Genomic DNA, 72,089 nt, shown 5'->3' with positions numbered 1-72,089 from the left:
AATAACAGCTCCTGACTGGGAAAAGCGCCTTGAGAACGGCTTCAAGTCTCTTATCAGTGGAACATTTAAAGGCGAATGCCGATGGTACTGGAAAGAGATATAAAGGCCTCAACCTTTCTGGTAATATGGATTTTCCTGCCCGGAGAACTCCATACTTCCTTTCCCCCAGCACCTGGTATTCCCAGGTCGTCTCCCATCCAAGTACTTAACCAGGTCCAACACTGCATAGCTTCCAAGATCAGACAAGATTGGGCATGTCCAGTATGGTCTGGATGTAGTTTAGATTTGGGAAATTGAGCTTTCACAGCTTTCTGGCGTTAGAATACTGAGCCTTTCCTTATACCGGCTCCACAAGCACAGCCTTGACCCCTCTGATCAGGCAGGAGACGTACTGTTGGAAGACGATCTTCCTCTCTTGAGAATGACTCTTGGGAGGAGACCCATGTGTCCCCCTAAACACCAGAAGATGTACCAGAATCTGAGGGCTGGACGGAGCGTGAGACCGACCGCCTTCTGATTTTTTTGGCTGTACTGGCCTACTGCTTGACGAAGTTACTGGAAAGCTGCTGAGGACGAAGTCATATTCTGACCCAAGTGAGCACACATGTCCCTCCAGGACAGATGCATAGGGGGCCTAAATATGGTAGGTTGCAGCTGCTGAAGTTACCCCATTATTAGGGCTGATGTAAGAGCTGCCAACCTGTCCGCAACCTGCGCCATGACCTGGTAGATTTGACTACTGTGGTGACTCTTTAGAAAAGTGACCACAACATTCCACTTGTATTAAATCCTGTGAGGACACCCCCATTGCCCCTCTCTGTGGCCTGGCCCGTGTGAGGGAGTAACGCCATCTGGTCTTTGGCTGCATAGATCTAGCAGCTTGTAACGATTGTTGAATGGCTACTGAAGATGATGCCCTGCCTCGACCAGCACAAATGTCCATCCATAATGGAAACATAGAAGGCATAACTATAGGGGGCTGCTGCTATACATGACATCCGCCCAGGATCTCCAGCCTTCCTTTCGTTTTATTGGACATAACAAGGTTATCCAATGTCTGAATATCAATGTGACCATCGTTTCATCCCCAATATACCCACGTATCTTTGTAGAGGGTTAAATGAGGAGAAACAGCAGTGATAGATTTATGCTGACAAGGCAGCATAACACAGCAGATTTCATAAGTCACATGCAATGCACACGGATATATAATTCGATATACATCTATATATGCATATCCACTGTACTTACACCCTAAGCTCTCTAGTCAACTACCAAAACACCAGGTAGGACCTAGAGCTCTGTATGACCTGATCACCGCAAGGGAGGCATACAGGGACTGCCCCGACCTCCGAGCACATAGCCACCATAAGCATCCGAGAGTGCTCTCTGGCTGACTCAAATAAAGGGAGGTTCTCTCCCCTTTTATATATATATATATATATATATATATATATATAAAAATACACATATACATACATGCAATAAGTTCTTAGTCAAATACGAAAGCCCACAAGGCTAAGTAGGACATCAAGCCCTGTATAACCTGGCCCTCCACGGAGAGGTACACAGGGAGATGAACCAAACCTCCTGAGAACATTTGCAAGTAACTCGCAACAAGTGTTGAGTTAAACTGCCAAGTGAGCACATTCACAGAAAATATCCATGTGAAGCACTCTCTAACCCCTAACATTGCAGTTTAGGGGGTTAGGAAAAAGTAAAACTTTGAACAGTAGCACATAAAGTCCATGCCTAAACAATCAGTTTGCAAGATCTACATGTACATTTGCATCAAATAGGTACTGAATCACCTGCCATAGGCTCTTAATCAACTATAAAAAGCACACCAGCGTAGTAGGATATTGAGCTCTGTACAACCTGGCCACTAAGCAAGGTATTTTGGTCCATAAACTGGGAAAAGGAAACCCAAGGGAGTTCCTGTCCAAAAGCTGGAAGGTTTGCCTGCTAAGGTGACTTAACACAATGACCACATAACTCAGATTGTATGAAATCCTGTAGGGAAAACCCCCTTTGCAGGCCATACAAGACACCAGCACAGGGGCTTTTGCCACCTGTCTTTCAGACTCTTTAGACATAAAAATGACAAGTTCTGAGTACACACGTGATTTTGTTTCACCCCAACTTGCCACACACCTGTAGTAGAGGGTTATGGGGAGAAAACAGCAGTGATAAACTGACAGTTATTCAGGCATAAAAGGCAGTACCACACACAGCAAATTCAAATCCCATGCAATGCATAAAACACCTTGTGAGCGTATGCAATTTTAAGCTCTTGTCACTACGAACAGCCCTAGGCTTAGTAGGATAGAGAGCACTGTAAAACCTATCACCGTAGGAGAAGGTATACAGGGAGACTGATCCAGCCTCCTGAGTGTGCAGCAACTGAGGGCACCTGAGAGTGGTCTCTGGCTGACTCATATGGGGGAAGCTGGTTGGAGCAACCTACAAAGCTAAGAACAGTGACTGGGCTTGCGTGTGGATTGGGGGAGGGGCCGCCGGGGAGAACGAGCCTCCCCTATGCTGCCTGGATGGACCCGGCAAACTGACATGGCCACCACCAACTAACCCCCGGCTTGTCAGTGCTTGTTAGGACCTTTGTCACGTCCAGGTGGTCTAGTGTAGGAGACAGGCACTCTTCTAGCAGAAGTTTCCAGGCAATGCTCACTGTAGTTTTGTGCTACAATAGACCCCTGTTTTGGAACACTTTGCAATGTGTTTCATTGCAGAAATCACCCCACAATCATGGGTTTTTGGCTGTAGAGGGGCCAAGGAACAAACCATACGCAATATAATGAACTTCAGGGGAGAATATATAAAGGGCAAAAGCCATATGCCCATTTCATATGCAGGCCAGAAGAAAAAGAACGGAAGAATTATATGAGGAGCCAGTCCAAGTAAAGGTGCGTATCCACTTGCCGATTAAAATAAGCGATTGAACGATAACGATATCTTTCAATCGCTCATTAATCATGCATTAAAATGTCGAAAACGACCAGCGATGTGTGTTCCCGTTGGTCGTTTTCAACATCAATAATCGCCTGAACATGCTGGTCGATCTACCGATAACAGATTGGGCATGTTCGGGGATGAGGGAGGGTGACTACACTGAACGACATATCGTTCAGTGTAGGCACTATACAGGATGAGGAACGACTGTATGATTACAATGTTGTAATCGTACTGTCGTTCCTCTATCGACAAGTGGATACGCGCCTTTGAAGGAAAAAAGTATTGCATCCCCAGATTCCTCAAGTGGAAGATGTAACAGGTTATTGCTTGTACTTAAGTTTATAATATGGTCATTGCTTTGTTTTCCATATGGATGTTTTGCTTTACCTCAAATATAGCAAAAGCCTCCCTTCATACTAAAAAACAAATACACAGACGCAAATGTCACCACATACATCTTTCTCCACCTGTTTAACTAAGCAGAAACCCAACTGATAGCAAGTCCATTCACACGTTCGCTCCTAAGAAAGTTATGTATTTTAAGGGTCTTGTGGTATATACTTATAAGGCTTTTCAATCTATTCTGGCTGTAAAGGAAACTTACTTTAGGACTTCCATTAAACTTGTATAGAAGTGCTGTACATGGCATGAGACAATTCGTGTTCTTGTGCGGAGACACATAAACGGAATGTTGTTGGGACATACGACGAGGAGAGACAACTTGCTGCTTGATCCTGGGGAATGGGGACAGTGGTGGAGCTGCAGCCTACAAATAAAATTTGCTTAGCAAATAGATCCACTTTGAGGGCTTACCCACACAAAAATACATATATTTAAGTTCATACCAGATGTTCATTAGTGGTGACTGCATATTTTAGTGCAAATAATTTCACCCGTTCCATATAGACGTTGTTATAAAATCTAATCAAGTCTCCTCTTTCCACTTGATCACTCATACCACTGTCAGCATGTGTTGAGTAGGAGCGGGTCTCATTGGAGTCTGAAAAAGTAAACATTCTTCTATTACTGGAATAAGACCCACACACATCTATTTCCTGTAGCTGTGTACATAATGATTTAAAAAAAAACAAAAAAAACAAAGTTCTCCATCATTGCTCAAGTCAATATAGTGAGTTCCAGCATGGTCTCCGAGAGTAAGCCAAGTACAAGATGCAGTTGAAATGTCCTGCACTATAAGAGGAAACTAATTTCTGAGGCAAAACATTTAAAGACTTTGGATCCTTTGAGAACTTCACAAAGCAAATCCATAGAGTAAGCAAGTGTAAAAGCACAATGGAATGTACGGTTGGGTAAACTACCTAGATTATTTATTCAAATTAATGAACTTCTTCTATCTTCAATATAGAAGTGTGGGACGCCACACCTCTTGAGACTGTTGCATCTTTTTCAATTGTTTAATGAGTTTACTACAATTTTTGAAGGCACATAACATATGCAATCCATTTTATATGTATTATATATGATTTTTGTTATATTGATACCCTATCAATATTTATTTAACATTTTATACCAGTAACTATCATTACTATTAATATTTCCTAATTTCTTTCACTGTTCGATGGTGCAATACTTCATTTAAGACAGAGTGAATTATTACAGACGTGAGACAAATTAGCATATACTACATACCTACATCAATTAATGCCAGGCGCAACTCGTCAACTCATTATATTTTAGTTTATGTTCTGTAAAGGATTTGGGTATCCTTTGACTGAGTTGCTGCCCAAACATTAAGTAAGCGTGGGGTTTCATAACGTATAAGATTATTCCTTAACCCAATATAAACTCTGCTGCATTCTTATCTCATTTATGGGGATACTAGAAATTCGAACAGAAAGAGCCAATAGGGCAGAATTAGTATTTTCACAATTGAACCAGACATCAGCAACGCACGATAGCGTAAATATATTTTGTGACCTTTTTTTGAAACTAGAAAGACTTGTAATAAGGGAAACCAAAGAGTGGTGGGGCAGTAAAAGCCTTAATTGGTATTTAGAACATAACTTAATCCCAAAAGGTTTAAAAATCAAAAAACCACCAACATTTAACAATGACATTCCCAAGTTTATGGAGAAATGGAACGAAATATTACATAATTGCTCCACACAACTGATCAAATTGATTGTGGGAACACATGAGACAGAATTGACAAACCTAGATAAAGAAATTACAATACTGAATAAATCATTAGATATACATAGACAAGATAAGGAATTTCAGGAATTAGAGGAAATATCACAAAAAAGAATAAAAAGATTAGAAGATATCTTCACAACAAAAAAGGCCAAAATACTTAGAGATAAGATTGGTAGAAAGAAACAAGACACAAAACCAAAGAAATGCATTTTTAATGAAAATAAGGACATAATAACATCTAAAAATAAAAATATAATCAAGAACACTACTCCAGTGTATAAGAGATTAAAATTGACATATCAACAATACATGACTAGGCTGCATGACAAGAAGGATAGATTATATAAAGATCAATTACAGGTTATACAACACAATAGAAGGAAAGAGTCAGAACCCAGTACTGAACTAAACACTTCACAGGAAACTGATTTTTCAATGTATAGTATCGAAGAGAAAAAAGATTACGAGAATTTGGCACGTCTTTCATTAGAGAGAGGATATAAAACCTCAGTGGTTCTGGATGAAACACCATTAAGTGTTGATCCAAATCTAACATATACTGAACAAACACTACAACAAGAATGTGTAGACCTTTTTTTAGAAGTGAATGCAGGCCTGCGGGCCTGCAGAGAGGAAAACAAGACACCACAAAAAAGAAAACTAATGGATCTAGACGAGGATGTAGAGGAGGGAGGAGAAGGAAGGAAAAAAAGAAACAACAAACACCTATAGACAATTCAGGTATTTTCAATCTAAGTAACCTGACATTGACCAAAGAACATACCTCACTACTTAATAAAGGGTTGATATTTGCCCCTACTAAGAAATTAAACAAATTTGAAACTTACTTAGATTTACATAAATTTGTACAGAAAATTACATTGGCAAAATATTACAGCAAGGATACAGCTATTCAGACTACAGACAAACACAATGACGGATTATATGAAGATTCTGATTTGAGACCACCATCAAAATTATATCCACAACATATGAGAGGTAATCTTGTAGATACATTTGAACAATTAGTGACAAAAGATTTGGAGAAAATTAAACATAAAGAGAACACAAAAAATCTCACAAAAGGAGAAATGCAAGCTTGTAAAGAACTAAGAGAAAACCAGGATCTAGTAATCAAAGCAGCAGAGAAGGGAGGGGGGATTGTGCTGTTAAACAAAGCAGATTACATTACCGAATTCCTAAGAATCCTTGATGATAGAGACACTTACCAAATACTCTGTCATGATCCAATAAAAGATTACCAGAAAACACTGGAAAAACTCTTACTTGAAGGAAAAGACAAAGGCATACTAAATAATAAAGAATATGAATTTTTAGCTATACAAAACCCAATTACCCCATTGTTTTATTATCTACCAAAAGTGCACAAGAATCCAGACAAACCACCTGGTAGGCCGATAATATCAGTAATCGGTTCTCTTACATCTAATATGTCCCAATATATAGATTCATACTTACAAGTTTATGTGCAATCCCAAAAAGCATATATCAGAGACACAATGGATATTATCAGAACTCTAGAGCAAATAGAATGGGCAGAAGGTAAAGTAATAAATCAAACACAAGGAGTGGAAACAATACGATTTTTTTTTTTAAAACGACCCAGACCTTGTTCAAACACAGATAGAATTCATTATTAACTGTATACGGTTCATATTACAACATAATTATTTCTGGTTTGGGGACAAATATTACAAACAAACTACAGGAAATGCGATGGGGACCAGGTTTGCCCCGAGTTATGCAAAACTGTTTATGAGCTGGTGGGAGGAGTCATTCATATGGTATGGGCATGACTTCGGGGCGAACCTAGTCCTTCGGCGCAGATATATAGATGATGTAATTTTTATCTGGAGAGGTGATGAGGAGACATTAAAAGAATTCTTGAACTATATCAACAGAAACATGAACAATTTGATATTTACTACAGTGTATAGTAAGACTTTAGTCATTTTTTTATATCTAACAATCTATATTGAGAATAACAGTATACAATCCAAAACCTATCAACAGAAAGTGGATGTTAATAGCTATATTCTGACATCAAGTGGACACCATCAGAATTGGTTGACGAACATCCCTTTAGGACAATTTAGGAGATTAAGACGCAACTGCAGTAATCTGGATGATTTTGACATCCAAGCTAGGAATATGAAAAAACAATTTCTAGATAAAGGATGCAGAGGAAGGTTTAGACACCGATTTACAAAAACAAGACAAAGAATGTTGACAATAAATTTAAAACAACATTTATTACTCAATACAACAAGGATAGTAAAGAGTTAGAAAAAATATTACGTAGACACTGGCACATCCTATTGGGGAATGAAAGTCTGTCAGATATTTTACCTGAGAAACCAAGGGTAGTGTATCACAAAGCAGAAGATCTTAAAATGAAATTGACTCACAGTTATTTAGCTAGGAATAAGCAAAAGCAAACTACCCTTCTGGGAACAACAATACAGAATGTTTTTTACTACTGTGGCACATGCATCCACTGTAAAAAGTATAGAAAGACAACCAAGAAAATATGTAATTTTACCTCTAATGTTACAAAAAAACAATATGAATTGAGAGAGCATATTACATGCCAAAGAAAGGGGGTTATATATTTGATTAACTGTCCCTGTGGTTACCAATATGTGGGTAGGACAACAAGATCTCTGAAGACAAGAATAGGACAACATATAGGGAACATAAGGAAAGGTTTAGAAACTCACAGTCTATCGAGACATTTTAAAGAGAAACATCAGAAAGACCCCACAGGATTGCATTTTATGGGAATAAACTTGGTACAACCTAAATGGAGAGGGGGAGACTATGAAAAAAAATCAACAAAGAAGAATTAAAGTGGATATTCCTATTAAAAACACTCAAACCATCAGGATTGAATCTAGATAATGAGATTAAATCAGTAATCACAGGTTAAATACTGACAGAGTAAATTGAGTATTTAAAATTATTCCTGACTTGAAGTCAATCATTTATATGTACAATTTTGTAAGTATTTGTGCACACTGTGAAATATCAAATGCCGTTTAATATGTGCTAACAAGACAAGACGTTTAATTGGACAACTCTGAATGGGGATTCCTTTTTCCCGCTATCTCATTTAACCATGACGTCACAGAGACAATCTATTTACAAGGCATTCCATCAAGGACTTCATAGACTCCCTGACGAAGACCCTATAGGGTCGATACGCGTAGGAGCCAGCTGCATAATTCAACTACACTATTTTCATAGCAAAAACATCTTTGCCGGCTGGCGCGGTACTGACACGTGACCCGGAAGTCAGAGGACGTGCATGATCCAGAGCGCGCATGGAGGACAAGCCGAGCAGGAGCGAGGGCTATCGGGCCAATCAACCCCTGAACGAGATGGAGAGGATTGACGGCATGGATGAAGAGAACTAGCGATCCAGAGATGCCCGCACGGTGAGGACACAACGCGGCAGGATATGAGCACGGGACATGAGAATCCAGAGGATTAAGGTAAGACTCCGTGAGAGGAGGGGACAACCGGCTGAGTGTTTTCCCTGAAGGAGGACATAGGCGAGTTTGTCTACTCCTCAGACTAAAGCCACAATATTGACAGGACGACGGACAGATTCTTGGGAGAGGTGAACAGCCGTTTACCCAGCCAATTTGAGCAGCATAGTCCGGAGTCTATATTTATCCTTTTTTCCCCTTCTTTCCGTATTCTCAGATCTCTATCGTACCCGCACAGGTACCTTTTTGTCATCACCAGTGTGAAGACCTTATGCATGCCAACGGCGAGTTAATCAACTATTGATTAAACAAGCATCTCGACACAGATTATTTATTCAAATACATAAATATAGAAGTGTGTATACAAAGTTCTCCATCATTGCTCAAGTCAATATAGTGAGTTCCAGCATGGTCTCCGAGAGTAAGCCAAGTACAAGATGCAGTTGAAATGTCCTGCACTATAAGAGGAAACTAATTTCTGAGGCAAAACATTTAAAGACTTTGGATCCTTTGAGAACTTCACAAAGCAAATCCATAGAGTAAGCAAGTGTAAAAGCACAATGGAATGTACGGTTGGGTAAACTACCTAGATTATTTATTCAAATTAATGAACTTCTTCTATCTTCAATATAGAAGTGTGGGACACCACACCTCTTGAGACTGTTGCATCTTTTTCAATTGTTTAATGAGTTTACTACAATTTTTGAAGGCACATAACATATGCAATCCATGTTATATGTATTATATATGCTTTTTGTTAAATTGATACCCTATCAATATTTGTTTTACATTTTATACCAGTAAATATCATTACTATTAATATTTCCTAATTTCTTTCATTGTTCGATGGTACAATACTTAATTTAAGCCAGAGTGAATTATTACAGACGTGAGACAAATTAGCATATACTACATACCTACATCAATTAATGCCAGGCGCAACTCGTCAACTCATTATATTTTAGTGTATGTTCTGTAAAAGAATTGGGTATCCTTTGACTGAGTTGCTGCCCAAACATCAAGTAAGCGCGGGGTTTAATAACATGTAAGATTTAAAACAGCAATTCATTTTATGAGGTGAAATCTGGTTAGTTTTGCCTTTAAACGAATTGCCACTTTAAACCTATTTACAAAAAGGAATTGTCCTGGGGCTTTCTCTGTCTTAATAGTGTTGTATGTACTCCTCCTTGATGTACAGTATGTTGTGAAGAGAAGAGAAAATTATATAGTTTACACTGTTGAAATTAATGGAGAGGATGTAAATGGGAGATATACTCACTCTGTTGTCTCCTCAGCTGTAGCTCTACATATTTCGTGGCCATCTGACCACTTCCTCAGACTGATGAAACATGTAGATCTACAGCTGAGGAGACCCAATTTACAATTTTTGTTTTAATAGGAATTCTATCCTTGCTTTTTCCTGCTCATCTCCATTAGGGTTTATGGTTAACCCATAGGGCCATATTCAATTTGAAGCAAAATGTCGGAATCGGCGATAATTTATGGTCAATGATTTAATTTTCGCCTATTTCCAATATCCCCGTATTCAATTTTGCAAGTTCGAAAAGTCTTGGAAAAAAAAACAGGGATAACTTTTACCACTGAAATAGGTGGCGAAAAAAAGTGCAGAATTGGGGTTAAGGGTGCAGGCTTAAAAAAAAAATAGCTTACACCCCTGGGAATGTCATTTAAAAATAAACTGTGAAAAAAAGTTACAAAAAAAAAATCGGGACACCCCACCCAAAAATGAACTAATTTTGAGGGTTAAAAAAAAAAAAAAATAGGGAACACACTTCTAAAATATCCAAATTAAATTCAGAGAACTCCCCAAGGTGTTTTCTTCATTGCGGGAGTAGCGGCAGGTGCCATTTTTGCTGAATTTTTAAAAATCATTTTAGGGACTTAAAAAAATGCTTACCCCCATTTTCATGTACCCCAAATTTGATAGCAATAGTTATTTTTACAAAACAAAAAAATCTAAGTGCTATTCTTCACCCCTTCTTCATAGCCGCAAATATTCACCTGCAGCGGCTATTAAAAACCCAGAATTCCTTCAGCAGGCAAAAATGGAGGTACCCATAGCGATCCCCCATGTCCGGACTTGGGGGTCCCAGGCATATTTCCTGAGAATTTTTTATATTTTGTCTTTGCAGATCCAATGTCGCCAGGTCCTGTTTTCGCTCCTTTTAAATTGAATACGGGGATAAGCGGGCACGCGCCCGATACTTTATCCCCACTCTAACCTCCGATGTGGAGTGAACAGTCCAGCACGGACTTTTCGCTCCCATATTAAATATGGCCCATAATATCCACCAGTTTCCCCTATTATGCTAGCACAAATGCCCAGGTTGTATTTTTTTTTCTTCCATAAATGTACATTGCCCACATCCACTTGGACTTTCAAATGTCCAAACGGTAAGAAACATTTTTTTTTTACAAATAAAAAACGTAAAATTACAAAAAAGCTTTAGGATACTCGGCTTATTCCATTGGGACTCCTATATAAAGTGTAATTTATTCAAATGTATCCACTACAGAAGAAATGCAACTATTAAGATTTCCATATAATGTACAGTAATTATTAATATTTGGACACGTAATACCTTTTATTATATCTCACACAGTTCATATATTAGCTTATTTGTATAAATTTGCTGCTTGCACATATTTGCGCTATTACTTTGTTACATATATCTCTACAGTGTACAGGATGACTATGCTATCTTAACAGCTGCAATAGTGTGCAAACAGACAAAACATAAGGTAATATACAGTGGTGCTTGAAAGTTTGTGAACCCTTAAGAACTTTCTATATTGCTGCTGACATTTAGCCTTTAAACTACCTCAGATTTTCACACAAGTCCTAAAAGTTGATAGAGAACCAAACAGGGCCCGGATTTAGGCGCTCGCCTAGGGCCCGGCGGGACCCGTGGACGGGCCCCCACCCGGCCATTTACAACTTCACAGTGCTCCCAGAGGAGCACTGCGCGAGTACCACGTGACGTCATGACGTCACATGGTCCCGCCTTCAAATCCCAGAGAGTCCCGCGCGGCTGAGAGAGACAGCGAGACTGTTGTATGCGGCCCGGCCGTCAGCCTGCACGTGGCACACTGTGACAGCAGAGCAGAGCAGACTCAAGTAAGTGTAACTCACCGGCGGGGACCCGCCGCCCTGTCCCACTCCCTCCAAGTCCCAGGCAGCTTATCCATAATCCAGGCCAGCTAGCCCCGCCGCTACCCGCCCCAGTAGCCATTCTGCCAGTGTCACTGCCAGCCTTATATTCCAAGCCCTCCGTGGCCACCGCCCATCAGTAGCAAACAGTAGCAGTGCTCCAGGTAGGGTCCAGGACCTGTATTAATTACCATGCCATATACGCACTATATATATATATATATATATATATATAGATAGATATATATAGATAGATATATAGATATATATATCTCTATACCTATACTGTTTATGTGTATATATATGCATATATATATATATACACACATATATATATACTGTATATATATATATATATATATTAGGGGTGAGCGGGTTCGGATTTCTGAAATCCGAACCCCCCCGAGCCCCCCCGATCCGAGTCCGATCCGAGTCAGGCTCGACTTTTCCCGCCTGACTCGGATTCTGAAATCGAGGCAAAACGTCATCTTCCCGCCTTCCGAGTCTCGCGGGTTTTGGATCCTATATAAGGTACCCACGTCGGCGCCATTTTCTCACTCGGCTGTGGACAGTGAAGAGGGAGGGTGGGAGTTAGGGCTGTGTAGTGTAGTGTAGTGTAGTGCTGCTGTTGTCCACTACTTCAAAGTCCATAGGGGCTGGCTGTGTTGTGCTGTGCTGCTGTTGTTAATAGGGGCTGTGTCCACTACTTCAAAGTCCATAGGGGCTGGCTGGACTGTGTTGTGCAGTCAGTTCTCCATAGGGGCTGTGTCCACTCCAAAGTCCTGTGCAGTGTCCCAGTCCTAAAGAGGTGCTGTAGTGTTGTCCAGGGGGTGCTCTGTCCATCAGGGGTGCTCCCCCCAAGTGCTAAAAATATAATATATTTTCTGTGTTTGTGAATTGTGTGCGCAGTAGCCGCACGTGCATCAACAAAGTAGTGCCAAGCGTGCGCCTGTGTCATAAGTAAAGGGCCGGCTGGCTTGACCGTTAAAGGGTGCTGTAACCCCCGAAAGTACACTCCAGTCCAAACCAAAAAAAAATTATTTTCTGTGTTTGTGAATTGTGTGCGCAGTAGCCGCACGTGCATCAACAAAGTAGTGCCAAGCGTGCGCCTGTGTCATAAGTAAAGGGCCGGCTGGCTTGACCGTTAAGGGTGCTGTAACCCCCGAAAGTACACTCCAGTCCAAACCAAAAAAAAAATTATTTTCTGTGTTTGTGAATTGTGTGCGCAGTAGCCGCACGTGCATCAACAAAGTAGTGCCAAGCGTGCGCCTGTGTCATAAGTAAAGGGCCGGCTGGCTTGACCGTTAAGGGTGCTGTAACCCCCGAAAGTACACTCCAGTCCAAACCAAAAAAAAAATTATTTTCTGTGTTTGTGAATTGTGTGCGCAGTAGCCGCACGTGCATCAACAAAGTAGTGCCAAGCGTGCGCCTGTGTCATAAGTAAAGGGCCGGCTGGCTTGACCGTTAAAGGGTGCTGTAACCCCCAAAGTACACTCCAGTCCAAACCAAAAAAAAAATTATTTTCTGTGTTTGTGAATTGTGTGCGCAGTAGCCGCATGTGCATCAACAAAGTAGTGCCAAGCGTGCGCCTGTGTCATAAGTAAAGGGCCAGCTGGCTTGACCGTTAAAGGGTGCTGTAACCCCCAAAGTACACTCCAGTCCAAACCAAAAAAAAATTTATTTTCTGTGTTTGTGAATTGTGTGCGCAGTAGCCGCACGTGCATCAACAAAGTAGTGCCAAGCGTGCGCCTGTGTCATAAGTAAAGGGCCGGCTGGCTTGACCGTTAAAGGGTGCTGTAACCCCCGAAAGTACACTCCAGTCCAAACCAAAAAAAAAATTATTTTCTGTGTTTGTGAATTGTGTGCGCAGTAGCCGCACGTGCATCAACAAAGTAGTGCCAAGCGTGCGCCTGTGTCATAAGTAAAGGGCCGGCTGGCTTGACCGTTAAGGGTGCTGTAACCCCCGAAAGTACACTCCAGTCCAAACCAAAAAAAAAATTATTTTCTGTGTTTGTGAATTGTGTGCGCAGTAGCCGCACGTGCATCAACAAAGTAGTGCCAAGCGTGCGCCTGTGTCATAAGTAAAGGGCCGGCTGGCTTGACCGTTAAAGGGTGCTGTAACCCCCAAAGTACACTCCAGTCCAAACCAAAAAAAAAATTATTTTCTGTGTTTGTGAATTGTGTGCGCAGTAGCCGCATGTGCATCAACAAAGTAGTGCCAAGCGTGCGCCTGTGTCATAAGTAAAGGGCCAGCTGGCTTGACCGTTAAAGGGTGCTGTAACCCCCAAAGTACACTCCAGTCCAAACCAAAAAAAAATTTATTTTCTGTGTTTGTGAATTGTGTGCGCAGTAGCCGCACGTGCATCAACAAAGTAGTGCCAAGCGTGCGCCTGTGTCATAAGTAAAGGGCCGGCTGGCTTGACCGTTAAAGGGTGCTGTAACCCCCGAAAGTACACTCCAGTCCAAACCAAAAAAAAAATTATTTTCTGTGTTTGTGAATTGTGTGCGCAGTAGCCGCACGTGCATCAACAAAGTAGTGCCAAGCGTGCGCCTGTGTCATAAGTAAAGGGCCGGCTGGCTTGACCGTTAAGGGTGCTGTAACCCCCGAAAGTACACTCCAGTCCAAACCAAAAAAAAAATTATTTTCTGTGTTTGTGAATTGTGTGCGCAGTAGCCGCACGTGCATCAACAAAGTAGTGCCAAGCGTGCGCCTGTGTCATAAGTAAAGGGCCGGCTGGCTTGACCGTTAAAGGGTGCTGTAACCCCCGAAAGTACACTCCAGTCCAAACCAAAAAAAAAATTATTTTCTGTGTTTGTGAATTGTGTGCGCAGTAGCCGCACGTGCATCAACAAAGTAGTGCCAAGCGTGCGCCTGTGTCATAAGTAAAGGGCCGGCTGGCTTGACCGTTAAAGGGTGCTGTAACCCCCAAAGTACACTCCAAACCAAAAAAATATATATTTTCTGTGTTTGTGACTTGTGTGCACTGTGGCTGCACGTGCATCAACAAAGGAGCAGCGCCAAGCGTGCGCCTGTGTCCCATAAGTAAAGGGCTGGCTGGCTCATTTCTTAAAGGGTGGTGTAACCCACAAAGTGCACTACTCTCCAGCAAAAATAAAAAAATATTTTCTGTGTTTGTGTGCGCTTTAGCCGCACGTATATATATCAATATAACATAAATGGAGGACCAAACTTTCTCTGATAAAAATAAAATAGGGAAAGATCAAGAACCACTTCCTACTAGTGCTGTTGCTGCTGCTGGGAGTTGTTCATCATCCCAGAGAGGAAGTAGGAACATCACTACTTTTACTAAACAATTGACCCTCCAACAGTCCCTAGCGATGAGGATGAAGTACGACAGCAGTCATCCTGAAGCAAAACGTATAACTGAGGCCTTGACTGCTATGTTGGTGTTAGACGTGCGTCCGGTATCCGACATTAGTGCAGTGGGATTTAGACAATTGATGGAGGTAGTGTGTCCTCGGTTCCAAATCCCGTCTAGATTCCACCTGCATCCTCAAAGCAGCAGCGACAAGCGTGCGTCTGTCTGTTAAAGGGTGGTGACACCCTCAAAGTGTGCTACACAAACAATTAAAATATTCTTCTTCTTTTTTCTGTCTTTGTGAATTGTGTGGGCTGTAGCCGCACCTGCATCCTTAAAGCAGCAGCGACAAGCGTGCGTCTGTCTGTTAAAGGGTGGTGTAACTCACGAAGTGCTCCAAAAAATAAAAAACTATTTTTTTTATGTGTTTGTGACTTGTGTGCGATGTAGCCGCACTTGCATCCTCAAAGCAGCAGCGACAAGCGTGCGTCTGTCTGTTAAAGGGTGGTGACACCCTCAAAGTGTGCTACACAAACAATAAAAATATTCTTCTTCTTTTATCTGTCTATGTGAATTGTGTGGGCTGTAGCCGCACCTGCATCCTTAAAGCAGCAGCGACAAGCGTGCGTCTGTCTGTTAAAGGGTGGTGACACCCTCAAAGTGTTCTACACAAACAATTAAAATATTGTTCTTTTTTTTCGGTCTTTGTGAAATGTGTGGGCTGTAGCCGCACCTGCATCCTTAAAGCAGCAGCGACAAGCGTGCGTCTGTCTGTTAAAGGGTGGTGTAACTCTCAAAGTGCTCCAAAAAATAAAAAACTATTTTTTTTATGTGTTTGTGACTTGTGTGCGATGTAGCCGCACTTGCATCCTCAAAGCAGCAGCGACAAGCGTGCGTCTGTCTGTTAAAGGGTGGTGACACCCTCAAAGTGTGCTACACAAACAATAAAAATATTCTTCTTTTTTCTGTCTTTGTGAATTGTGTGGGCTGTAGCCGCACCTGCATCCTTAAAGCAGCAGCGACAAGCGTGCGTCTGTCTGTTAAAGGGTGGTGACACCCTCAAAGTGTGCTACACAAACAATTAAAATATTGTTCTTTTTTTTTCGGTCTTTGTGAAATGTGTGGGCTGTAGCCGCACCTGCATCCTTAAAGCAGCAGCGACAAGCGTGCGTCTGTCTGTTAAAGGGTGGTGACACCCTCAAAGTGTGCTACACAAAGAATAAAAATATTCTTCTTCTTTTTTCTGTCTTTGTGAATTGTGTGGGCTGTAGCCGCACTTGCATCCTCAAAGCAGCAGCGACAAGCGTGCGTCTGTCTGTTAGAGGGTGGTGTAACCCTCAAAGTGTGCTCCACAAACAATAAAAATATTCTTTTTTTTTTTCTGTCTTTGTGAATTGTGTGGGCTGTAGCCGCACTTGAATCCTCAAAGCAGCAGTGACAAGCGTGCGTCTGTCTGTTAAAGGATTACATCGGTGACAGCATCCAAGTAGGCATGTCAGACAGTCCGTACCTGTACTGGCAGGAAAAAGAAGCAATTTGGAGGTCCCTGTACAAACTGGCTCTATTTTACCTGAGTTGCCCCCCCTCCAGTGTGTACTCCGAAAGAGTGTTTAGTGCAGCCGGGAACCTTGTTAGCGAAAGGCGTAGGAGGTTGCTTCCACAAAATGTGGAGAAGATGATGTTCATAAAATGAATGATCAACTCTTCCAGGGAGACCAGCCTCCAGAACGTACAGAGGGACCTGTGGTTCCAGCAGGGACGAATTAATACTCTGTGAGGATGAGGATGTACATAACACTGAAGAGGGTGAGGAATCTGTGGATGAGGAGGATGAGGACGACTTCTTGCCTCCGTAGAGCCAGTTTGTGCAGGGACAGATTAATTGCCAGCTTGTTTTGTGGGGGCCCAAACGAACCAATCATTTCAGCCACAGTTGTGTGGCAGACCCTGGCGCTGAAATGATTGGTTTGTTAAAGTGTGCATGTCCTGTTTATACAACATAAGGGTGGGTGGGAGGGCCCAAGGACAATTCCATCTTGCACCTCTTTTTTTTCTTTGCATTATGAACAGTTTGGGGCCTAGTTTTTCAATGCCATCCTGTCTGCCACTGCAGTTTCACGCCTAGATGGGTCACGTGTTTGTGCCGCCCACTCGTGTCGCTTAGCATAGTCATCCAGCTACCTCGGTGCAACCTTTTGGACATAAAAACACTATTGTGAGGTGTGAGGTATTCAGAATAGACTGGAAATGAGTGGAAATTAAGGTTATTGAGGTTAATAATAGCATAGGAGCAGAAAAACCTACAAATTCTGTGATTTTAGCTGTTTTTATGCTTTTTTTCAAAAAAATACAGATCCAAAACACAAAACCCAGAACCCAAAACACGGAAGGGTGGTTTTGGCAAAACCAATCCAGATCCAAAACACGAAGAAAGATCCAGATCCAAAACCAAAACACAAAACACGAAAAGTGGCCGGTGCACACCCCTAATATATATATATATATATATATATATATACACACACACACACACATACATATATGTATACAGTGTATATATATATATATATATATATATATATATATAGCGTTCCCGCTAGGCTGTTTTAGCGGGGCGCGCGCCCTGCCCTCCTTCTGGAGGGCAAAAAGCACCCTGCCCTCCAGGAGGAGGGCAAAAAGTGCCCTGTCCTCACAGCCTGCGGGTGCCGTTCTCACCTGCGGGACACAGTGTCCCACGGGTGGAGAAACATGCGGTGTTGCGGTGACGTCCCGGTCACCGCCGGAGAATACACGCCGGGCGCATGCGCCCGGCGTCTATTCTCCCTTTCTGCAGTGCTTGGGGGCTGCCCGGCATGTCTGTAAGCGCCGGGCATGCCCCCAAATATGACGTAAAGGGGCAGCGTCTTATAGACACGCCCCCTTTTCATGACCACGCCCCCATTTCGGACGCACGCACGCCTTTGGCGCGCGCATAGGGTTGCCTTCTCTAGCTCCGGCGCCCTGCCTGCCGCCGGAGCTAGAGTGAACACTATATATATATATTTTTATCAGTACATACGGCGATGTTATTATTTAGCGTCATGCATCTCCTATGCAATAGAACATTATTAAAAGTCCTTACTAAAACTATACACCCATTTATTAATACCCATGATAGGAACAACCCTGCAAAACATGTATCATGGTGTACTTCACAAATACGCAGATGCTCAATGCATACTAGCGTATTTTCTTAATATCCTTACACTTACACATTGCACACTTACATAGAAAGGTTCCCTAGCAGTAAGGTTAATATTCAAGGTTATATTCATTATTAATTATGTTATGAAGTGACTGTATTTAAGATCTAAGGTTTAGTACATGATAAGCCGACCGTGTTTGGTGCTATTGTAAACCACTGTTTATTTGCAGACTTCCGGTTCCATCGGCAAGGAAATCGCAAAATGCGTTTGCAAGATGTGGAACACTGAGACTTACCATTGAAATGTACTCTGTAATGTAATGTTTATTAGCCAGTTTAGACTTGTTATTCGGTGGGAAAACACACACAAAGAGCTGTTGGAAGGCTGAACTATCACAATACAAACTGACCTATGAACTGTATCGTAACAGAAGAACCAAGAGTAAGAACCAATGGGAACATGCCAACTCATTCTATTGTATTGCCTATCTCTGCAAGGATACATAAGCAGGCATCCTGGATCTGGTAGTTAGTCATCTTTATTTTCTGTTGACGGAGGTTTCATAGTTGATGCCGGGAAATTTGGATCCAGAGCGCATGCGTATGTATCGACTGTACCTTGTGATTGTATAATTTGTTTGCGCCAATTGTATTTAGATCACAGCATGTAACTATATGCTTTTTGGTGAATAATATCTTTTTGTGCTTTGGAACCACAATCAAGGTCTGGAAAGCAATTATTTCTTGTGCGACTTACAACGCTAAATAGCGACATTTTGGGTATAGAGATAATTAGGTATTCATAGTTGGGGGCTTGTAGAGTGAGATCACGCTACCAATTTACATGGCAACACACGGTTATCGGCCCCTCATGAAAGGGTGGAGGTGCCATACGCAGGAAAGAACGCATTGTGCCTTCGAAAACCTGCTACCACTTGATGCTGAGAGACTGCTATCTGTTATTTTGTGAGTTCAAGGAGCGTTGATTAGAACCCAGGGACAAGGAAGGAAAAAGTTTGTTTTCCTTTGTTGATAAAGGTTCGTGTTAAAAAAGGGGAAGTCGCACAATAGCGTATGCATATTTCCTGTATTGCTGCCACGTGTTCAACGGTTATTGTATGTATAGCGTGATTGCTTGTTAAAACCTCTGAATTATACTGCTATATTAAGGGAAAAGGGTTTTTATTTTTTCTGTGCAGAAAAGGTGTGTAATTGAAACGTGTGATTGTAAAGGCTACTGTCTGTTGAGCCTAAAATAGTGGAGGTTACTGTCTATTAAACCTCGGTGGAAACTCGGTAGATGCCTGACGGGGCTGTACAAACTACTGGGCCAGTGTACAAAGCAGGTACATTGTGGTTTAGGTTATCGAGAAACTAAGGGGTTTCTTGTACGGCACCCATTAATCGCAAAGTCCATTGATCAGTTAGGTTCTTTGGGCAATGCAATCGAACCGCATGGTTATATAAACCGTGATTGTGAAGTGGGTTGTCGTGGGAGTGAAACTGCTGGCAAGGTTAGGAGTTATTTGAACTTCTAGATGCTACCAGTGAGAGTAAACTCAAAGTAGGAAGCTAGTGGTGAAGCTTGGAGTTAAATTCACCACAAGTAACATAATTCGTTAAGTGGTTACTTTACTCCTCGTGTATATACACGGATCATTACGTAGTGGTGAATTGGGGTATAGCAGGAAGGAGCGAGCGGCTGAAGCTTGGTTTAATACGGCCGCAAGTAGAATAATTTACAATAGGTGGTTAGTCTGTTCCTCGTTGTGCAAGCCGACTGTAACGACAGGCGGGTCTGCTGTGTATAACGGGAGGGAGTGTGTGAACGTAGCTCTTTGAAAATCTTCACCAATCGAAATTCTCTAGAAATTCCTATGCGTTTTCCCAGATGGGTGCGAAGCAATCTCTAGTAATGGTCGATGATGTATTGCAGATGGAATCCGCTAGGATCGGCCAGGTATGTTATGTTTAAAATGTATGGTGCGTACGCTACAGCGTTCTGCGACATATGGGTCAAAATGACCAAGAAATGTAGAACACCTTTTCCTAAGATTGGTAGCTTTGATTTGGAGGTTCTGAACAATGTCAGAGATAGTATATGTGTAGCGAAGTCTCTGAAGAAAAGGGTAATGTTTAATGATTGCTTGAAGTTGTGGCAGAACGAGGGGAACATGTAGCTTATGTTAGGACCTGGGGGCCTGATTCAGAGCCGGACGCTCTGACCAGAGCGCTCACTCTGAATCAGGGCCCTCCTACCTAAACTTGGAGCGGCCTCTTGGACGTTCGCATAGCTGTGGGTTACCACCCACAGCTTATGCGAGCGTCCATGATGATGGTCAAGACCATCGCGACCATCGGGCTTGCGATGAGACCCTGCGGTAGGGTCTCAGTGACCGCAAGTCCTGGAGTGATTTTGGCTCTATTAGAGCCAAAATCACTCCCACTGACATCACTAGTGATGTCAGTGGGGCCGGACCCAGACGGTAGGTGTACCCATGGGAACGCCTCCGTCTTCAGCCACGCCCCTGGCATGCCCACCAAAGGGGGCGTGCTGTCAATCAACATTGACAGCACGCCCCCTTTGGTGCGAGACCTGGACCGACGGTTTTCCCGTCGCTCCCCGGCTCTCACGCATGCGCACGACGGAGCCCCCTCCGTCGTGCGCATGTGCACTAGGGCACCATCGACCCGCTTGCGAGCGCTCGCGAGCGGGTCTGAATCAGGCCCAGAGTTTGTTGTGGACCCGGAGTGGAAATAGGAGCAGACACCTGAACGGATTTAAATTGGAAAGTGGGTATTTTAATAGGTGAAGTTGAAGACATGTATACAGATAAAATAAAGTCCAGAGTATAACGAGGAAGGTGATGACTAGAGGCTGTATTGTAATGTGTATAGGTAATGTCCAGGTAGTTGCAGAAATAATAAAAGTCTTTGTAATCCAAATGATAACTGCAGGGCTGCAGACAGGATAACAGTCACTGATTGATACTGGTGAGGTAAAATCCAGAGGGGCTATGGAGTAATTAGAATGGTAACAGCTGATGGAATTAAGTGGAGAGTAGAACTGTGATGGCTCAGAGTGGAATCAGAGAGCTAGGTAAATGGATACAGAGCAGGTTCAGGGTTAACTGTAGACACAGGTCCTCTGGCAGGGAAAGGGTAAATAGCAGATGCAGGATGGTTCTGGCAGTAGACTGGAAGCAGGCAGAGCGGTGCAGGCTACTTGGAAGCTGGAATCCAGCAGGAGCACAGGAAGCACTCAAACAGATAATTCAAGGCACACAGACTCTCTCACAGCTACGCTGTGAAACATGTTGCACTGGCAACTATGGGAAGCTCTGAACTCCCTTAAGTACCCAGTGCAGAATCGTGATAGGTCAGAGAGAGCATGTGACACGCCAGGACTGGGGCAGCTAAGTCACATGACCAGAGGCAAAATGGCGGCGCCAGAGTGGAGCGGAAACACCACCAGGCCTACCCTGGCCAGAATGACATAGTGCCCGCGGAACACTTCGCACAGCCAATGCGCGCCGCCAGACACCAGCCCCTCCGCTGGAAGGACCATGCCACAGTGCTCTCATAGGTAATACCCATCATCCCCTATGCCAGTAAACCCTGGTCATGGCAGTACCCCCCTCCCTACGGGTGGCCTCAGGACACTTACCAGGCTTCTCTGGATGGGTATAGTGAAACTTCCTGATGAGTGTAGGAGCACAAATGTCTTGGGCATTAGTCCAGCAGCGTTCTTCCGGGCCATAGCCTCTCCAATCCAGAAGATATTGCAACTGACCCCTTCGGACATGGGAATCCAAGACTTGGGACACTTCAAACTCCACACCTCTCTCAGTTTGGACATGGGGAAGAACTGGAAGGACTTTGAGGAACTTGTTGAGAATCAACGGCTTGAGTAGGGATATGTGGAAAGAATTAGGGATTCTTAGGTAGGAAGGAAGTTGGAGACGGTAGGAAACTGGATTGATTACTTCAGTAATGGAAAAGGGTCCAATGAATCATGGAGCAAACTTCATTGATGGAACCCTGAGGTGAAAATTACGTGTAGATAGCCAAACTTGATCCCCGATTTGCATTTGAGGCACTTTCCTTCGCTTCCTGTCTGCCTGAATTTTGTAACGTGAGGAGGTCTTTTCCAAATTTGTGCGTACTTGGGCCCATATTGAGGCAAACTTCCGTACAGTGTCATCCACAGCCGGTACTTCAAAGACAGGCAGACTCCGGAATTTAGGGACTCAAGGGTGAAGATCATACACAATAAGGAATGGAGTTTGATTTGTGGAGGAATGGTAAGAAGCATTGTGCGCAAATTCAGCCCAAGGAAGAAATTCAGACCAATTATTTTGGGAGGAAGACATGAAAATTCTTAAAAAGGTCTCAAGATCCTGATTTACTCTCTCAGTAGATCCATTACTTTGCGGGTGATAAGCCGTAGAGAAGTTCAATTTCACTTGTAAAACAGAACAGAGTGCTCTCCAAAACTTCGCTACAAATTGAACACCCCGATCCGAGACAATCTCGGTAGGAAGTCCATGGAGACGAAATATATGTTGAACAAAAAGATGAGCCAGATCCGATGCACAAGGTAATTTCTTCAGAGGTACATAGTGAACCATCTTTGAAAATCGGTCTATCACGACCCAGATGGTGGTATGGCCATCAGAATTTGGTAAATCTGTTATAAAATCCATAGAGAAGTGCATCCACGGACGAGATGGAATGGGCAGAGGTAAAAGTTCACCAGCTGGGGATTGACGAGGAGACTTGTGCTGTGCACATAGGGTGCAGGAAGAAATGAACTCCACTACGTCAACTTTCATTGATGGCCACCAATAAGATCTTCTTAGGAACTCCAGTGTTTTCCGAATGCCAGAGTGACCTGTGAACCGTGAAGAGTGAGCCCATGTAAGTAGCTGCTTCCTTAACTCTGGGGCAACAAAAGTTTTCCCAGTAGGAGGTTGTAGTTGTATTGCAGCAAATACTTTCAACTCTAACACTGGAGTACTACGCAGAATCTCAGAATTGTTGCCACAGGACAAGGATCTTGAAAAGGCATCAGCCTTTTGGTTGAGAGCTCCTGAGCGGAAAGTCAAAGTAAATTGGAAACAAGAGAAAAATATTGCCCACCGGGCCAAATGGGAACTCAAACACTGAATATTTTTCAAGAACAGAAGATTCCTATGATCCGTGAAGACAGTAAAGGGGAATTTAGCCCCTTCCAAAAGGTATCGCCATTCCTTTAATGCCAGGCTAAAAGTTCTTGTTCTCCTATGGCATAGTTTCTTTCAGCTGGCGAGAACTTCTTAGAAAAGAACCCGCATGGATGGATTCGATTGTCCTCAAAATGTTGGGAGAGGACAGCTCCCACTGCCTCTGAAGTTGCGTTCACTTCTAACAGGAAGGGTCTATCCAAGTCAGGTTGTCTTAAGACTGGCGCTGTTATGAAAGCCTGCTTTAGATGTTGAAAGGCTGTTTCTGCCTCAGGAGGCCACAGAGCAGGGTTGGTATTTTTGCGGGTTAAAGCTGTAATGGGAGCCATTAAAGATGAAAATCCCTTGATGAAACGTCTATAATAATTGGCGAATCCGAGAAGTCTCTGAACAGCCTTCATTGCCTGAGGTCGAGACCAGTCCAAAATCGCTTGAACTTTATTAAGATCCATTTCTAGACTGGAAACAGAGATGATATAGCCAAGGAAAGGTACACTAGGAACTCTGAAGACACATTTTTCTAATTTACAGTAGAGATGGTTCTTTCTCAGGTGGGACAGGACTTCTTTTACATGTTTGTGGTGTTCCTCTAGGGATGAAGAGAAAATCAAAATGTCATCTAGATAGACAACTACGGAAACGTATAACAGATCTCTGAAAATTTCATTGACGAAACCTTGGAAACCAGCAGGTGCGTTGCACAACCCAAAGGGCATGACAAGATATTCGAAGTGTCCATCTCTTGTATTGAAAGCAGTCTTCCACTCATCTTCTGCACGATTACGGATAAGATTGTAGGCCCCTCGTAAGCCTAACTTAGAGAATATGACAGATCCTTTGACTCTATCAAATAATTCTGTAATCAATGGAAGTGGACATCTGTTCTTAACTGTAATATCATTAAGGCCTCTGTAGTCTATACATGGTCTTTAACCCCCCATCTTTTTTAGCAACAAAAAAGAAAGCAGGAGAAGTGGAAGGTCGAATTAATCCTTTCTCCAGATTCTCCTGGATATACTCCGACATGGCTTTAGTCTCTGGCAGGGATAAGGGATAAGTATGACCACGAGAAGGCATCTTGTCTGGCAGTAGATCAATTGGGCAGTTCCATTTTCTGTGAGGAGGTAAAACATTAGCTTGTTTTTCAGAAAAAACATCAGCAAAGGTTTGGTATTCTTTAGGAAGTGCTGGAAGTACTGGTTATGCTATTTTCCTCACCGGTCGTACTTTGGGAAGACAAGATTCCTAACAACTTGTACTCCATGAGAGAACCTGCATAGTGCACCAGTCAATCCTGGGATTGTGCTGACGTAACCATGGTAATCCTAGAATAACTTCATGGGTAACCTTGGGTATCACTAAGAACTTAAGATGTTCAGAATGGAGTGCTCCAATATGAACCAAGACTGGCTGAGCCTCCTTAGAGACAGTTCCATTTAACAGAGGTCGTCCATCTACAGAGGTCAGGGAGACAGAATGATCAAGAGATGTACAAGGAATTTGTAGCTCGTCAACAAAACTGGAGGTCACAAAGTTTCCTGCTGCTCCAGAGTCCAACAGAGCAGTGACAAAAACAGGTTTAGGCTTATGATCTCAGGCTAAGATCAAAACAGAATCTTTAGATTTTGGGGACGGACTTATTACTCCTAACTTGATGTCCCCAGGATCTCCTGGTTTACGGGAACAGGAGGCCACCAGATGACCCGAATCTCCACAATATAGGCAGAGATTTTTTAATATTCTTCTCTGTCGTTCCTCTTTGGAGAGATGGGTATGATTCACCTGCATCATGGGCTCTTCATTTGTAGGAGAAGGAGGCAGGCGGGTAGGAGTGGGTAGTGGGGAAGGCTTGTAACGGTCAGTTCTATGCTTCTCAGCCTGGCATTCTCTAAAGCGTAGGTAAATTTTATTGCAGAGAGAAATCATATAGTTTAAATTAGTTGGAAGTTCGCAGGTGACCATATCATCCTTTAACCGATCAGAAAGTCTGTGCCAAAAATCTGAGGTGAGGGCTTCTTCATTCCATTTGAGCTCTGATACCAAAATCTGAAACTGTACAACATATTGGCTAACAGGACGGGTTCCCTGTTTTAAAGTCATAATACTGGATGAGGCCGAAACTGTTCTTCCTGGCTCCTGAAAAATGTTACAAATTCAGTATAATTGTCCAGCAGAGGATCTGCATGCTCCCAGAGTGGAGAAGCCCAATCCAAAGCTGAGCCAGTCAATAATGACACGATATAGGCCACTTTAGTTTTAGCGGAAGGAAAATTATCTGGCTGCAAGGTAATCAGACCCTGGCACAAGTAATATCCCCAATTCAAGGTGAACATCTCTAGAGCACAGATAATAAAATTGGTTCCTCACCTCGTTCCAGCAGATTCTCAGTGAGAGGAACCTCATAGGCCTGGCACAGCCTCAGGATTTTGTAATACTGCTGCAGCGCCTGTTTCCGGAAATGTTCCACCAGCTCTGCTGTCTCCCCTCCCAGTGTAGAAGGCAGGGAATGAGCATCCACGGCAGCATTGCCGGTGCGCACCAAATGGCACTGCTCTAACCAGTCCAAAAGCCGAGTGTTACTCTGGGGGAAGGGGGGGTATGGAAGACAGTTTGAATACCGAATGCTTATACCGTGCTGTCGCCAGGTTCCCTAAGCCTAACACTAAGGACCTGATCCTGAATTGCGCACAGATTAGTAGTTGTTCGCATCTAGTGATTTTTCGCAGACTGCACACGCGTTGCGGGCTGCACATGCATTTATGTGAATATATGTTCTATTCAGAGTGTTACGCCATTTTGTGTATGAATACTAAATGGGCGTTAACAATATGAATGCGCATTTTGTGGGTGTGCCATTGGCTTGCTGTGTTGCGTTCTAGTATGAGTTGTGTGAATGCACAGTAGATGCCAATTTCAGACGCATCTCCTGTACCCAGTAGAGGGTAGGGGTAAGTGCCACTGACAGTGATGACGGCTACTCTTGTACAAAGTATAACTCTCTGGCAAAGGATGCTGAGACTTGTAGTTCAGTAACAACGGGAGTGGTGGCCATGCCTACGTATTTCCATCTTTGGTGTCCTCACCTTTACTCTGCGCTTCCTCTCTCTGTAGTTTCTCTGTATTTTCCCCAATGTCCTCCATGTCCTCATAGCTGAGGGGTCTTCTTTCCTCCAAACTGACTAGGGGCACCTGCAGAAACTGTGACCCGCTCCCCCCCTTTTGCACACTGTGGACTGGCCGAGATTCCGTTCTTATGCTTCCTAGGCCATCCAGCATCCCAGAGAGGGTCACCACAGGCTGGGAATTGCCTCCCTCAGTGTTGTGGTCGCTGGGAGGCTGGAAATACTTTCACTGCGGCTGCAAGGACAGAGGAAACTTATGTTTAACATGATAATGGTCAACGGAGACACAAAACACACAGCGTCGCAGCTCACGTTACGCCCAAACAAAAACAGTACTTATGCTTTTCAGTCGAGAAGGTGCAATCTGTTCTCTGTACCCACAAAGGATGATGTTACCACCAGGCATAATGGTCCACGCCATGGACCGTAAAAGTATGGTCACCCCATGTCTTCTTCCATTTTATCACTATCCACTCATTTCATTGGAGACTTCTTATGTAACACCACCCAAAAACTAAACAGCCATGATGAGTCTACCTGCTGGATGTATGATGTAACTACCACACTCATTATACTCTCAGCTTGTCTCTCATTTGTTAACTAGAAAACCAATATTTGGTCAGTAATAAGACAATGGGCAACTATTCTGCACAGGAAGGATCCCTGAGGTGAGGGTGTGTAGGAGATGACCGTGTTAGTCTACCTGAGCTGACGGTTACACCATTCTTCTGGTCTTCCACGTTCTTCTTCCTCCAGGAATAACGTTCCACTGACAGCTCCTTGTAGTTGAGTTGATTTGGCTGCTTATTGCTGAGTGAGATCACCAGGTTATCAAACTGCAAGTCACTGATTGGAATATTAGCCTAGGAAAGAGCAGGGCATACGTTACAGTCCAGCAGTCAGTTCGATAAACATGTCAAATATCCAAGGTTGAATGCAGGAACTGTGGAGCCTATTACATGAGGGCCAGCACCACTGGATACACTAGTATAGTATGTATTTATCTACAAGTAATAAATAAGAGAAAATAAGAACTTAGGAAAGAGTTATCCTTTGACCAAACAACCCAACCACAATTCTTAAATCTTCACCTCTTTTCTCACAGTCTTCAGGTCGTGGCTGGAGATTTGCTTCCTCTTGCTCTTGTCTGTCTGGTTATAGAGGTCCACCAGGCGTAGCCAGTGCTGATTCAGGTAACCTTCCAGGATAGCCAGGGCTTCCGGGTTAGGCTGCTGGATGGTGGGTGTGATCACACGGGACTGCGAACTTCTCATCATGCTGTGACCTCCTGCCTCAGTTTTATATGCCTGGAAGCACAATAGCTGGTAACAGGGATCATCTCATTGAGGTATATCAGATATCACAAGTATCTAGGAATAGTGAAAAGATGTTTCAAACCAGAGCAGATGCATTCTTAGTCCAGCCAACGCAAGTTCCCTGAAAACTCTTAATTATTTAAGCAGAGATTCAATCAGTAAACTGAAATGCTGCCTCTACTAGAGGTGTGTGTGAGTATGAGGGGGATGCCAAAAATAATTTCTGGAGGGAATGCCGATCCTTGTATTGTCATACTGGAGGATGCTGGGATGCCACCAGATTAGTTAGCTTTCAATTTAAAAACACATGAATATATGACCCAAAGTGATGCTAATATTATGAAGTGTAGGAGCTGATTAGTTGGTACTTTATCTCCATCCGAGGCTTAGTACATAGACCCCAATTTAACAACAATGATGCCAGGAGAAAATGAAGCAGTTTAAAATGGAACTCTAATGCACAGACACAGATATAGTGTTGTTCAGGAAAGTATTCAGAAGTTGTTTACTGCCCTTTACCATATTGAAAGTATGCCCCACATTTTTAATGACTGAATTGGGTCAATAAATAAATTAACATATGTTTTACCATCCTCTACCTGTTTACACCTCCTATTAATGAATAAGAATATTGTCCTTCTGTAACAATAATGGTCTTAGCTCTCAGCATGTAAAACACGCTTAGCAAAACCAACATAGCAGCTCCCACTGAGTGGTGGAGAAGAATCATATGTCAGTATAAAATACCTGTGTAACACTATAAAGGTTTGAATGGGCATTTGCTGAGAGTTTAAGTATAAGTGTTTCACATTTCTGGTCCCACCTTAAGCTGCACCGGTGCTGAAGGATAAGTTTGCCCTTTGGCTGTCGATAGGACTAAAGTTGCTGAAAATTGTGATTTCTAAGTGCTGAACCCACCGTTTCTTCAGTGGTTTCTAGGGACATTTGGCTTTTGAGACTTCTCTCATCCATCCTATCCTGTACCCGGGTTTCTAGGTCTGTCAGGTCCGGTTTTCCAAGCAGCCATTTGTCTATATCCCCCATACTGTCCAACTGGGTCCTGAACTACTGTCTTTCCAGTAACCAGTCTGAAATGCTCTGACCGGTGTTACTAGTCTCTCCGATCTCAGCCATCCTTTCAGATTGCAACTTAATGATGCTGTTAGAAGTCACAAGCGACGTTTCTGAAACCTCTCGTAACCCAGATTGAAGTTATTCCATGGGGGGAGCAATGATGCGTTGTGTCCTTGACTCTGAAGTCCAAATGTCCTGCAGGCCACCTTGAAGAAATGAGTCTAGGACAGATCTCTCTGCTTGTACCCCATCAAGTGATTATCCATTGGTGGATGAAAGTCCTGGAATGAGACTTCTGTAGCCATTGTCACATTCAGTATAGTTTCATCTCGGATAATGTCATTGGAGCAGCTCCCATGCGTTACATGCGCTGCAGCATAAAGGCAGCGGTGGCACAAGTACTTCTACTCATTCTGCTATTTCCATGGGCGACAGATCTCCGGAGCTTACACTAGGACTGGTCCTGGAATGGAGAAATATGTAAGCGGCTGAACATGTCCAGGATCATTGTTTTAGTGGTTTTACTTCACAAAAAAAACATTAGACTCTAATTCGATCGCAAATGCAAATTAGGTTCACAAAAAAAAAATCACAAACTCACTCCAGCTCATGTGGTACTACACATCCCAGCATGCCCTTCCACAGGGTTATAATGCTCTAACAGCAAAGCTGTGGCAGGGCATGCTGGGAGGTGTAGTTCCATAGCAGCTGGAGTGCCACACATTGCCTAGTGCTGCTAAAAAACACTATGCATAAAATAAAGTACCCCTGACCTGAAGGAGCAGCTCCCCAGCAATACTATTTAGGTGCAGGGGGATGCAGGAGCCTTCCAGTCCCTCTCACACATACCAGTGCTCTCACATCCCTCCCTCCAGGCTTTTTGCTTTCAAGGTACCATAGCGACGGCCCGACCCAACTCTCTGATTGGCCCGGTTAAAACATGTCCCCAAATGTCTGACAGTGGTCTGGCATGGTCTCCATTTTCTTGAAGACCGAAGCTGGTTGATGATAAGGATGTGGGCTCAAGGAAAATGTCTCCTGTACTGGAGACAAGTTGTTCAATTAATAAAAATAAAATAATAATAAAACAAACGTCAGAAATGAGAATTCTGTTTTGCTGCCAGTGAGTGTTTGGCTCTCTGCTGCCGGTAATATGCCTCACAAGCTAACATCTGACTTCCTGTGGAAACAGCAGAGCAAGTTTGTGTCAGAACCGTGGTGTGTGCCCCAAATGGACGAGTAAGTTGTGTTCTGTCCACTTTCTGAGACAAAAGATATGCTATTTGACATTGTGTTAAGGCCCCCATACATCAGCAAGTGATTGCAGCAATCGTGCAATTTGCAATCGATTGTGTATAAAAATCTTTCCCTGTTTCAATCGATTGCAGATTGCAGAATTGCCACAATCGATTGAAAAAGGGAAAGATTTTTATACACAATCGATTGCAAATTGCAGAATTGCTGCAATCAATTGCTTTTGTATGGGGGCCTTAAGTCCTGTTGGGATTATACTATATGCTCTCTCTCTCCAAAAACAAAGAATTCTGAGTTTGCATGGAATGATTTTTTTTTGTTATTATTGTACTGTAGGTGTAGGGGTGTGTATATAAAAAAAAGAAGGATATAAAGAGATTTTGTGGTGTTTATAGGGTACTTTAAAAAAAATTATAAAAATTTATTATTTTTCAATTAAAGAAAATTCTGTAATTACACTTGGGGTGCCTAAACTAACAAGATGATTTTGGGATAATTTGAGGCTATTTTTTAACCCCCAAAAATGACATGTAATCAGTGGACTAATTAAGCTCATTGGAAACCTCCAATTGCCTAATTAGTCATTAGGGAGGAGGGGGGAGTGGCCAAGGGGTTCTGCAGATTGTCCCAACATTGTATCCTTAAAATAAAGATTTTCCCTACCGTAGGCGGTATTCAATCAGTTTCACGTCCGCGATAAAGTTTCGCCTGCCTGACTTTCCACCTACATCGCGTGTTTTGGACGCGGAAACTTATCGTGCGTGCCCCCGCCATTCGCCCTATTCAATTCCAAACCACGCGAAAACGGCAAGCCGCGAAGATGGAAGAGGCGGAAAGTGCTGTCAGAAATGGGGAAATCAGCCTGAACCCCCCCAAAAGATGCACTAACATTGGGGAACAATGTAGATGTGCCCGAATAGCCCTAATAAAGCTATTTGGGGTACTTAAGTTGTTTTAATAGCTTCTTATTAGCGTCTTTGCACAAGTGGTGAAGAATGGCAATAAGCAGTATTTTTGGGTGAGTATAAGTAATCCTGTCAAATTTGGGTACTTGAAAAAGGGGTGCAAGCATGTTTTATAGTCGCTAAAGTGAAGTTTAAAAAAAACTTGAAAAACGCACTTGTTGCGAGCACCTGCAATCCTAAAAACACCTGACCCATCATTGCAGACCCCCAAAAGTCTATTTCACTAGTTTTTATGCTTGTCCCCCCACTTTTTACCTTTTCACCCCCAAAATTAAAGTACTTTTTTGGGGTGTTCTTAAGTTTTTTTTCTGAATTTTTTTCACAGTTGTCCTTTGGGGGGCTGTCCCAAGGGTTCTGAGTGGTTTCCCCACCTTTGCACCCCAAAATAAAAATGTTGTACTTCTAGTCACCTGCTATTCAGAGGCAAATCTTTTTCGCCTATTACACTTCATTGACTTTCCGCGTACTCGAAAAGCGGCTGGAATTGAATACGGAGATAAGTTTCTGCCATGCGAAAAGCTGAGATCGGCGATAGTTTTCCGCGGCTCTCGGCTTTTTGCATCTAATTGAATACGGCCCCTTGTCTCACCATCAGGGAGGTGCGGATGGAAAACTTTGAGTTTACTCTGACGGGTTCAGTGCGAGTTGCTAATTGGATTGCAGCATGAATTTGCTATGTGAATTCGCAGAGAAAACGGCAACTCGCGCCCCACAATTCGCACCTAATTGGATTTGTCCATGTCAGTAAGCAGTGTGCATTGCACTGTCTGTGTCAGTAAGCAGTGTGAGTCATTGTCTGTGTCAGTAAGCGGTGTGTGGCTGTGGCTGTGTCAGTAAGCGGTGTGTGGCTGTGTCAGTAAGCAGTGACAGCGTCAGTAAGGAGGGACGCAGGAGGGGCATGGGCATATAATAGGTTAGACAGGAATATATATGAAGTCACTGCTTTTGCTTTAGATAACTTGTTTTGTTTTCTTACATTACAGCCTCCAGCCTCAGAGAGTCCGTCTGGACCACAGCCGTATAGCGGTGAAGTCACACATCAGATGTAGCAGCAGCACCTGCCTGCAGCACCACCTGACATCCAACTTATCTGGACAAGTAAGTCAGAACCAGAGACTGCTCTGGTCACACAGGGGGCATGTGATAGAAATGCTAGTGGGCAGGAGCTGGCATGTGAGAACCTCTGGTTTGCAGTTGGTGACATGTGAAGGCCATGGGTAGGGCATGGGGCTCACTGGAAGGGCGAGGGTTACATTGGAGTGTTGTGTGTAGGGCACAGGGCATACTGGAAAGCTGTGGGTGTGGTGTGGGGCACTCTGTAGGACATGGGGCACACTGGAGTTCTGTTCATGGAGCAGATAGAAACAAACTTCCCATCAGAAGCACATAATTTCCCTTCTAGCCCCAACGGAGCAGCAGCACTGAGGAGAGGTCAGGGGGTGTGACGTATATGCGGCATAGCTCAACTGCGTCTCCTAACTCTATGGTGCGGATTCTGTACTACTACAGAGCAAACAAGCATCTGCTCCAGGCCCAGGGTGCAGCCTTTTAGGGCGCACAAGAGATGCAGCCGCTTCATTGCTGCACCTTGCCAACTTTTGGACCACTGACCTGGCTCCAGTTTTCCCGTGGGACCCTCCCCCCTGCTGAGCCAACCTGTCTGCCAAATCAGAAGTCAGCAAATTTTGTACACAGGCTTATTGCAGAGTATGATGTGAATGTGCATTAATAGAGTACATGGGGCTACACTAAGTGGTAATAACTTCAGGAAGAAAACTTTAACTTCATGGACTTGCCCTGATTTATCTTTGCTTATTATTACAAGGAGCTCACTATTGCCCCAGAATTACTCTCTTGAGAGAACTAGTGATCCGTGCAGCAGGTACATGTGCACGGAGAAATATGGGGCCCAGTACAGAGGAATTAGGCTGTGTTTCTGGCCACAGCGGGCCCCCAGGCAGTCCGCCCTCTGATGGACCCCCTGCATGATGGAGACCCTGTGTCAGATATCTGACTTGCCATAGTTATGCAAATCAGTGATGTCACAGTAGCCAGTGATGTCATAACACAGGACAGCCAGTGAGGCTCACCCTCAGCAGAGACTTGCATTATAGTTACAGAATCCTAGCAAGTTGTATCGTTTTTATTATAAAGCGCATTTTTCTCTAATTCTACTACTGGAGAAGCATCTGAGAGGCTGTAAGACTAAATGTGAGGCGTCATGGCCTCGTCTAGGTAAGTGACTGTGTTGTGTTTTTAAAAATAGGGATTTCCTTGTTACAAATGTAATATTTATGATCAGATTTACAATTATGTGGAACACCAATTAAAGCTAATTTATTTCTCTAAGTACATCAATACTGTGACTAATTACACAAACATTGGCCCTCATTCAGAGCCGTACGCTCTGAGCAGAGCGCACGCTCTGAATGAGGGCCGGGCTCCATTTTCATGGAGCGTCCTCCTGGACGCTCGTATAGCTGTGGGTCACCACCCACAGGCTATACGAGCGTGCTTTGTGATGGCCGCGATGGTCGAGACCATCGCGACCATCGAAATTGCGAGCCGGAGCCTGCGGTTGAGGTTTTCAACCGCAAGCTCCGGAGTGATTTTGGCTCTATCAGAGCCAAAATCACTCCCACTGACATCACTAGTGATGTCAGTGGGCCGGCTTCTGACGGGAGGCGTTCCCGTGGGAACGCCCCCGTCAGGGAGGCACGCCCCCGGCACGCCCACAAAAGGGGGCGTGCTGTCAATCAACATTGACAGCACGCCCCCTTTGATCGGACACAACGAGCGAAGGACTTTCCTTCGCTCGTCGCGTCTGACGCATGCGCACGACGGAGCTCCCTCCGTCGTGTGCATGCTCAGTGCATAACATCGACCCACTTGCGAGCGGACAGCCGCTCGCGAGTGGGTCTGAATCAGGCCCATTGATAGCATCCAAAATTGATTAACTTATAATTGTGCTTCAAATTCTTTGAAACAGAAGCCGAGATGCTTTAATGTTTCACTGTTTGTTTGTTTTTGTGGGGATTGTTATTATTTTTATGTTTTGTCATTGGTTTTTTTTATTGAAACACCATAGAAAATTACAATTACAATTTAAAAAAAAAAAAAAATAGAATATCACATCAATCCATTACATAATAGCATATCATAGAATTGTTTTTTTTTTCTTTTCTTTTTCATTTGAAACCACTTGAATTCTTTTAATATTACTAAACAAGCGTTCTCATCCTCTACACCAGGCCTAGACAACCTGTGGCTCCCCAGCTATTGTGAAACTACAAGTCCCAGCATGCTCTGCCACAGTTTCACTATTAGGGAATGCTAAAACTGTACCAGGCCATGCTGGGACTTGTAGTTTCACAACAGCTGGAGAGCCACAGGTTGGCTCTACACAAACTTTTTTAATATAGTTGTCTCTAAGATAAGTCTGGAAACACACCAGCCCTCATCCTCCTCATTATAAACTGTCCAATCCGCTTATAAAGCTAAATTCAAAATGATCCAAGGAAACAATTTGCTCTGTTTTGTGTTTGTCATGTTGGAATATTAGGAACAGTTTTATGCTTTATCAAAATTCTGTTCTCAGGGGCCAATGTAATAGTGTTCATTCTAGCACCCTGCACCTGTCACAACCTGTGCTGTTCCTTTTTTCTGCCTGGGGTGTTGCTCTCTACTCTGGTGCCTCTAGCACACTCCGCTGATGCAACACACTGCTGATACACAGACCGAAGTGTGCTAGAATTAAGACTAATGTAATCTGAGCTGCAGAAGTATATGCCTTATTACTGCAAACCCATTACCAATATCACTGTAATAATGTAAATAGATAATAACAGTAACATTACTGTGTCATACCTCCCAACTGTCCCGCTTCCAGCGGGACAGTCCCGTTTTTCTGGGACTGTCCCGCTGTCCCGCCCACGGGTCGCAGTGTCCCGCGGTGGGGGGGGAAGTTGGGGAGAGCACACCCGCTGCTCTGCCTAGCAGGGCAGCGGGTGTGTAGAAGGTGAACAGATGCCGTGCGCATCGCACGGCATCTGTTCACTAGTGTAGGGAGAGTCTGGGAGGGGCTGCCCAGCATCTCTGAGAGTGCAGGGCACTCCCCCTATAGTGACGAAAACGGGACGAAGCCGCGAGGCTCCGTCCCGGTTTCAGTTGGCTCTGCCCCTTTTCGGAAGCCATGCCCCTTTGGCGCGTGCCCTGTCCCTCCTTCCCATACCGAAAAGTTGGGAGGTATGCTGTATATTGGCATAAACATGCTCAAGACGCATTCAGCCGATTGGACTCTGCTGCTGGCGTATTTTTAAAGTGAAGGCGCTCATATTGTACTTTGGTCGCATTACACCGCCCCCTTAAAATTAGGGATGTGCAGGCTCGGATAGGTTCGAGTTTGCACGCCGAGTTCGGATTTTTCCCTCCAAAAAAATGGAACTCAGAAAGAGGCTAAACGTCATCTTGCATGTACAAACATCATCATTCCTGGACTTTTGTAGTAATTTAGTAATCCTAAAGTGTGTCTCTGCCGACACGGCTGTAGATACATAAGATTTGTGGTGTGCATGCACAGCTTACAATAGTGCCTGGATTGGGGGGAAAAGGCGAGTCCATCTCTACTTGAGCAGACGGCATGGGGTGCCGCTGTGCACTGACTGCAGACGGCATGGGGTGACGCTGTGCATTGACTGCAGACGGCATGGGGTGACGCTGTGCTCTGACTGCAGATGGCATGGGGTGACGCTGCTCACTGACTGCAGATGGCATGGGTTGACGCTGTGCTCTGACTGCAGACGGCATGGGGTGATGCTGTGCACTGACTGCAGACGGCATGGCGTGACGCTGTGCACTGACTGCAGACGGCATGGGGTGACGCTGTGCACTGACTGCAGACAGCATGGGGTGACGCTGTGCACTGACTGCAGACGGCATGGGGTGACGCTGTGCACTGACTGCAGGCGTCATGGGGTGACGCTGTGCACTGATTGCAGACGGCATGGGATGACGCTGTGTGCTAACTGCAGGCGGCATGGGGTGACGCTGTGCACTGACTGCAGGCGGCATGGGGTGACGTGTGCACTGACTGCAGATGGCATGGGGTGACGCTGTGCACTGACTGCAGACAGCATGGGATGACGCTTGGCACTTAGTAACTCCTCTCAGAGGCAGAGTCACTCAGTTGGCATTGGGCGCAGCTGCAGGGCCGCGGGCAGGGGAAGGACTTGTTTCCCCTTCAAATATAACTGACTGAACTCAGTACCACCATGTTCCAGCTCTCTTTAACCCCTGCTTATCTGGTCCCATAAAAATAGCTACACTGTCCACAAAGGTAATTTTATACAGCAGCAGCACCTTGAGATCCACTTCTACTAAAGCACCAGCTCATAGAATAGATTACATATGACATATACATAAAGGAGGATTATTGTTTGCACTTATAATTCACAATTTTGTTTTTGCATCTCTATCTTTAGTAAGAGAAAGAGGAAGACTAATAGAGATTCGGCATCAAGCTCATCGCTAGAAGCCGATCCAGGTAAGACAGGAGCCAGAAGTCTTTATAAACCTTCAGTAATATATCTGTAAATTTGACATAGAGTAAAGCTGAGTACACACCTGGTCGAGCATCGCTCTCTCAACCCTCTGTCTCACAACTACATTCCCTCACCTATATTGCATGTACTTGTTCTGGTTTAATGTGTTATTTGTGTTTTGTATGAAGAACACACCATACATAAAGTCTTGCCTTGCTTCCACAGCATGCATTTTCTGTGGTCGTGCAGAGAATGACGTGCCCAAGTATGGAGAGCTGCTGCGTAACGCCAAGGAGAAGCTGACCGTCCATCACTACTGCCTGGTAAGTATGGAAAGTAATGATGCATCAGTTATAGCAGCTGAAATCAGCCTGTTACAGAGTAAGGTGCAGATTTATCACACTCTGCAATATTTATGTGATAATCATTTTGTCCTATGGGCGTGATTCATCTTGGAACGCAAGTCTGCTGACGCACACGCACCCTGCTGTTGTTTGCATTCTGCGCATGTGTATGCATCAGGGCCGGATAAAGGCTTGTGGGGACCCCAGGGCAACTAAGTTGCGGGGGGCCCCTTCAAACCACACAGAATCGAGCCCAGCCCAGCCGTGCCCCCAGTAGCAGTCTGCCCCAGCAGTGCCCCCAGTAGCAGTCCCCCCTCAACAGCAGTCCCCCCAGGAGTACCCCTAGTTGTAATCCCCCTCTATGCTGCTATGCTGTGTCCCCTAGTAGTGGTCCCACCAGTGTGCAGTGCCCCCAGTAGTAGTCCCCCCAGTAGTGCTCCTAGTAGTCCCCCCAGCAGTGCCCCTAGTAGTACCCCCAGCAGTGCCCCTAGTAGATCCCCCAGCAGTGCCCCTTGTAGTACCCCCTGCAGTGACCCTAGTAGTAGTACCACCCCAGCAGTGCCCCTTGTAGTAACCCCTGCAGTGCCCCCAGTAGTAGTACCCCCTGCAGTGCCCCTAGTAGTAATGGTACCCCCCCCAGCAGTGACCCTTGTAGTACCCCCTGCAGTGCCCCTAGTACCCCCCCCCCAGACACACACAAAAAAACAACAACTTCCACTTACCTTAATCCCCGCTCTGTCGTCTGCTCCTCCATCCGGCATCCTCCCGGCCCGGCCCGCTCTACAAGATGGGAGAGACGATATGGCGTCTCTCCCATCAGCCACTGCGGGAACCGGAAGACAGAGGCTCCAGCAGTGGGAGCAGCAGCCAATGAGAGTCTGACTGACTCTCAGCGGCTGCTAAAACAAACACACAGCTGCCGTCCACACTATCACCCTGCCCCAAGCTGATGCAGCAGCACTGGCTGTGCTGCTGCATGCAGTAGAATGGCCGCAGCTGCAGAGCGCCCTCCTCCCGGGAACAGGTGCCGCCGGCACCTGTTCTCGGCAGGGACACACTGACCCTGTGTGGGGGCCCTCTGTGTGTGGGGGTCCAGGGACGACCGCCCCTGTCGCCCCCCCCTTAATCCGGCCCTGGTATGCATCACAGTGTGCGAACCTGCCGCTACGATCGGTCAGTGATTAACAGGAAGTTACATTTTTGGTGGGGGTGGAGAGAGGGGGTGGTCGAAGGAACGCAGGCGTGCCAGTGCATTTGAACACCATTACAAGGGCGTGCATAATTAAGCCCCTGCGACGTCATGCGCAGCCTGAGCTCTAGATACTGACAGGAAGTTTAGCAATTTCTGAGTCAGGTCAGCTCTACCACAACTGTGCGTATGGGTCCGATGTTACTCTATGTTACCGATGTTTTCAAAGACTACCATAGGTATTGCGGATGTAAGTATTGGGAAGTGGGCGGTTTACTGAAGTGGTGGGCGTCTAAGTATAATGCTGCGATCGCATTGCAAATGCATTAATTAGCATATTTTCGCAGCGGCTGGGTGTGTGCGATTGCAGATTTATGATCCGTGTTGAATCAGGCCCTATATTCGCAAGGTGATAATGTATATGTTTGCTCAATTTATCAATCTCCTCTTCCTGGGAGGCCAGTGCAGATAAGAGCCCAGACACTGTGAGCCTTTGAAGCAGAGAGATAGCTTGTGGGTGTTTTGGGCAGGGATGTAGAGAACCGGGCCCAGGGGAAAGGGTGTGGCCTAATTGTTGGAGGCGTGGCCATGCCCCCCTAGTTTTTTTTTTAAAACTTTTTTTGCGGCGCTGGGGAGGGTGGTGCTGTAAGCCCCTCGGCCTAGCGCAAAGCCATGGGGGGGCGCAATCAGTGTGATTGCTCCCTCCCACATAAAGGCAGCAAATTATTCTACCAAATTAAACCATATATTTTCTGTTAATTAAAATGGTGGAAAAATTAAAAAAAAACATATTTTGTTTTCATTTTTAACTTTAAATATTATTGGAGCCCTCCCCTAAGGATATGTAGTTATCTGTGCAGTTTCATTAACATGCTAAGTGCATAAAACATTATAAACCTGTATTAGAGCATATGTTAGAGATACAAGTGTTCCTAATTATTATAGATAAAGCAGCAGTGGTGACAGCCATAAGTACATCTCCCCTCTCTCCTATCCAGTTACTATCCAGCGGTGTGCTGCAGAGGGGCAGTGACAGGCAAGGCTTCTATGGCTTCCTGTACCCAGACGTGCGGAAGGCAGCCAGCCGTGCAGCAGAGCAGGTGAGGAGCTGATCGTGCCGATACTTTCTCATATCATGTGACCGGCGCTAAGGAAGTCACCGGAGAACTTAATGACATTGAGCCTAATTGGGAGTTTATTCTATTCCCTGATAATCCACAGAGAATAAAATAAACAGCTTTGTGACACCGCAGTGAGAACGGCTCCGCCTGGAACCGCGGTGCAGAATGACTGTGGAACTGCAGTGACCAGAAAGGTCAAAAGCCACTCAGCTAATCTGAAGTGTTTTCCCAAGGTGGCCGACAGATTCTGGGGAGTCTTACTTATATAAAATGTTTGGGTCTATGGACCTAATTCAGAGGTGAATACATTGCAGGTGTTGGCGCAGTTGGCCATTGTGTTTTTTTTACTTTGCATGTGTCCTGATGGTTTACCGACTGTGGTCGTAGTGAGTATTTGGATGCAGAGCAGACAGTGGGTGCTTGTGGAAAGAAACAGGGAAGGAAGTGGGGGTTGTAGTTAGTTTAACGTAATTACCCATTAAGTCTTTGAGGGCAGATGAGCGATGCCGCCTGTCAGCGGTAATGCAGATCTTTTTGCTTCCTCGAGCCAGTGTGCTGCTAAATGCACATGTGTGATCCAGCTTGCCGGCTCCTGCATTCACAGAGGACTGGAAGCTCAGACATGCACTTGCACTTCACTAAAATGAAAAAAAGAAAAAAAAAGAAAAATGATTAATGTGCCATAGGTCTCTCTGTAGGACGGCCGATCGGCCGCAGCAGCTATGATTGGAGACCGAGAAGAAGCTATTTTCTATCTCTCCCATTAAGGTGGTTTGCAGAGGACCTGGCTATACTTGAGTGTTATATACAGTGACTGTTCTATTATTAGGAAGTAAAGGAGTCTAGAACAAAGGTTATTTATAGTGGGGAACCTATTTACACTCATTGTTTGTGTTTTGCTCAGTATTGTAATTAGTTAATCACTTTTTGCAGCCCTGCACAGTGTGCAAGAGGACGGGCGCCTCCATACGCTGCAGCAGGAAGGGCTGCGCTGAGACCGTGCACTTCCCCTGTGGCCAGGAAAAGGAATTTATATTCCAGTACTTCAAGGAGTTTCCGTGAGTAATCCATTTGCTTCTAGGTATATAGGGCTCGGTTCAGACACGCTTGCTAGATGCGTTCGCACGCAGCCGACGTATGCAAATCTGGCAAGGCAGGCGATCACATGGCAAGGCATTAGCACGCCCACTATGTCTTGGCGTGCGATCGCGCAATGTATGCAGACGCCCACCAGCCTGTCTTAAGACGCCCACTTATGCACGTCATCTCCAGGATGTGTATGCAACCATCGGTAACATCGAGTACCATCGGAAGCGAACGCAGCACTTTTGGCTGACCATACCCTAGCGTAAGCACTGCGAGCACTTTAGTGTAAAATTCAGCCAAGTGACGTGTACTATGATGCTGCCTCTTAATTATTCCCACCTCTGAAACGGCATTAAGACGCTCGGGCACGCCTGCGTTCGCACCACCACTCCCCCGTTTTCTTTGACCATCCCCTGTCACCACCCACAAATGGCTTCTCCTGTCATTCAGCCGGGCTGTCTATGCGCAGCGAGCGAACACTTCCCGATCGCACGGAATGGTTCGCGCACAGCGATGCATACGCATGTGCACAATGCAAACAACGGCAATCTGTGTGCGAATGCTTCCTAGCGAACAGGTCTGAATCGGGCCCATAGTTATAATGCCCTATAAGACCCAGAAAATCCATGTGACATGTCAGTGATAGCATACTGTGCTACTATATTATTGGGGCGGAAATGGCTTTGGTGTAATTATGAGCTGAAGTCGGTGCACAGTTAGTGGGGGAACTGTTTCTCCAGCAGGGCTTCTGGCTGAATCCCTGCACAACTAGGGGAACAGGAACATGGGTTATATTGGTTGGAAATGGGGATAAAACAAAATCTATTTGTTCTATTTATATTTCCTGGTCCTTTAAGTAGCATTGACTGCATCTCTTACAATATTACCTAATACTGGGATATGTCTAATAAACATATTATCTACTATACAATGCCCTAGGCTGTCCTGTCTGTGTTATGCACAGTGGGAGACAATGCTTTTATATTTCTTCTCTCTAAGTGGACAGTCAGAAGGAGAGGTCCAACCAGAGCTGTGCCAGTTACTAACACTGATGCTGACCCACTTCTTGTCAATCAACGCTGGTATTACAGGCTCACACGGCGCTGGTATAACAGGCTCACACGGCGCTGGTATTCCAGGCTCACACGGCGCTGGTATTCCAGGCTCACACGGCGCTGGTATTCCAGGCTCACAAGGCGCTGGTATTCCAGGCTCACACCGCGCTGGTATTCCAGGCTCACACCGCGCTGGTATTCCAGGCTCACACAGCGCTGGTATTCCAGGCTCACACAGCTCTGGTATTCCAGGCTCACACAGCGCTGGAATTATAGGCTCACACAGTGCTGGTATTACAGGCTCACACAGCGCTGGTATTCCAGGCTCACACGGCGCTGGTATTCCAGGCTCACACGGCGCTGGTATTACAGGCTCACACGGCGCTGGTATGACAGGCTCACACGGCGATGGTATTCCAGGCTCACACGGCGCTGGTATTACAGGCTCACACGGCGCTGGTATGACAGGCTCACACGGCGCTGGTATGACAGGCTCACACGGCGCTGGTATGACAGGCTCACACGGCGATGGTATTCCAGGCTCACACGGCGCTGGTATTACAGGCTCACACGGCGCTGGTATGACAGGCTCACACAGCGCTATTACAGGCTCACACAGCGCTGGTATTACAGGCTCACACAGCGCTGGTATTACAGGCTCACACGGCGCTGGTATTCCAGGCTCACACGGCGCTGGTATTACAGGCTCACACGGCGCTGGTATTACAGGCTCACACGGCGCTGGTATTACAGTATCACACGGCGCTGGTATTACAGGCTCACACGGCGCTGGTATTACAGTATCACACAGCGCTGGTATTACAGGCTCACACGGCGCTGGTATTACAGTATCACACAGATCTGGTATTACAGGCTCACACAGCGCTGGTATTACAAACATTCCGTTACAGTGGGGTTTATTGTTTGTACTTCTCACAATTTATTCTGTAATATTTGTTTCCCTGCAGATCATTTTGCCCAAGGCATCGGCCAGTTCAGAAGGCTGCGGTACAGGATGGAGTAAGTGCTTGTACCATCTGCCTGGAGGAGCTGACCCCCGCGCCTGCATATGATGTGATTAAGAGCCCCTGCTGCAAAAACACCTGGTTCCACAGGACTTGCCTGCAGGTGAGCTATGGCTTTACTATTTCCTCCTCACTATCGAAGTCACCGGGAAGATGCCAACCAGGAGAGATCCGAGGCATGACGGCCAATGGAGTGGAGGGTTTGAAGCTGATTGCGGTGTCCGCTCTCTGTATATGAAGATTATGGCGAATGCGGCCTGACGTTAGGCTGGTCGGCTTGTCCTCAGTCAGCTCTTGTGCAAGACGTTTGCTTTATGATTGTAGTATTTGGTATTTCATCTGAACTTCTTACATTACAGATGCAGGCATTAAACGCAGGGAAGTATTTCCTGAAGTGCCCCATATGCCAGAACATGGCGAGTTTCCAGCAGGAGATGCTACGAATGGGAATTTACATTCCCCACAGGTATATGTAACAATTGTATTTATCTAGAACATAGAATCCAGCTCCATCACAGAGGCTTTGCCGGATCTCTCGCTCGGTCACATAGCTATATGCATGTGCCAACCGAGGGGGCATTTTAAGACTGGAGGGGGCCCACGTGTGGATTTCTGTGAGCCCCCTCCCCCTGAAAAAAAAAAATCACTGGCGCATGCTCAGAACATCAACAACAATCTGGAATTTACCCAGAATCCCTTATGCATGCGCAGTAATCTGGCGTTATATCCGTACATATGGTGCAGCTGCCATGTTTCTGGGGATCGCTTCTGGAACACGGTGCTCGCTGCATTTTTTTAAAGCTATCAATGGAATAATGGCGCGAACGGCATCAGTATGGCTCTGAGACAAGTCTGTTGCATCCGTCATTGTAACTACCAATGTGCCTTCTCTTTGGAAGCTTACACACCATGCTCCAGCCTGCACACTTCTATCATAGCTGAAAGTCTTCTGGCTTCTTTCCTACACCCATAATTAATAGCCAGACAGGTGCGCAATGGCCGTGAGGTTTTTATATAGTCACAGTGCTGGACACTCAGTGCCAGGCCCAGTTTCCTTTCCAGGTCTGTAGATTTGGACACATTGAGACAAATTTATGTGTGGAGTATACCAAGGACCTGGCACAGTGTCCAGATATAATGTATTATTTCTGCCATCTGTATTAGTCGTGGGAGGCCCATGCAGATACCAGTTTCTGCCTGATAATATTGCTGTGTGCCTGGCAAGGTTTGGAAAGGACTACATCAGTGGTTCCCAAACTTAACTTACTTGGATCATGGCACCCTTACTGTCTCAGTATTGTTTTTCTGCACCCCTAGGCCAAGGAATAGATTCAATTAGCGTTGAGGTTCTGTTGGAAATTCTAATGATAATGTGATACTAGCAAGTGAGGTTATATAACAATAATAACCTCTTATGTGTGCATACAGGTAGGGTCACATATAGACACATACATTACAAAAAGGCAGGGAGGGTCACATATAGAGACATGCATTACATGCAGACAGACAGGGTCACGCATAGACACATACTTTACATACATACATACCTGCAGGGTCACACATAGACACATACATTACATACAGGCAGGGAGGGTCACATATTATAGACACATACATTACATGCAGACAGGGAGGGTCAAACTGAGGTACCTCTCAGCTTGATGTGGAGCCATTGTCTCCTTCCTCCATGCTACCAGGACATGCTGCTGTAGTTGCACCCTCTGCTGGGGTCAGAGAAGCATGTGCTGGGCTCCACCAATCACGGCTCAGCACAGGCTCCTCTGACCCTGGAGGCTCACCATAGAGCAGCAGGAAGGAATGACCAGAGCTGCTGCTTTGTATTTCCCACCACCATGTGGCCCTTCCCTAATGCGGTTCTCCCAAAATCAGGAGAACTGCATGGTCCCAGAGACTAGCTGGGGAAAACTCACTGTTTTCCCTACAGCCTGAAAAAAAATATCTTATAAAAAAAAAACACCCGGCGGTAGGCAGGCCCGTGCCTGCGCAGCACTCCTGTAAAGTGCACTGCGGCTCCTCAACGCACCATGGTGTACTGTTATGGAAATGCTGGACTAGATGAAACATACAGAATAAAGCATTGTAATGTCACATTGATTAATTACATCAGTGATATTAACTCACATTAACCTTTCAGAGATGCATCCTGGGAACTGGAGAACAATGCCTTCGGAGAACTGCTGCAGGTCCACCAACAGTGTGACGTAGATCCCTGCCGCTGCGACCGTGGGAGAACTCACAGCGAGAGCGGCAGGTAAAACTTTTTGCATTTTATTTATTAAAGGTTGCCAGTGTGCTATGGCCCAGCAACAGCCCCTGGGAAGGTTCCACTGCTCATTCCGCATGATTAATGCGGCCGAGACTCTTGATAAATAGGCCCCTACGTTTATTAGCTAAGGATCTACTGGGCGTTTGAGTAATATATGTGACGGTGTATTTACTAAGAGGCTGATATCTTTCACATTTACTGTGTGCTTACTAAGAGGCTGACACCAAGAACCTCGCTACTATAATTGTTTTCTGTTATCATATATGTTATGGGATGGGTACAGGATGCACCGGGATACTGAACGTATCCCATATTTTATGTGTTGTGAATCTATTGCGTATTCAATAAATTGTATTATTGGACTCTTTATCAGAGAGTTCCCAGTACCTTAGGTTTTCTTGACAGCGCTGCCCACTTATTGGTTTCACCCCACACTTACCTGCTCCTCCGCCTCTATCTTCTTCCTCTGCCCTATAATTCAGTTCTTCTCTTTATCGATAGTAGAAAATGACAGGCGCTAAAAATATTATAATTATTAATGTAAGAAGACCACAATATAAAATTAAAATTAAAACACAGAACCAAAATTTATTAGAGTAAGACAAAAGATAAAAAACAATAAAATATAATAATATAAATTGATAGACCTAAGACAATAAATTAATAAATAAGAAAGATGGACAATGCTTAATGTAGATATATGGAGTCTGCACTGAGCAGAAAAACGGACCTGTAAGATATCATGTGAATAATGTAGCAATATAAACAAGGTACATAGGCTAACATATACACAGTAACAAATATCCTTAAATTGTGTCGTTAATACATAACTCTTAAATGGTCCATAGAGCATAAATATTTAATCAATAACTCTCACACACCTGAGCCTATAGAAGAGTGTTAATTAGTACACCATTATTGAGCATAATCCAGCCTGTGTGGCACAGTGTGAGTTTAGAAGAGGACTAACGATGTCCAGTAATATTCTAGAAAGAGTTGAAATATATAGTGTAGATTGAGCCCTTAGCGTTGGGCTTATTAATAGTTCAGCTTGGAGCATATGGCTGTTTTTTATTTTTATATATAGAGCCGCTCCTAATCCATATAGACCGCACAGCCGCAAACAACTCTGTTTGTGGTGTCAGAGAGTAAAAATGAGAAAATTGCTTCACTGTGCTGGTTGGGCGGCTCGGAGGCTTCTCTTCCCGGCTGCTCTTCTATTCGGCACCAGAGACACATTATGATATCCAAAGCCCACAATATAAAAGAATGAGGGGAACCGGGCAGTGTTTCATCCATTGTGCTGGGTGGCGTACCAGCCATTACAGTGTTGCAGCCACTGGCACTGTAACATAGCATTTCGCATGCGGATAAACCCGCAGTCGCACACAGAATATAGGCATGCCGCATCAGGGGCTGCTTGTGTATCCTACTCACATCACTGTGCGACTTAAGATGAATTTGAAGGTACAAAAACGCTCAGCACTACAGAGTCACTCCATAGCATGGCGGGCGACTAGAGGGGCACGCAAGGAGGTATTTGGACACAATAAAACATTTAGTATCTTCGGGGCTATTTCGTCCTGTAGAGAAATGCTCCATTGCTGAGATTTATAGCTCCAGCTGTAGGGAAGAGATTTATCCTCTGTGTCTCCTCTTTCAGTGAATGGTGTATAATTCGATGTCACTGCTGTGGGTCAGCGGGAACCCACCTCGCCTGCTCAGCCCTGAGATCTGCTGAGAGCACATGGACCTGTGCAGAGTGTGCCTCCATTCTGGAGAAGCCGGAGGATGTTGATGGTAAGTACTTTCCCTGTCATTTGTCACGTATTACTAGGTAGTACAGTATCTAACATCATAACTTATTTTTCACTTACGTAGAATGAGACATTAGTGAAAACAATCATTAAGTTACCAATCTTGGGTTATTGCCGCTGTAGTGTAAATGATGTGTGGCTCTTTTCATGTTATAGTAGCCTTAGCCAACCTGCGACTTGTAGGACACAGAGTACGTCCATCCACATAAACATATCGCTAACAATGTTGGATCTCTTTCTGATTGCAGAGTCATTGGCAGAGGCATCTGTGGTAATACCATCAACGAGCAGAGCAAATCCTCTGCCTGCAGTAACACCAGGAGAGAGCTGCACCCGGACGAGGGGGCATCCTTCAGTAACACCAGGAGAGACCTGCGCCCGGGTGAGGGGGCATCTTTCACTAACACCAAGAGAGACTTGCGCCCGGGTGAGGGGTTACCAAATGATAACATCCAGGAGGACCAGAAAATCACCATTGTAGGGTGCTAAACCAAGAACCTGGGGGCCCAGGTGGAGACAAAATGCCTCATGATCCGCTCCCTACCTGCGTACACATCCTGCAGGAACCGAGAACTGTGTGGATCTGTGCAGTCTCTCACTCTCGTCCCCATATACACATCAGTGGAATTAGAGCAATTAAATAACTTTTTGCTTTCCAAACCAAGTGAAGAGAAAATTCTTCTTTTATATAATATTTTAGCAGATGATTACAAATCAGCAATATTGATAATAGGCATGCCTAAGGCTTCAATCCAAAGGCTCTCATTCATATAGCTTCAGGGCATGATGGTGGGTTTCATTCTGATCTAAGTGAATGGTTATACCACATGCAGTAACCAATTGAGTGAGTACTAATTAACACACTGTATTTACAAGCAACAACCATACAATTAACATACAAAGTATACAGTATACTTTTGTCTATGTGTTCAGATGACACCGGTGATTCATTATCTTCAACATGTAGTTCATGTTAATCTGGGGAGCCCTCATTTCACAATTCCCAGGTCTTTCAATTAACATTGCAGACACTCTAATGCAGTCTCAGGTCCATGTACGAGCCGAAGAGCCTTTGTCTAGGTCTTGATTTATATACCATTGTATGGGTATTGATTTTCTGGATATTAAGCCCATATTCGTTACATACTGGGTATCAAGCACTGATTGGTACAACATAGCATGGACCATTCTTATCTCAGGACAAAGAAATACATTTATGACGTGTCCTAGAATGTCTGGAGTTACACTATCTCAAAGCCCCTCTTTGTCTAAAGTATTTGGACATCGCTGTCAGTAACCCATAATGCTTAGCATCTCTACACATCTTACAATGGTTATTCTATTGGAATGTGGCTAACTGTCTACAACTAACACCATATAAGGTCTTAAGGGCTCATTATATATTTCTGCTAATGACAGGAACAAGTAGGCCCCCCAATATATGTCTTGTCTGACCCCAAAGGTGAATTGACCAGTCTATGCATAGACTAGAACTACATGAATACAGTCTCTTTTCAAGCCTCAATGGGGCCTAGCACAGGTTGTGTATTACAACTTATTTACCTATGTAGAAATTAATAATTTAACCCACTGGTTACACTTCAGTCCTGCTATTTATCCTGTACTTGTACCTATCAATTACATATTCAAAGGAGTTTTAATTAAAGACTGTTGCTTTTAATCAGACATTATAAATATAAGTGGTTGGCACGGTTCTTGGCATCCTCCCATCAGTTATGGATTGGTTGATGAATCCCTGCAGTATTCTGGAAATCAATTCAGCAGTGAACGTTATCAAAGGGGATTGTGTTAATCTGTGCTGCTGCCACCTTTATGTGGACTTTCTCCAAGTTATCTGAGACCGCAATCACTGGTGACAGATGGACCTTAATATCTCTAGCCTGCGATATTCATATAGCAAGGTGAACAGTATCTTTTAGCATTATCATCTATGATCCGCCATCTCAGGAAGCATCTGTGAGCCTGTAGATTACAATCGGCACAAAATAAGAAACGACATGTTATATAACGTGACCTCTTGGCATTCTGACATCTTCGTTAAGTTAAACACATATATATTCCTTTAATCGTGCATTTTCTATATGCAGAGGGTTATGACAGTGCACTGCCGCTGCCATAATGCTCCTGTGCCATCTATACCCAGCATCTACTTCGCCTACCACTTGCTAATGAGAGGTGAGCTGCTATTTTCATAGGAGTATGACAGGAAGAGGTGAGGCAGCAACAAGCTCAGCCTCCCCTCTGAGTATCAGAAGCTGCCTGGAGCACAGGGCAGGCCATGCCACAGGCAAAAATACTGCACTGAAAAAGATGAGTGGCAGCTCAGTTCTGCAGTAAACCGATGGTGAGTCAGCAGAATTTCTAGAATCTAATGGAGACAGAACAAGCGCCTGATAGTGTAGCGGAAAAGCTAATTTCACATCAGAAAGGGCACAACTGCAAATGATATTGTATTGGCAATAATATGTATTTTTTCCTCTTGTACAATTGTATGTAACAATCCTTTGTATAGCATTATTCTAGAGTCTGTGTACTCTAATCAGCATGAGGTCTGGTGTGTGGAAAGGTGACAAAACCCCTCTTGACTAGTCCCCTTTGAAGCTGAGCAAGCGAGGATGTAAGAAGGTCTGTCTTCCTAAAACAGTCATTAAGAGCCCTGTGTTCTGTTTGAGGACAGTGATCAAAAGAATGGATGGACCAGGGAGACATTTGGTCTCCGGAGATGTGAATCTCCTCACCTAGTCACTGGGCATGTTTATTGACCACGGCCTGTTCCCCAAACTTCAAATAGAGCTGAGTGTGTAATTAAAGAACCCCTGCTCAGGTGGCCATGAAACCCTGAGCTTCAGCCAGCTAAACAATCCACTCTGAGCTAAAAAGGGTAACAGCCCCAGGGAGGGGGTAAGGGGGGTGCCTGGAAAAAGCACGCATAAATATGTGAGTCAACCCTGACCCATTGGTTCATCCTGTACGAGGCTATCGAAGGATACAGATGATCCCGAGTTCATCACTGGGAAGGCCACATCCCAGAACCATTTAATCTGCCGTGACCCGAATGGTTTGTTTTCCCATTTATTATTTTATTTTCTGGAAAGTGTGAGTAACTGTGTGATTTTTTTTTTACATTATTATATTCTTTGTAAACTTTTGTACATAAGCTTTGAAGACATTCTTCAATTAAACATTAATTCTAATTCTGGATCTGTGTTTTTATGACCCAAGGCCTCATATGGCTCATGTTACCTATTTTCCAAGTATTGATAAATGTGTGTGCAGTTAAGAGCAGACATTCACCTTATGCTTTAGCATTATATTCTGCTGGTGGCAGTTACAAGGTTTAGTTAACCACTCGTGCTGGGGTAACCTGTAAAAAACTCACGTGTGGCGCTTCTCAGATTGGCTTATCTGGAGGGTTGGCCCGCAGGACCCTGACAGACAGTGTAATATTATGGTTGAAAATCCTTTGATAATATGCGTACCAAATGTACGCTTGTTCAAAAGCGTAACTGCAGGAGTTTAACTTTTCAGGTTTGGTACTCCTCCCGAAAAAGAATACTTCACTTGTCAAAGCCGGATGATTGGCTGAGACAGAATCTGTTAAAATTAAAATATGCACGACGTCATTTTGTGAATGGCAACATGATGCCATTTTGCGAATGGCCGCCCAGTGCCATTTTAGCGAATCTCACACATTCTAAGTACATACGGCCATGCTATTATTTAGCGTCATGCGATTCCCACGCAATAAAACAATGTTAAAAGTCCTCATTATATAAATACATACATTAAATAAAACATATAATATGAACAACCCTGCAAAAAACGTACCACGGTGTACTCCACAAACATGTAGTCGCACAACGCTAACTAGCGTCTTTTCTTGATGTCCTTACACTTACACTTTGCACACTTACATAGGAAGGTTCCCTAGCATTAAGGTTAATATCCAAGGTTTTATTCATTATTAATTATGTTTGGTGCCATTCTGAACCACTGTTTATTTGCAGATTCCCGGTTCCATCGGCAAGGAAATCGCAACATGCGTCTGGGAATTATGGATCATAGAGAGATAGGCATTGAAATGTACTCTGTTCATGTAATGTAATTAGCCAGTTTAGACTTGTTCTTCGGCGGGAAAACGGACATAAAGAAGCTGTTGGAGGCTGGACTATTACAATACAAACTGACCTATGAACTGCATTGTAACAGGAGAACCAGGAAGAAGAACCAATGGGATTATGCCAACTTGTTCTATTGTATTGCCTATCTTTGCAAGGGTTTATATGCAAGCACCCAGAATCTGCTAGTCAGTCATCTTTTTCTTTGCTGTTGACGGAGGTTTCATAGTTGATGCCGGGAATCTGGATTCAGAGCGCATGCGTATGTATTCGACTGTACCTAGTGATTGTATAATCTGTTTGCGCTAATTGTATTTAGATCACAGAGTGTAACTATCTGCTTTTTGGTGAATAATATCTTTTTGTGCTTTGGAACCACAAAGTCTGGAAAGCAATTATTTCTTGTGCGACTTATAACGCTAAATAGCGACATTTAGGGTGTATAGATAGTTAGGAATCGATAGTTGGGGGTTCATAGTGAAATCACACTACCATTCACACGGTAACACACGGTTATCGATCTCTCAGCAAAGGGTGGAGGCACCATACGCAGGAAAGAACACATTGTGCCTTCGAATACCTGCTACCACTTTTGTTGCTGAGAGACGGCTATCCATTATTGTGGATAGGAGCGCTGATTAGAATCCAGGGACCAGGAAGGAAAAAGTTTGTTTTCCTTTGTTGATAAAACTTCATGTTAAAAGGGGAAGTCGCACAATAGCATAAGGGTAATAACACGTTTTGTGTAGCGGTCGCATTATTGTGTATGCGACTAGTCGCACAATAGCGTATACGTATTTCCTGTATTGCTGCCGCGTGTTTAAACAAAGCCATTGAGATTGCATTGTGATATTGATAGCGTGATAGCATTGTTTTAAAGATCTTAGTCGGTGCTGCCATATCTGGGAAAACATTTATTTTTCTGCGCAGGAAAAAGGTGTGTAACAGTGAACGTTCCCTAGCTAGGGATATCGTAGGACCCTTAGGGGCTAGGCGTCTGGTGTCGGCCTAGTGGCTCGGTAGTAGATACCGAAGTCTATACACACAACAGGTGTAGTTGTTGTTTTGTGTTAGGTATCGTCTCTCAGTGTGATCGCAGCATCCAGTGATCAGTTAGGGTTACTGGGCATTGTGATTGAACCGCACAGTTGTGGCATATTGTGATTGTGAATTGAGCAGTGGTGGGCGAAATCACTGAAAAGGGTAGGTGTTATTGGAATGCTTAAATTCTAGCAGTGCAAAGTACTCGAAAAGGGCTTAGGTGCGTGGAAGCAGCCTGGTTATTCTTCCATAGGTGTGTGGGCGCATCCTGTTAATGTCGTCCACAGGTAAGTGAAAGTAGCCTTGACATTCTTTCACCGATTTAAATCTCTATTGAAAAGTTTAGTGTTATTTTCCCAAGATGGGAGCCAAGCAAACGGTAGAGATGTTAGATGATGTGCTGCTTTTGGAAGCGCCGATCGGGTCGGCACGGCATATTATGCATACTAGGTATGGTGCTTATGCAACTAGGTACTGTGATGTATGGTTTAAAATGACGAGGAAGAGTGTGAAACCGTTTCCCAGAATTGGCAGCTTTGATAAGGAGGTATTGAACAATGTCCGAGATAGCATCTGTATGGTGCACTCTCGAAAGAAAAAGTATAATGATTGTTTAAAGCTATGGCAGCACAAGGGGGATACGTGGCTTAGGGATGTGCATGCGACGCAAACCATCATCACATGCACAAGCAGGGGAGTGCGCACACAGCACGCACAGCAAGGTAATGTCAGTAGTTCACGCGCACCACCACCGCCCTATGCGGATGGGGGTGAAGGTACAGTCGATGTAAAAACCCATAAAAATTTAACATGTAACCTGTACCCTCTCTCGAGTAATTATAAGGAACGTGTTGACGATGACTCTGTTGTGATATCCGCTCTCTCCCATATTGCACAAATGGTAAATGTACCACCACAGCAAGCACAAGTAGCTGTCTCACTAGTACCAGAAATGGAGGTAGCCCCACCCGTACAGGAAGTATTAACCCCCACTTTAACAGTAGCGGAGATTACTAATACCGTATGTAGTAGCAGTAGGCTGAACTCTCAACTAGGTAATTCGGCCAAAAGTAGCATTATGGCAGGCATACATCCCATCCGGACAATAACTGTTCCCAATGGGAATCAGGATGCAAATGGTGTGGTGCCCACAAGAGATGTAGTGATGCATTGTCCTTGGACAAGAGCTGAACTAAATTCCATAATGACCGACTTCCCTGACCCTAAGAAGGAATTAGCAAAATGCCAAAGATTTGTGAAAATCTTACCAATATAGATTGGCGAGTGGTGTTAAGGGAGTGTCTTCCGCACAATACCGACGTAAAAAAGTTTATCAGGGATTGCGTATTGGAGGGAGACAACCCCTTAACAGACGAGGATAACCAAGGTAACATTAGCCGCATAATAACTCAATTGGGTGCATATTTTCCGGTAGTAGTTAACTGGAGTAAAATTTTCACCATAAAACAAAAAGAGAGTGAATCTGCAGAAGATTACTGTACCCGAGCTCTGCAGACTATCACCCAGTACACTGGGATAGAAGATATTAAAGATAGCACTCACCATAGGGAAATGGTCATCACAGTACTTATGGATGGCCTTAAAGACAATTTAAAGACCTGAGTCCAGACCTCTCTACCTGGCTGGAGGGGAGTTACTGTAGACACACTCAGGGAGTCTGCTATTGAGCACGATAAAAACCTCCTCAAGAAGAGAGAGACCCAGAGTGAGAAGCTAATGGCTGTTACCATTCAAACTCTAGAAGGAATGAATATACCATCACAGCCACCAGACACACATGCACCTGCACAGCTACATGCCCTCACCAATCCTGCACCGCCACAAACACAGCCCTACCCCATTTATCACACACAGCCACAAAACCCATACTACCCGCAGCCACCATATTACCTTCAAAATTCTTACCCACACTCACAATCTTTCTCTACTGCCCAACCCACACAACAACCTTTTCCCCCACCCCGCTCACGAAGGTGATTTAACTGCAACCAAGTGGGACATGTAATTAGGAACTGTAATGTGAAGAGGGTAGGACCCCCTAACCAGGTCGTACCTAGATATCCACATAAGGGATATATGCAGAATGCAGGGAATGTTCCACAGTCAAAACACAGAAAAAAAAGAGATTTGCCCCCAGCACACTGCAGCAAAAACAATACTTAAATCCTACATGATAATAGCGATTCAGAGGTATTAGTTACATACATTTGCAAATATATGAATAAGCGCCAGGCCAATCATCAAGGCTCCTCTATACTGGCGTCCCTAGCATTAAGGGGTTCACGTCCGAGAAGCATGGCACCCCAAAAAAATTCCAACCAAGGGCCATCCCCAGGGCATCACACGAAAAAGGGAAAAAGGTGATAGTGAAGTATAAAGAAAAGATGTGTAAGTATAAATCAATAAGTGTTAATGAAATGAGAAAGAATTAAAATGACAAATAATATACAAACAAATAGAAAAGTGATAAAAGTATTCTATGTGAATTAAGTGGTGATGCCATGAGAAAGGCCCAGTCAGAGCCCCCCCGGGGGCACCACTCCCAAACGCTCACCCCAACTACCATTTATTTTGCAAGTTTGGAGAGGCATGAAGGCAGTCAGCATTAGGAGGATGTGCTGATGCTTATAGTGCCATGTGGAGGTTTTTTGGGGTACCTCCAAGGTAAGTTAGCTCTCAGCTTTTATATGTACTGTTATCATGCAGTACATCAATTGTAATTATATGACCCAGAGTGGGTGCTACTATTATGTAGCAATAATTATTTTGGGGTGAGCGTTTGGGAGTGGGGCCCCCGGGGGGGTTCTGACTGGGCCTTTCTCATGGCATCACCACTTAATTCACATAGAATACTTTTATCACTTTTCTATTTGTTTGTATATTATTTATGTCATTTTAATTCTTTCTCATTTCATTAACACTTATTGATTTATACTTACACATCTTTTCTTTATACTTCACTATCACCTTTTTCCCTTTTTCGTGTGATGCCCTGGGGATGGCCCTTGGTTGGAATTTTTTTGGGGTGCCTTGCTTCTCGGACGTGAACCCCTTAATGCTAGGAACGCCAGTATAGAGGAGCCTTGACGTTTGGCCTGGCGCTTATTCATATATTTGCAAATGTATGTAACTAATACCTCTGAATCGCTATTATCATGTAGGATTTAAGTATTGTTTTTGCTGCTGTGTGCTGGGGGGCAAATCTCTTTTTTTTCTGTGTTCAGAGTAAACCCCACCCTTTACAAGCACCTGTGTTATGCAATTAAGCTGATCTGAGCAACTACCATTTCTTTTGCAATGTTCCACAGTCACCTGCTCCAGTTGTGGCCTTAAATGCTGTATTGGAAAGTGAGAGTCAACGCTAGGGGACAGGTCATACCTGTAGTCTACAGCCAGTCAGGTTACCTGGGGATGTTAGAGAAGAACATGTAATGATAATTGACGTAGCTGGTACTAAGCATTCTTTTCTTGCAGACACAGGGGCAACCAGATCAGTGATAAAATCTCCATCTAATTTACAGATGACCAGCGAAACAATACCAGCAATGGGCAGGGCCGCAACTAGGGGGGGGCTAGAGGTGCACATGCACCGGGTGCCAGAATGCAGGGGGTGAAGAAGGGATGACTCACTGTGGCTTGGGGGCTGGAGAGTCAGAAAATGGCCATCCAAACATGGCCGCCGCCAAGGAGGAGACAGATGCTAGAGGTCCTTACTGGATCTCTAGTGTCTGTTAGGCCAGCGCAAGTGCCAGGACAAGATGCTGAAAGCTGCATCTTCTCCGTGAAACCTCCTGGCAACGAGCATAAACCCCATGGCAACGAGCATGTAACCCCTGGCAATGAGCATTAACCCCATAGCAAGGAGCATGAATCCCCCTGGCAACTAGCATGGAACCCCCTGGCAATGAGCATAAAACACCTCTGACAATGAGCAGGTAATTTTAAGTAATTAGAAGCCTTACTGTGGGGCAAAAATGGTGTCGGGCAAATATGTAAGTGGCACTTTGGTAATAAGCACTACAGTGTGTGGCATAATGTGTAATGGGCATTATGGTATGTGGATAATGTAAGTCACTATACCAGGGACGTTTGACTAGTGCACTGCCTTATGGAGGAGCAAGGACAAAATCCAGGTATGGGAAGGGAGGGGGCGCAAACTTACTACCTTGCACCGGGTGACAGATATCCTAGTTTCGGCCCTGCAATGGGTGTAACGGGTAAAGTGCAACATTATCCTTTAACCAAATCTGCAGAGGTTACTATGGGTCCATTGCATACCAGGCATTCCTTTCTCCTGGCAGCAGCTGCCCCTACTAAACTACTGGGAAGGGATTTGTTATGTAAAATGGGATGTGTAATTTACTGTACCCCTGATGGTATATTTTTAGATATCCCAGAGAGAGTTACGCATGAGGTGAGGGATATATTGGACACTCCCCAAAGGTCAATGTTTCACTCTACTGTTTCAGATAAGAATCCATCTCAGGTAGAGCAGATGTTATCTCAAATACCAGGTTCACTTTGGAACAAAGATGGACAGGACACTGGATTGATAGCAAATGTAGCTCCCGTAATGGTAAATCTAAAAAGTGGTAGACAAGCTCCAAAAATTCCCCAGTACCCGTTAAAACCAGAAGTAGAGTTAGGAGTTTATCCTATAATTGAGCGGTTATTGCAACAGGGAATTTTAGTCCGTGTAGCAAGTGTAGCCAATAGTCCAATTTTTCCAGTGAAGAAGGCTGTGGGGAGGGGCTATAGATTAGTACAGGACCTTAGAGGGGTTACTAAGGTAGTTGAGAGCCAATTTCCCGTAGTGCCAAATTCAGCTGTCATTCTCATGCAAATCCCACCAACTGCAACCCATTTTACTGTCACTGACCTCTGTTCTGCCTTCTTTGTCCCTCTTCATCCTGACTGTCAGTACCTATTTGCATTTACATACAGGGGGTACTGGCAGTGCATTTGTAAATAAAAAAGATTTTAAACCTGGATTTTGGAATAATAATTTTGTGTTGTTGTTAAATGCATGATAAAATTAACAAAAAAACGCATAGAATAAGCCATCCCCATGAAATTTATTTATTGTTATTATTCGCTAATGCTAACACAGCTGAATCAATTACAAGCCAATTAGCAGTGTTATTAGCTTCAACAAACGATTATTAGCTGCTTGCATTGTGTGGCTCAAAATAGAAACATCAATCCTAACATCAATAACATTCGATAGTATCGATTGTACTCTGGGGCTTGCGAGAGCACGTACCCAACCTCAAGCTGTACGATCAGCCAGGCCTCGAACCTGCTCGCAGAGTGAAGTTTTACTACTTCCGGCCTTCTATGTCGGTCGTGGCAGGTAAATTATGTACGCCCCTATAACGCCCTCAAAACGCTGAGGCATGCCTGCGTTTTCAGACCACCACCCCCGTCAACACCAACAAATGGCCTTTCATGTCAATCAACTCTCGGAAGCCACTTCCTACTCGTAAGCCGTAAAATCGACAGCATTTTGGATTGCAAAGCCTCATGCGCACAACTAACCGTGCGCATGTGTGCTTTGGAAATATCGGATGCATACGACCGAGTGGCCGCTTACGAATGACTCTGAATGAGGTCCTTAGTTTATTCCTCAAAGCCCGATCGTGTCGTACACACAGAGGAAACAGAGCAGACTTTCCTTAATCTTAAGGATAGTCTGACAAGAGCACCTGCATTGGGAATACCAGATTATGAAAAACCTTTTGATTTGTACTGTACGGAAAGCTGACGGTTGCGCAGCAGGAGTCCTCACACAAAAACATGGTGATGCCAGTAGGCCCGTGGCACCACCATCCCACCATCGCAAAACACAAAATAAGGATTTATTTGCCCCCATCCCTGATATATCCAGCTAGTCGCTAAATGTACCATGACTACTCTTGTATTTTAATAGTCCATGCACTTTTTGAAACCTGTAAAGGAACATGCCATACAAAGCTAGTTAATAGCATACAGTCAGGTCCATAAATATTGGGACATTGAGAGAATTTTCATATTTTGGCCTCTATTCACCACCACAATGGCTTTGAAATGAAACAAACAAGATGTGCTTTAACTGCAGAGTTTCAGATTTAATTTGAGGGTAATTACATCCAAATCAGGTGAACGGTGTAGGAATTACAACGGTATCTATATGTGCCTCCCACTTTTTAAGGGGCCAAAAGTAATGGGACAAACTAAACAATCCTAAATCTAACTTTCACTTTTTAATACTTTGTTGCAAATCCTTTGCAGGCAATTACAGCCTGAAGTCTGGAACGCATAGACCTCACCAGACGCTGGGTTTCATCCCTGGTGATGCTCTGCCAGGCCTCTACTGCAAATGTCTTCAGTTCCTGCTTGTTCTTGGGGCATTTTCCCTTCAGTTTTGTGTTCATCAAGTGAAATGCATACTCAATCGGATTCAGGTCAGGGGATTGATTTGGCCATTGCATAACATTCCACTTTTTAGCCTTAAAAAACTCTTTGGTTGCTTTTGCAGTATGCTTTGGGTCATTGTCCATCTGCAGTGTGAAGCGCTGTCCAATGAGTTCTAAAGCATTTGACTGAATATGAGCATATAATATTGCCCGAAACACTTCAGAATTCATTCTGCTGCTTTTGTCAGCAGTCACATCATCAATAAATACAAGGGAACCAGTTCCATTGGCAGCCATACATGCCCACGCCATGACACTACCAACACCATGCTTCAATGATGACGTGGTATGTTTTGGATCATGAGCAGTTCCTTTCCTTCTCCATACTCTTCTCTTCCCATCACTCTGGTACAAGTTGATCTTTGTCTCATCTGTCCATAGGATGTTGTTCCAGAACTGTAATGGCTTTTTTAGATGTTGTTTGGCAAACTCTAATCTGGTCTTCCTGTTTTTGTGGCTCACCAATGGTTTGCATCTTGTGGTGAGCTCTCTATATTCACTCTTGTGAAGTCTTCTCTTGATTGTTGACTTTGACACATATACATCTACCTCCTGGAGAGTATTCTTGATTTGGCCAACTTGTGTGAAGGGTTTTTTCTTCACCAGGGAAATAATTCTTCTGTCATCCACCACAGTTGTTTTCCGTGGTCTTCCGGGTCTTTTGGTGTTGCTGAGCTCTCCGGTGCATTCTTTCTTTTTAAGAATGTTCCAAACAGTTGATTTGGCCACACCTAATGTTTTTGCTATCTCTCTGATGGGTTTGTTTTGATTTTTCAGCCTAATGATGGCTTGCTTCACTGATAGTGACAGCTCTTTGGATCTCATATTGAGAGTTGACAGCAACTGATTCCAAATGCAAATGTCACACCTAGAATCAACTCCAGACCTTTTACCTGCTTAATTGATAAAGAAATAACGAGGGAATAGCCCACACCTGTCCATGAAGTAGCTTTTGAGTTGATAGTCCCATTACTTTTGTCCCCTTAAAAAGTGGGAGGCACATATTGAAACTGTTGTAATTCCTACACCGTTCACCCGATTTGGATGTAATTACCCTCAAATTAAATCTGAAAGTCTGCAGTTAAAGCACATTTTGTTTGTTTCATTTCAAAACCATTGTGGTGGTGAATAGAGGCCAAAATCTGAAAATTCTGTCAATGTCCCAATATTTATGGACCTGACTGTATGTCTGCTAAGCAATTGGTCTGGGCCATTGCCCAGGCCTGGAAAGGGGGACTTGTCAGTGGTGATATCTTTCCCTCTCAGTAAAGCTCCACTCTGATATGAATCATCTCCCACAATAATGTTTCACGCTCACAGACACAGCTGAGCTAGTCAGTAAGCCCAGCACTGTCGCAGAGTAGGCTACTCCTTGTTTACAGCATTTGTGAGGGAATTAAGGAGCTCATTCAGACCCGCTCACTAAGCTGCGCTCTCTCGTAGCCGTCAGGGGGTGGATATGCAAGAGATGCCCTCAATGCCTTAGCGTGCGGTGGCAAAGCGATAGCAAGCTGGTCTAATGCCACCCCCTTTACCTTCGCAGCACACGTCATCTCCAGGAGGTATATTAAACCATCTGAGGCATACACAGTGCTTGTGGTAGACCCTAACCTACCACAAGCAATGCGAGTGCTGCAGTCAAAAAAAGAGCCAGATGACGTGTACAATGACGCTCCACTTTAATTAAGCACGCCATGTTAACACCGTTTTGATGCTCAGACACGCCTGCATTCGTAGCACCACTCCCCCGTTTACAAGCATGTTCTCCCTTCACCACCCACAAACGGCACATTCTGTCACTTACAGTAGCGGGCCGTCTGTGTACTCCGGACGATCGTTTCCCGATCGAAAAGAATGGCTCATGCATGCGCATATTGATGCAGACGCTTGCGCAGACGGACGACAATCGGCCATAGTGCGAGATTGCTGTGTTGCATCCGGGTCTGAATCGGGCCGGATTGTCCCAGGAAAGGACAGTTGGCCTGATTCATTAAGGATCACTATTGCGATTGCAGCTCCATAATCGCACGCAGGTCTGCTGCTAAAATATGCTAATGATTGCTATTGCAATACCGTCGCACTGCCAGTATAGCGGTGCCCACTGCCTCTATCTAAGATCCGTAATACCTTGTAAACCTCCACAAATATCGGTAACATCGAGTACCACCGGCCTCTCATGTAGAATTACAGCAGCCCTGACCTTACGTAGAAATTGCTAACCTTGTTGCACGCAGTGAGTACCCAAGCTGCATATGCCGTTGCAATGGCTAATTTATGCACACCCATGCAACGGCGTTCAAATAGAGAGGCACACCTGCATTTCTCCGACTATCCCCCCATCACCACACCCAAATGCTCACTGCCTGTCCATCACTCTGCATGGTCTGCTTGATCGCAGTGGTGCCTTCGCGCACGCGCACTGCGATGCATACGCATGCGCAGTACGCATCAATCAGCCAACTGCGAGCACTGTTGCAGTTGTGATCCTTAATGAATCAGGTCCAGTGTGCCTAAATTAAGATCTACACTCAAAATGGAATGTCCTGCATTAGGATGTATCCACCTCATGTAGGACCTGGTTGGTCCCCATTTCCTGTGTGGCATAATGTATACTGGCAGCACTACAATATGGCATATTGGGAACTGGGCAGAATACAATGTGGCATAATATGAACTGGTGGCACTGTGTGGTATAATGTGAACGAGGGCACTTCTATGGGGCATAAAATAACCTAGGGCTCTACTATGCGGCATAAAACTAACTAGGGAAATATTATGCTGCGTAAAGTACACAACCACTGTGGAGAGAGGTGTCTCTGTAGAAGTATTGGGGAGGGTCCCCTTGAAAATGTTGCTATGGTACCCACAAAGTTCTCGCTACACCCCTGACTACATAGGAACATGGTGAGGCTATATCTGATGACATGATGACTCTATGATGCCATAGACAAGGGGTGTAGTAGGCATGGGCGGCGGTTCAAATCTCGACAGCGGAACCCCGGCAGGGGTGAAGATCCCGATTGCTAATTAAGGTAAGTACCGCTAACCTAATTCCCTACCCTAACCCTCCTTTAGGGGTGCCTAACCCTAACCTCGCCCCCTAGTGACTAACCCTAACCCTTCTCTAAGTGCCTAAACCTAACCCCCCCTTCCCCACAGCCTGAACCAAAGTCTCCCGGGGGGGTGCCTAACTCTAACCTCCCCCCGGGGGGCCAAAGCCTAAACCCCCCTTCCCCGCAGTCTACACCTAAGTCTCCCGGGGGGTGCCTAACCCTAACCTCCCCCCGGGGCTGCCTAACCCCTCCTTCCCCTAGCCTAAAACTAACCCTAAGTCCCCCCGGGAGCCCTAAAACTAACGCCCCCCCATGCGCGGCTGTCCGCGCCTGTTGCCCGGCTTACCTCCGTTTGGTATGCCGGGCAACGGGCTCCCGGCGTAGGTCTAATGATAGGCGTCTGTCATTAGTACCTTGCCGGGAGTAGACAGTCGGGAAGCCGGCGGTCGGCATTTAGACCATCGGATTCCTGACTACATACCTAGACAAGTTATACTGCAATTTAACTGAATAAAATTAGTACTTGCTTTGTACTGTATGTGCAGGTAGATATACAGTGTGTTATTGCATTGGGCTGAATATATGGATCCCATGCTGTGTACACCATTAGTTTTATCTGGACCAGTATTCATTTGTACTGTGTGTCACAACAGGCTTTGTTCTATTTTGTTATACAATGCACATCAACTATATTACACAATGCAACCTGCTAAGGGGCTGAGGTGGGAGCAAAGCAAAAAAAAAAAAAAAATACAAGTATCTTTGTACCTGGAACAAACCATGTTGCAATGCAAAGACTGCAAATATATATATATATGTCTTGATAAAAGCATTGGTTTGCTGAACTGTTGATATTAGTTGATATTAGATTACCGGCTCCGTCTGGTTTGTTTCACTACGCTGTTCAGTCCTGCTGAGTGCCCCCCGTTATCTCCACACACACACACACACACACACACACATATATATATATATATATATATATATATATATACACACATCAATGGATCCGGCTCTCCCAGGTCTCGGTGCCCGCTTGTAGAAATTAGATACTTATTGGTAAGATGCAGCACTCGTAGGACTTGTGAGAACTATTTATTCCAAAAATTAGACAATCAGCAACATTTCAGTGCTGATTGTCTAATCATGGCAGCACTATCTTCAGGCTAACATACAAACAAAATGACGTACCTTAAATACAGACACCATGTTACAAGTGACCGCCTCCCGGGGCCGGGCTAACCACCATGTTTATTGAGTAAAACAACAAAACACAGATTTTTGAACATTGCATTATAAGGTACTATATAGAGTCATAACAGTATGAATACACAGATGAAGGATCATACTGTTAATCTACACATAAATTACAGTCAGCTGGAAATGTAAAAGCAATACAGGAATATAAAACAATATAAAACAGGTATAAGATATCACTGATGGCTACATGGTGGCAGGAGTATTACCTGGCAGGAAGATTGAATACAAATTGACAGTTTGCCTGTGATATCACCATAATAAATATATATATATATATATATATATATATATATATATTAGTGATGAGCGGTTCGGATTCTGAGGAATCCGAACCTCTCCGAACAGGTGGAATCCGAGTCCACCCGAACGCAAGTTCGGGTGTTCCCGCCTGACTCGGATTCCACCTCGAGGCCGAACGTCACCCGTCCGGCGTCGGATTCTCGCGAGAGCCGAGTGACGTTCGGCCTCAATAAAAAGGCGCGGCGCCCGGCAGTCGGCGCCATTTCTCGCGTGACGCGTAGTTAGGTAGTTAGCTAGTGCGCTGTCTGTTCTAGTGTTAGATAGATTAGAGTAGGCAGTGCTCTGTGACTTTACTGGGCATAAGCCCTTGTGTGTGCTCCGTGACTGGGCATAATAAGCCCACTGTGTGTATGTGTACTCTACTACTCACTGTATTATACAAGCTCCATGACAACTGACAGGGCATAGCCCACTGAGTGTATTATACAAGCTCCGTGACAGGGCATAGCCCACTGAGTATTATACAAGCTCCTTGACAGGGCATAGCCCACTGTGTCTATTATACAAGCTCTGTGACAGGGCATAGCCCACTGTGTCTATTATACAAGCTCCGTGACAGGGCATAAGCCCACTGAGTGTATTATACAAGCTCCGTGACAGGGCATAAGCCCACTGAGTATTATACAAGCTCCGTGACAGGGCATAGCCCACTCAGTGTATTATACAAGCTCCGTGACAGGGCATAGCCCACTGAGTATTATACAAGTTTCTTGACAGGGCATAGCCCACTGTGTCTATTATACAAGCTCTGTGACAGGGCATAGCCCACTGTGTCTATTATACAAGCTCCGTGACAGGGCATAGCCCACTGAGTGTATTATACAAGCTCCGTGACAGGGCATATGCCCACTGAGTATTATACAAGCTCCGTGACAGGGCATAGCCCACTGAGTGTATTATACAAGCTCCGTGACAGGGCATAGCCCACTGTGTCTATTATACAAGCTCCGTGACAGGGCATAGCCCACTGTGTCTATTATACAAGCTCCGTGACAGGGCATAGCCCACTGGGTCTATTATACAAGCTCCGTGACAGGGCATAGCCCACTGAGTGTATTATACAAGCTCCGTGACAGGGCATAGCCCACTGTGTCTATTATACAAGCTCCGTGACAGGGCATAGCCCACTGAGTGTATTATACAAGCTCCGTGACAGGGCATAGCCCACTGTGTCTATTATACAAGCTCCGTGACAGGGCATAAACCCACTGAGTATTATACAAGCTCCGTGACAGGGCATAGCCTACTGTGTCTATTATACAAGCTCCGTGACAGGGCATAGCCCACTGAGTGTATTATACAAGCTCCGTGACAGGGCATAGCCCACTGTGTCTATTATACAAGCTCCGTGACAGGGCATAAGCCCACTGAGTATTATACAAGCTCCGTGACAGGGCATAGCCCACTGTGTCTATTATACAAGCTCCGTGACAGGGCATAGCCCACTGGGTCTATTATACAAGCTCCGTGACAGGGCATAGCCCACTGAGTGTATTATACAAGCTCCGTGACAGGGCATAGCCCACTGGGTCTATTATACAAGCTCCGTGACAGGGCATAGCCCACTGTGTCTATTATACAAGCTCCGTGACAGGGCATAGCCCACTGAGTGTATTATACAAGCTCCGTGACAGGGCATAGCCCACTGTGTCTATTATACAAGCTCCGTGACAGGGCATAAACCCACTGAGTATTATACAAGCTCCGTGACAGGGCATAGCCTACTGTGTCTATTATACAAGCTCCGTGACAGGGCATAGCCCACTGAGTGTATTATACAAGCTCCGTGACAGGGCATAAGCCCACTGAGTATTATACAAGCTCCGTGACAGGGCATAAGCCCACTGAGTATTATACAAGCTCCGTGACAGGACATAGCCCACTGTGTCTATTATACAAGCTCCGTGACAGGGCATAGCCCACTGAGTGTATTATACAAGCTCCGTGACAGGGCATAAGCCCACTGAGTATTATACAAGCTCCGTGACAGGGCATAAGCCCACTGTGTCTATTATACAAGCTCTGTGACAGGGCATAAGCCCACTGTGTCTATTATACAAGCTTCGTGACAGGGCATAGCCCACTGAGTCTATTATACAAGCTCCGTGACAGGGCATAAGCCCACTGAGTATTATACAAGCTTCGTGACAGGGCATAGCCCACTGAGTGTATTATACAAGCTCCGTGACAGGGCATAGCCCACTGTGTCTATTATACAAGCTCCGTGACAGGGCATAAGCCCACTGAGTATTATACAAGCTCCGTGACAGGGCATAAGCCCACTGTGTCTATTATACAAGCTCTGTGACAGGGCATAAGCCCACTGTGTCTATTATACAAGCTCCGTGACAGGGCATAGCCCACTGAGTCTATTATACAAGCTCCGTGACAGGGCATAAGCCCACTGAGTATTATACAAGCTTCGTGACAGGGCATAGCCCACTGAGTGTATTATACAAGCTCCGTGACAGGGCATAGCCCACTGTGTCTATTATACAAGCTCCGTGACAGGGCATAGCCCACTGTGTCTATTATACAAGCTCCGTGACAGGGCATAGCCCACTGAGTGTATTATACAAGCTCCGTGACAGGGCATAGCCCACTGTGTCTATTATACAAGCTCCGTGAAAGGGCATAGCCCACTGTGTGTATACAAGCTCTGTGACTCCAGTTCATAGTGATAAAGTAATATGGATCACGAGAATGAACTGAGAGGAGAGCAGAAACAACATGTAAATGCTAGCATTGCAGCGGCTGGAAGTCCATCACTTTTATCTAAAGCTGATGCTCAAGGGCGTAGAGGCTTTAAAACCTTAGGGAACCTGAAATCAAAAAATTTAGATTTTACAGGGGTAAAGACAAAAAAAAAACCTCTAAAGACTACTACTTTTGCAGAGAAACAGAAAATTGGCAACATACCATTCACCACACGTAGCGGCAAGGAAAGACTCAGGCTTTGCCCTTTATTTCTGAGTGGTGGTTCTGCAGCTGTCAGTGAGGCATCTTGTGCCTCTCGTGATGATAAAAGACCTTTTCAATCAGACTATAGAAGTGTGAAAAAATTTAAAACCAATAAGGCAGTCGAACAAACTGTGTTTTTTGAAACACAAATGTCAGAAATCCCTGAGGAGAGTCTAAGTGGGTCCACAAGTGGCATTTCTATGTGTAAGCCTGACCTTTCAGAGAAGCCGCCCTCCACAGTTTCTTTTCCATCTGTAGTTGTGGGGATGAGCAGTATTGCCGAGGACATAGAAATTGAGGATGCCACCGTGGAATTGCAAGAGGATGAGAGGAATATATGTGCAGCTGATGCTGGCACTAATGAGGATGTTGAGGATGAGGATATTATTTGTATAAGTCAGGCACCAGTGGAAGCAGCTCTTGGCCAAGATAAGAAGGCCATTGCCATGCCTGGGCATAGAACCAAGAAATCCACATCTTTTGTGTGGAATTACTTTTACCCAAACCCTGACAACGTTTGTCAAGCCATTTGTAGCCTCTGTGAGACCACAGTTAGTAGAGGTAGGGACGTTAAACATCTAGGAACCTCTACGCTATTACGTCATCTGCAGCGAGCTCATGACAGGTGTTTGATAACAGAAACTACTGCAAAAAAAATAACAACAAGCAGTCCAGCATTAGCTAGATGCCTTCTCTCTACTAAATCCCAGCACCTGCAATCTCCACCGACAACACCTTCCTCCTCAATATCCTCAGGAATGATCAGTGGTAGTACAACATCCAATTTATTAGTGCTAAGTCACGGTGACTCCTCCAATTTCCAGGACACCTCAGAAGAAACTAAATCTTTGAGCGCTAGGCCTGCTGCTGCTGCTGCTGGTGGATCTTCATCCCAGAAGTGGACAAAGAAGACTACTAGTAGTATACCAAAAAAACAATTGACTGTTAAAGAATCTCTTGCAAGGGGAAGCAAGTATGACAGCTCTCACCCTGTCGCACAGCGGATCACTGACGCCATGACAGCTATGCTAATATTAGATCTGCGTCCAATATCCTCAATTAATGCAGTGGGATTTACACAGCTAGTTGAGGTCATGTGTCCCCGGTACCAAATTCCATCTCGGTTTCATTTTACCCGAAAAGCCATTCCTCGGCTGTACCAGGACGTTAAACAGAACCTAATTATTGGTCTGCAAAATGCTATTGTACCCACTGTCCACTTAACCACAGATATGTGGACAAGCGGTAGTGGACAAACTAAAGATTACATGACTGTGACAGCCCACTGGGTGGGTGAATCGCCTTCAGCAGCAGCAGTATCTAACAGACAACACCAGCTCATTCAGAGGCAGGCAACTCTGTGCATCACCGGATTCAATAATACCGCTGACAACCTCTTAGAAAAACTAAGAGATGTCATAGAAACATGGCTTACCCCACTTGGACTCTCCTCAGGATTTGTGATTTCTGACAATGCTACAAATATAGTGAAAGCATTACAGCTGGGTGAATTCCAACACATCCCCTGTTTTGCTCACACAATAAACTTAGTGGTGCAGGGTTTTTTAAAAAACGACAGGGGCGTTCAGGAGATGCTGTCTGTGGCCCGAAAAATTTCGGGACATTTTCGGCATTCAGCAACAGCGTGCAGGAGATTGCAGCACCTGCAAGAGCAGTTTAATTTGCCCTGCCATCAACTGAAGCAAGAAGTGGTAACGAGGTGGAACTCAACCCTGTATATGCTTCAGCGGATGGAGGAGTAGCAAAAAGCCATCCATAGCTATACGACAAGCCATGACATTGGGAGAGGAGGGGGAATGTACCTTACCCCAGCACAGTGGAGAGTACTTTCTGTCTTGTGCAAGGTGCTCAAACCATTTGAAGTTGCCACTTGTGAAGTGAGTGCTGACACTGCTAGCTTGAGTAAGGTGATTCCCCAGATTTCGCTTTTGGAAAAGCAGCTGGAGAAATTGAAGGATGATATTAAACAAAGTGATTCCGCAAAGTATGCTGGACTGATAGATCAAGTCCTTTGTTCGCTTCGCCAGGATCCACGGGTGGCCAAGATCTTGAAATCTGATCATTATATTTTAGCAACCATTCTTGATCCTAGGTTCAAGTCATATGCTGTGTCTTTCTTTACAACTGACCCAGATCTTAAAAGAACCAAAGCGCTCCTGGTGAGCAAGTTGGCAGCTGAAGTGACACATGGCACTACGATGACGTCTCCTCCTTCGGTTTCTGCAGCAGCAGCCAGAAAAAAATGCACCTTTTCCAAAAGACCCAGTGGTGATGCAGATAAGTCAAGTCAACATTTTGACATCTGGTCGGGTCTAAAAGATTTGCCCAACACCAGTGACACCTCTACCGCAACTCCATCTAATACGATTACCATCCAAAGAATGGTGGAGGATTATTTTCAGGACACCATACACGTAGACATGTCACAGAGTCCCTTCGAATATTGGAAGAAAAAAAAGGCAATTTGGAGACCCTTGTATAAACTGGCTTTGCATTATTTAAGCTGGCCACCCTCCAGTGTGTACTCGGAGAGAGTTTTCAGTACAGCCGGGAACCTTGTGAGTGAACGACGAAGGAGGCTACTTCCACAAAATGTAGAAAAAATGATGTTCATTAAAATGAACTGGAAATTTCACGAGGAAAACCTTTCCCACCAATCACGTCACAGTACAGATACTTCTGTAATGGTAGATTCCAGCGGGGATGAACTGATATTGTGTGAGGAATCGGATGATGTACACACTGATGAGGGTGAGGATGGCAATGATGGTGACATCATGCCACTGTAGACCTGTTGCCTTTAGTAGATTGGAAGATTTTTTTGTGGGGGCCCAAACAAACCAAGCACTTCAGCCACAAAGTGGCAGTACCTGTCGCTGAAATGCTTTGTTTGTTAAAGTGTGCATGTCCTTTTTAAGATCCAACATAAAGGGTGGGTGGGAGGGCCCAAGGACAATTCCATCTAGCACTACCTTTCATTTCTGCCACTGCTGTGTGGCATAGTTTCATAGATGTGCTTTAAACTGTGGTGTCTGTGCCACTGCGCCGCTGCTCTGACGCTTGGTCACCAGTCAGCTCACTGCAACCTTTGGCCAATAATGGTGAAACGAATAATTTAAGCTGTGAGGTGGTCTAAATTGACTGTAAATGACTGGAAATTAATGTTATTGAGGTAAATAACACTCTAGGAAGAAAAAAAAGCCCAATTTATGTAATTTTAGCTTTTTTTGCCAATTTTGGCAAAAAATCCAAATCCAAATCCAAATCCAAATCCAAAGCCAGTCACCGCAGTTTGGCAAATCCAAATCCAAATCCAAAGCCGGATGACGAATTAGAACCAAATCCAAATCCAAATCCGCCAAAAATGGTCCGGCGCACATCCCTAATATATATATATATTTATTTTTATTTTTTTCATAATCTGGATGATCTGATTTCAAGCATTAAAGTTTTGTTCTTCAAGATGCTCATTATACATTATATATTTTACATTTGAATCATATAGCCATAAGCATTGTGAGAGGGGAAAAAATATAGACTCTTTCTCTATATTTTATCAAAACTACCTAAATAAATGACACATTTAGGTAGTTTTGATAAAATGTAGAGAACAGGTCTATATATGTCCATGCATTTACTTACGGTTTAATATGTATATGCACTACGCTAGATATTTTAATATAATGTGTTGGAATGGCCTAGTCAAAGCCCAGATCTCAATCCAATTGAGAATCTGTGGTCAGACTTGAAGATTGCTGTTCATAAGCGGAAACCATCCAACATGAAGGAGCTGAAGCAGTTTTGCCTTGAGGAATGGGCAAATATCCCAGGGGCAAGATGCGACAAGCTCATAGAGACTTATTCAAAGTGGCTTGCAGCTGTAATTGCCGCAAAAGGTGGCTCGACAAAGTTCTGACTTTAGGGGCGTGAATAGTTATGCATGCTGAAGTTTTCTGTTATGTTGTCCTAAATGTTGTTTGATTCACAATATAAAAAAACCCCACAACTTCACCGTTGTAGGCATGTTCTATGAATTAAATGATGCACACCTTCAAACAATCCATTTTAATTCCAGGTTGTGAGGTAGCAAACCATGAAAAATGCAAAGGGGGGTGAATACTTTTGCAAGGCGCTGTATATATATATATATATATATATATATTCATTTTTTTTGCATGCAGGGTAAATATTGGCTACTTTTGCATGTAGCCCACAAATACTGGATAGCTTTATTCTTGTACTGCATTTTAGATTAGAGTTTGGACCCCCCCCCCTCTTTGTGTTTGCCCACCTGCACAGTTTACTTGCTCTTTTTTTGCTTAGCTCCAAACTCAGAATCAGCCCCAGAATATATCTATTTATCTACAGAGAAAGCCCATCAGAACTATTACATGACACTCATTTATATTTTTGTAACTTTTGTGGGTTTAAATTACAATATTGGTTTAATATGTCTACTTAGTTATGCAGTGATATTAGTGACATTAGAAATTAGAGGGTAGGTAAACCTTAAAGGAGATTGCATACAATGAAGGCATCCAGTAACAACATTCTCAAGACAAGGCTTGTCATTGCAAGGTGAAAGAGAGGCAATGTTGATTAGATATTAATTTAAAACAGTTTTAATGAAACAACAAAAAAAGGTAAGAGTTAAAAATATGGGATGGGTGTCCCAAGTTGATACCCCCAAAGATTTCAGTTGCTGCTCAGTTCCACACCCATATAGCTCTGCATTTATTACATGTTTACAACATTACTGATGTACACGATATATGGATTCATCTGTGGTTTTCCCTTCTGGCATTGCTTATGGCTATATGATTCAAATGTAAAATATATACTGTATAACGAGCATGTTGATGAACAAAACTTTAATGCTTCAAATCTGATTACCCAGATAAATTTTTATTTTTTAAATGTATATATATATATATATATATATATATATATATATATAAAGCACTAATCCACGGCACTCACCATTCCTAGATTTGGGGTGCAACATGGTATGTGACCACATTGTTTAAATAGAAATCACAGGGGCTCTGCACTCACCATAATAACTAACAATAATAATAATAATAATAAACATAATAAACAGTGGGGTTTTGGTTCATGAATTGATCACTGCATTTAAGCTTGCAGCCCCCGTCACGTATGTGGTCACATACCATGTTGCAATCCAAATCTAGGAATGGTGAGTGCCGTGGATTAGTGCTTTTTGTTTATTATGATTAATTTTTATAATTAATCATTTTTGTGATCACATTTTCTCATGCACCCCTTTTAACTAGTTATCTAACTTGTGTCAGCTGTTTTCCTAGGTGCTTTGCAACAGGTGTGCTTGGTAACTGTCTCACATTTAAAAGCAAAGTTGCTGTGAGCTTTAAACCTTGATAGCATACCCTGAGTTTAACACTAATGTGATGGCTATGTCCATGTTATAATTCTGAGCAATAGAGTAGGGACTTGCAGTAAAGTGGGGTCCCGTGATGGGGGCTGCAAGCTTAAATGCATTGATCAATTCATGAACCAAAACCCAACTGTTTATTATGTTTATTATTATTATTGTTAGTTATTATGGTGAGTGCAGAGCCCCTGTGATTTCTATATATATATATATATATTATGGTGACATCATAGACAAACTGCCACTTTGTATTTTTTTTTATCAAATATTTTTATTATATTTCTTTTTAGCAATAAAAAGAAAAACATATACAATAAAGAAATATATGACCAATCCCATACAGCAATACATAGAAATCAGTACAATAGTAGAATAGCTGACATTCCAACAAGGAATATTATAGTCATTTCACAAAGCATGTGAACAGATTGTAGAGAACAAATACAAGCACTTAACAGTCACAATGTCAATCTTTGCATAGAATACAAACAAATATAAATATTTAAATAGATTCGGTTGTATGTGAACGGCTGACGGAGACATACTAAACACAATAATTAAGGAACCATAGTCATTAGCGATCAGGGAGAGCATAACGGGATTTCTGGCACAAGGACCAAAACTCTATCAAATTTACTTGGACATTTAAGTTTCTGGTACATATAACGTTCATGAGATGTTGTCAAATTAACC

General features: G+C 44.1%; 1 protein-coding gene and 1 pseudogene across 1 annotated transcript; one reads left to right on the top strand and one right to left on the bottom strand.

Annotated features, from left to right (window-relative positions):
• Positions 1-22,328: 22,328 nt before the first annotated feature.
• LOC148514909 (EF-hand calcium-binding domain-containing protein 12-like) lies at positions 22,329-29,366 on the bottom strand (annotated as a pseudogene).
• An 839-nt stretch (positions 29,367-30,205) lies between these two features.
• On the top strand, positions 30,206-47,216 carry LOC148514908 (E3 ubiquitin-protein ligase PHF7-like). Its single transcript, XM_088480769.1, has 13 exons — positions 30,206-30,291; positions 32,255-32,369; positions 34,870-34,877; positions 36,752-36,813; positions 37,037-37,134; positions 39,343-39,444; positions 40,399-40,523; positions 42,575-42,734; positions 42,991-43,097; positions 44,787-44,903; positions 46,582-46,718; positions 46,984-47,061; positions 47,149-47,216. The coding sequence occupies exons 1-13, from the start codon at positions 30,206-30,208 to the stop codon at positions 47,214-47,216; spliced, it is 1,263 nt and encodes a 420-aa protein (XP_088336895.1).
• Positions 47,217-72,089: the final 24,873 nt, after the last annotated feature.

Source organism: Taudactylus pleione, unplaced genomic scaffold, assembly GCF_031769625.1.
Source record: "Taudactylus pleione unplaced genomic scaffold, aTauple2 ptg000256l, whole genome shotgun sequence".
Lineage (NCBI taxonomy): Eukaryota > Metazoa > Chordata > Amphibia > Anura > Myobatrachidae > Taudactylus > Taudactylus pleione.
Note: the sequence above shows the minus strand (reverse complement) of the source record. Positions and strands in the feature narration are given on the sequence as shown.

Bases quoted from the DNA above. Each gene is read 5' to 3' on its own strand.
- LOC148514908 (XM_088480769.1), top strand. From the start codon at position 30,206: ATGCCTCACAAGCTAACATCTGACTTCCTGTGGAAACAGCAGAGCAAG. The intron at 30,292-32,254 runs GTAAGTTGTGTT...CTTACATTACAG, and splicing joins TGTGTGCCCCAAATGGACGA to CCTCCAGCCTCAGAGAGTCC. The intron at 40,524-42,574 runs GTGAGTAATCCA...GTTTCCCTGCAG, and splicing joins CAGTACTTCAAGGAGTTTCC to ATCATTTTGCCCAAGGCATC.